Source organism: Homalodisca vitripennis, chromosome 1 (genome assembly GCF_021130785.1).
Source record: "Homalodisca vitripennis isolate AUS2020 chromosome 1, UT_GWSS_2.1, whole genome shotgun sequence".
Lineage (NCBI taxonomy): Eukaryota > Metazoa > Arthropoda > Insecta > Hemiptera > Cicadellidae > Homalodisca > Homalodisca vitripennis.
In genome coordinates, this window is record NC_060207.1 from 133,562,442 (window position 1) to 133,634,530 (window position 72,089).

General features: G+C 32.3%; 1 protein-coding gene across 1 annotated transcript; it reads right to left on the minus strand.

Moving 5' to 3' along the window:
* Nucleotides 1-5,349: 5,349 nt before the first annotated feature.
* LOC124371627 (delta-1-pyrroline-5-carboxylate synthase) lies at nt 5,350-54,870 on the minus strand. The gene is made up of 16 exons (XM_046829978.1): nt 54,761-54,870; nt 38,861-39,041; nt 32,478-32,657; nt 28,158-28,301; nt 24,395-24,502; nt 21,660-21,824; nt 20,232-20,447; nt 16,760-16,925; nt 16,006-16,215; nt 15,384-15,535; nt 15,057-15,194; nt 12,812-13,007; nt 12,475-12,596; nt 8,304-8,490; nt 6,924-7,019; nt 5,350-5,785 (listed from the first exon to the last, which is right to left on the minus strand). Exons 2-16 carry the CDS (start codon nt 39,032-39,034, stop codon nt 5,619-5,621), a joined length of 2,421 nt encoding a protein of 806 aa, XP_046685934.1. The 5' UTR covers nt 39,035-39,041; nt 54,761-54,870; the 3' UTR covers nt 5,350-5,618.
* Nucleotides 54,871-72,089: the final 17,219 nt, after the last annotated feature.

The window sequence follows — 72,089 nt, forward strand, 5'->3', positions numbered from 1 at the left end:
TTACTTGGAATATTTATTATTTCATTATATTTGAATAGTAATTATTAGTATCTGATTGGTCATTAATGCACAAACATACTGCGAGGCTGTAGTCCCTATAAAGTTAAAATTAAATTTATTCATAACTGGAGCAGGAAAATTCAATACGTCTTGAGCTTGAATTATTCAAAAGAGATTAAATAAGTTCGGAATTACAGATTGAAAGGAAACCTTTGCATTTTGTTAATTAGGTTTCACCTAGAGGTGAAATTTCAGATGACTGCATACCTTTAAATGAACTCTTTGATACGAATAATTTTTATGGTTTGTAATTTTTTAAGTTATACTTTTTAAATAATCTAAATTCACTTACAGTAATATCGTTCCCTTACATAAATAAAGTCTTTGATACGAGTAACTTTTATGGTTTGTAATTTTTAAGTTAAACTTTTTAAATGATCTAAGTTCACTTAAAGTAACATCGTTCACTTACTTAACTTTAAATAAACTCTTTGATGCGAATAATTTTTATTGTTTGTAATTTTTTAGGTTATACTTTTTAAATTACCTTGGTTCCCTAACAGTAATATCGTTAAATTTAGCAAAAGAAGATAGGGGGCATTTTATTAAAATCTACTTTAATAATAATGGAAGTAAACAAGCAAGAGTTGTAATGAAATCGTCTAAACTCTTGTTTATAGTGAAAAATCCGTTTCTTAAATTGGGAAGAGCCTGTAAATAAAGGTTTGTCCTATTTGTCACTTAAATACAATTTAAAGCTACAGCTGTGCTCATACCAATCAAGCATAATATTGATTGATACTAGTAGTTTAACTGTTGTTATGATAAACAAACACAATCCTAAGTGTGGTCATTTTGCTGCTTCTACCAAATATATCAATTGGCTTAAATCACGTCAGTTGTATTTTTGTTAAAATAGTGTAAAATACATTACATTTCCACAAGATGAAATATTTCACATAATTTTCACTCGAACTAGTAGTAGTAACGATGATGGTGATAATAATAATAATATAATAATCCAATTGTTTTACAATGCAATTCTTTATTTTAATTTATTTATTTATATGTAGTACATAGTCATAAGTTAACAGGACAGAAACCGTGGCAACCTTCTGCAATTGTATTCTTATTATATACGCATTAAATACTCATTTCCTATTTATTTACCAATACGCATTCTACATGTTGATACTATTTCTGTATTTTGATTCCCTGAACTGTACACACTTTTTGTCCTATTGTATTGTGTTATTGTGTTTCTTAGTATTGTGTTAAGTATCTTCTGTGTGTAATATAGCCTGTGTCATGTAAATGTAAAGTGTCATACAACTCGTTCTGTGTTACAAATGTTTTGAGTGTCAGTTTATAAATCTTACGTATATCAAAGTCTGGGTTTAGGCCTATTTATTGTATTTTGGCTGATTAAGATTTAAAAAGATGAAAAGGGCTTATCTTCCTTATTATATTATTAACTATATTAACTGCCTTTCCTAAGCTTTAAATTTAGTACATATTTACAATGAAAAATATCTGACAACCTATTAGTTAAACGTTACTATAAAAGATAAATTTGCTAACGTTAAACTTGAAACCACATTTTTAATTTAATGAAAACCGCTGTCAATAATATTAATAATGCGAAATAATGAAGGCTACTTAAAGAAACTATTGCTTTGCATTTTAGAAAGCCAAATTGGTCTGATACACAAATTACACCAACAACAACCACCCAAAAACCGGACAAAGATACCATTCTAAATTAGATTTAGGTATAGTGTTAATTACTAAATATTTTAGTTATGATTGTATTTGCAATGTTTAACATTTTGTTTTTTAATTTTAACTTTATCAGAGTTTTAAGCCCTTATTAAATAATATTTATCGATAAACAGTAAAATATTCAGTACACAATGATTTTTTTTTTTTTTTTTTTTTTTTTTTTTTTTTTTTTTTTAATTTCGCGAACACCAAATTTATTTTGATTAGCATAAGTCTACTGAGAAAGCATTTCGGAGTGCAATTTTAGATTTGGTTTACGATTATCAGTACTTTTATGTATAAAGGTTTAATTTTGCTTTCTTAGAAATCCTTCGTGAGATTGATCAGCTCAAGGTTAAATCCAGTTGGAGTGCGCACCTTCAATGCTAGGATTCAACAGTAATAGTGGCCGTTGATCAAGTGTTCATCCCCCGGATGTAACAATCGTAAAATGTAAGATAATCACTAACAAAAGGTCACGTAATTATCTTGCTGGTATCTGGTCGTTATCTATCAACTGGTTATATGGTAGATATCTGCAGAGTGTTATATGCCGTATCCTGCAAAGTAACATTACATGTTGGTACGCCTTTGGAAAGAGTTGGTGAAGGTAGTTGTTGTAGCATCGAGACCTCGCCATCGATCTCCATTAGATTTGAGAATTCTCTCGTTGAGGGTCACTACGTGGAGTGTACTGGTACAAAATGTCAGGTTCATCATTCTGGTACTTGGAGTGACCTGCCGTCACACCACAGCTGCTGCTGCATTCCGGATTTGTCGCGATTCGCACCTCGCCAGTCTGCCGGATATCGAACCTACCGTTTGGGACCAATCATTGACCGCTAGCGTTCAATTGTGGTGAGTGCCAAAATAACTTTATTTTGGGACTTCCTTTCTCCATCACAGTCTAACAGAAGGACGAAACTCTCTGAATGTATACTTGGGGACTTCACTATTGGAGAATATTCAGCCACTAAACAATACTGATTAGTCTATTTTAAGTAGCTTGCTAAGTTAATTTTATTATTTTTTTAGATTGAGCTTTGAGTGTTACTATGTTAGTTTCAGCAACGGTGGCCACCGGTGAAGGTAGGAAGTTTTGTTTTGGTTTTTACTAATTTATACCTCGTGTCATATTATTGCCATTTAATATAGATTTAAGAAGACCTACCTAAATAATTGGCTTAGCTACAGCCATATAATACTGTGCTTAGAGGGTACATTGGTAATTGAATATTGCCACATTAATGAACTTAAATTCTTAGTAAAATACTTGCCAGTAATAATGTGAATGGATAGTTCTTTTTGCAGTAAAGTTAGATTATATATATATATTGCAGTTTACTGAGAGTGTACATATACCGGTAATCAGATGCTGTAGTTACATATAATGTTTAAATTTAATCAATAATATCTGATTATTTTGCCAGCGGTGGATCGACCGTAATACACAGCAGGGTACTGACGTTTTTACTGTTGGATCCTTAATTAGGGAGAATTTTCCTTGTTGGAATTCTATATCAATCCCTGAAACAAGGTGGCGTCCCGGGAACATAACAAGACTGCTCCATCTTTCAGGACATCCACTACTCTCGGAGAGAACTCAGTGACTCGTTAGTAGAACCTCCCCCATCCCCTTGAGCTTAGCTTATCTGGTATGCATCCTTGGACTATCTACCAGTTCGTGTTAATATTTTAGTTTGCAACCTCATTACAACATTTTATAACGGCTATTAACTCTCTAACCGCCCACTTCTCAGTAAATATATACAGGATGTATATACAGAAAGAAAATGTCAGGCCATATGTTATCATCAAGGTGGGGTGTAAAATGACGGTTTGTCTGCGCCTATGCAGCGGGATGATTTCGTTTTTATTATAATTGTTGCTTTATTAATCCCATTTAAATTGTGAAATTTCCAAGAGACAAGATGAGAAACCGAGCTCCAATAAAAAGCTTGAAGAAAAAAAGTAATTGGATATTAAAAGAGTTAACCAAACTAATGTTCTTGGGTTTGAAAACGCTACAAAACACTCCCGAAAACTCACAAATAATGTAGAACAATTGGGCTCGTGAAAAATAAAGGTATTTCGAAGCGTGGAATGAGCTAATGTAAATGCAGCCATTGCAATTTCTCGGCAATCTCGCACATGTTACTCCAGTAAACTCATTTATTTTATCTACCTAGAGCGTTGATAGGGCTCCACTCTCTTTCATCTTCATATTTATGAGTCTCAATTGTATTCATTTTTCTATACTATCAGTTATTCCTCAATAAAAAGTAATACAATCAGAGTCTCTGTCCTGGTTAATTTAACAGTATATATGTATTACTTTTATTTTAAAAGGAATACAAATTATTTTGCTTAAATTAAAACTGACAAAAGGCAATTGCCAACTACAATATAAACTACAGTATACAATTCATCATAAAAACTCCATGGCCTCTTTTGAAATTGTATCTATTCCCCATTCGTATTAAATGCTGAAATAAAATTAGCACGTTAACCTCTGAGCCTCAGATGTGTGTACAGTTACTGCACTTTAAAAGAGGAAATTTTGTCAAATAAGCGTAAGTACAACGTTGAGTGAAACAGAAAATTAAACATTCAAACTTTATACAGTAATAAAACACTCAAGAACTTCCTTAGCGTATAGCACATATATGCATTCAAACCACCAATATGCAGGGAATAAAAAGGTTTTATTCGTTTTTATGAAATTATAATAATATGCACATTTCTTTCATGCCTTATAACAATTTAAAAATATGTATTCTCTAGCTATTGGAATATCTATGTGTCTTACATAATTGTCTTGATAATCGTAAACATAATATACTAAATAGTTTTACAAGGAAATATAGACCATATTATTTCTATCAGTAATGTGTCTTAAATGAATGTAAACATTTCTATTAAATATATTTGTAGATGTAAAAATATTTCTCTTTGCACTTATAACGAAAATTATTTGTAAATGGATAAAAATCTAATCATCACCAACGGTCATGCCTGTTCTAACAGAGAAGGAATTATTACGATTGTAAACACTTTAACTTAATATTGTATGGGTAATCTAAATATAATAAATTTGTTACTAAATTAACACAATTTGAATAATTTTGCTTAGGAAATTGAAATATGAACACAAGAATCCAATATAATTGGTTAAAGATCCAGATCGAAGAATGGAAAGTAATCTAAACTTATGACGATCCAGAAATCATCGATGTATTATTTAAAGGATATGTCACCACTCTTGATTGTGTAAATAAAAACATTTATTATAGGAAAGTTAATACCTGTGATTTGTGAATATTTCGATAGTAAATTTTATTTTGATTTCAAACCTAAAATATATGATGATTTCATAGTACAGTCAGATACGTAAAATGACAACATTTTAACTAAAACACACTTTCTCTAAATCGAGTTCTATTTATAATCGTACCATTATACGATTCAAAATGTAAACTTTCAATTACCTGAATGTTAGGTAATTTGTTGTTTTTTTTCTTTTATTCATGTAAATAAAAGTATATATATACTAAAATGGTAAGACTGGTACATAAAAGTACAAAAACAAATAGTAAAAAAATTTTATTTTTATTTGCATCAACATGCCTTAAATATAGACTGTACAAAGTAGTATGGATAAAAATATTTCTAAGATATTTTTACTCGCTTTCCTAAGTGCAAAATTGTACGGACAAGGCCCCAAAATGTCTTTACTTCCATCTAGCAGCCCACCAATTATCTCGAGTTTTGTTTGGAAATAAAATTGAGAATATTCTGTAAAAGTAGCTCATGGCAGTATCCAGGGAGCTATCGCGGACCATTGGAAGACTAGAAGTTCAGGAGACTGGGAGGTTTTCGTGTAGGTAAGTGAGGGAACCTCCGTCAGCGAAGTCGGCCGCGGTGTGTCCATTGCCCCTGAGCACCCATTTGGTGGTCAAGAGTCCTTCGACTCCCACAGGACCTCGTGCGTGGATCCTGGCAGTGCTGATCCCGACTTCGGCTCCTGAAGACACAGAACACTCAGGTCATAGTAACTCAGTGTTAAACTGGTGCTTTATTCTTTGCCACTAGCAATATCATAAACACCGTAAAAAACTAAACTTTGAATATTAGAAAAGGTATTCACGCTATCACCTTCATAAATATGTAGAATTCAAACAGCACTTTTCAAACTTATTTATAATAAGCTAAATAGAAACAAACCCGATGAAATTTCATTGAAAAGGGTTGAAAGTTCACGAAAACGCTTATAATCAAATGAAAAGTTTATCCTTAATTATCATATAAAGAAAACGAACAAAACGTGTTTATGGAACATAACAATTTGGTATTTACTACTAATTTACATTCTCAGAAAAATTTAAAATCCTTTGCCGTGATATTGAAAATTTCGGTTACATTGCCAACTGTCTGTGTAAAACAACGAAGCCCGTCAGTTATTGATGTCGACAGCTCCTTGTATTTGTGAAAGTGGCTTGTCGTGCCACTGACCAATAACTGAGGTAAACCGAATTATCTGAACAGAACTGATTAGATCAAGGTTCTGATCAATGCGGTATATTTTGGTCTTCCAATAACCTGGTTAACCCGTGACACTTTAGTAGCATGCAAGGAATGCTGGATAGGAATATACCGATAACCAACAAATTATAAGATCGTAACCACTTTATGTTACACTTGGTTAAATAAGTTCTTCTTGTTGGAATGGTCACATGAATGAAAATATACTCACTAATTAAGTTAGTCTCTCGTTGACGAGTAAGTAAAATGTTTAAACCTGACTAAAGCATTGTTTTAGCAAATAGTATTTGGTATAGTTTTTGATGAATATTTTTATTGAATAATATTCAAGGTAAAATTACTGTACAAACCCTGTTAGCCACCAAATTTTACTACTGTCGGGCTTTTACAATTCTTAAAGAAGAATTTTATTAAAAACGTACAGAAAATTAGCTTACAAGTTTATTCAATTAATAGAACATAATTATAAGAACATTAGACAAGTAAAGATTTGTTGTTGTAAACGGTTTGTATGAAAATCATGAACAATATTTGACTATCCTATCATTGTTAAGCAGGATAGAGTAGAACTTATAAGTTCTACTCTACTAGTAGAACTTATAAGTATAGAAATTACTTACCTAATCCAAATCTATAGCCGTCAGCAAATCTAGAGCTGGCATTGTGGAATACACAGGCGCTGTCCACGTCTCGCTGGAAATCGCTCGCTTTCTCAGCTGGACATTTGGACACAACTCATGATTATTATGTTGTTAATCTTAGTGAAATAATCTTATTTTTAATATATGATAACTAGAACACAATATTCATGGGTAAATGACATATTTTCCTTTATCAACTCATTATTACTTACTTAATTTTTTTATTTTCAACTCATTTAATCGTATATTATACAGCTAAAACTATTAAAGGTGCTGTCTAAACATCCAACTAGGTTTATAAAAAATATGTTGAGTCCAACTAAAATTGTAAGTCGAAAGGAAGCCATGTAACCTCCAAATCGATCTTATTGAGTTGCTTGCTTCGGCTCAGAGCACTACCCCAGCCGAATGATCTTTTAGGGTGGTATTCACAGGAAGAGTGGGAGTGGGTCTAAAACAATCGTTGCTGCCTAGTGTTGCAGCTACGGAAGTTACTAAGAAATAGATCAGTGGCTAACTCACGACATGGGGTTATCATGGGTATATGTCCAACTGAATGTTAGAAGGATTTATAATTATAACACTAAGGAGAAATAATGCAGTGATTGTACTTTACATTTGCCATTATGTAAATAAGTTTTCAAATATTAAAAATTATTTTAGTCATTAATTTTGGTAAATGATGTATTGCAAATACGTTTAATGAAAAATACGTAATGATCTTCTTCATAAAAATTTTTAATACCAGTCTAATTAGCTATATTTTCAAAGTAGTCTTTACCGAATTACACATTTATATGGTGTTATCACTCTGAAATGTGGAATTTTAAGGGTTAAGAAACTGTTATAACTTATACTCCTCTTCAAGGTTCCTAAATTATGCTGGAGTCTGTGTCACACTCAATTTTTATAATGATTACCAGAGAAAATACCAAGAGCAAGTACTCTCATAACTTAGTCATAGGTCTCTGTGCCAGATGAATACAAGAAATTTCCTAATCAAAGATTCTATGAACTAATCCAGCGAGTTTTATTTATGGTTCTAAATCCCATTTTAATTTTTAAAGGCTTCATGAAAAATCTAATAACTTATCTTTCTTCTCTTGATATAGGTCTAACAGAAAGAAAGAAGTTTTTAAACAGTGGTGCTAAAAATAAGTTCAGATACTGGTATTAAAAAAAACTCGATGATTTGGGTCTACGTTCCAGCTAAGTATTAGAGATCTCAAGTAAAGACGTTAAGAACTAGTTCAGTGACTGGTACTAATAGTTCTCGTTGATTTGGGTCTACTTGTCAGCTAAATGCTAGAGTCCTCTTAAGGAAAGACGCTAAGAACTAGTTCAGTGACCGGTACTCACGGTTCTCAGTGACGATGACATCGGTGTGGCCACTGCCGTATTTAGCGATATGTTCTACAGCCTCTTCCACGCCACTGACGATCTCCACGGCACACTCGAGGCCACTATATTCGGTCTTGAGAGACTTGGCAGGTGGCGGGCCGAATGTCAGTCGCTCAGAGAGGTTAGGTCCAGCGTACACCGTTACCTGCACATGGGGAATGTTCAGTCACTAATAGCAACACTGTTATACGTTAGTTTAATAACTTGCTATTCCAGTATGGAAGAGAGTAATTTTTAATTGTTTATTTAAATAAGTCATAATAATTAAATAGTTAGTGGATGTATTAAGTTTGAAGAGATGGTAAATTCCGAGCACTAACTGTAGTTTGATGTTGATTTCTAAAGTAGCCGTTGGTGATAGTAAACCGGTAATGTTTCTGAATATGATAAAGGGGTGATGACATCACTGTACGGTTAATGATGGTAAATTATTCACTTTGCAATATAGGATTGATCGAGCTAATTGTGTAACCATGTACATGATAAAGGTAAATTAAAGAGATGGTAAATATGCTTTGGTAATGATAGTAAACTGGGCAATCCGTTAATTATGGAAATCTTGGGTTAATGGTAAAGTCACATTGTTAGTAGTGACCGTATATTCAAACTTAGATATAACATTATTATAATATTTAATTAAACTAAATTTAATACAGATGTAATACAATTTATGTAATACAAATAAATTTAACAATTGTTTCAATTTTTAATATTTATTATTTTGAACTATTCCATGAATACAAATAAAGGAATTACCTTTTTTATTTTGGATTGCTGATATTACAGTTATACGAATAAAATTGTATAAAAGTGTAATTCACACTAACACGTGGGTATTAAAAAACACGTGTGTGGGTGGTGATTGTTAAGTATTAGCCGAGCGTTAACAAAGCCTGACAGGGGGCGGAATAATATTATTTCCGTCTGTTTGTCTGTACAGTATTTCGAGAAGATCAAAACTGTTACAATAATTGGAAAATTTGCACGAACCTTAATTTCTCAATGAGGTTTAATGGCCTTTGTCACTCCATAGGATTTAGCTAAGTTTTAAGAAATATTTTTACAATAGTAATACGGGTAACTGTGATGTTAACGAAAAATGTATAGAATGAATACAATTTCTAATTATGGAGAGATACATATAACATTTTAATATATGGTATTTAGTGGAATTGTTGATAAAACTTCCTTACATACTATCGGGTCCTTCAATACTTAATTGTATCTGTACATGTGTATATAGACAAAATAGACTGCGGTGATGTTCCATCGCTCCAGCTTTGCCCTATTATATGAATCTTATTGCTCCTATAAAGCGAACAAAATATCGCAAGACCAAATCCATTACTAAGATAGCTCTTAATAAAGATTTACTTGAGCTTCAGGAGAAGGTCCTTGCTATGTACTCCCTGACTAAACATCTTGGTTCTGAACACCCCTTGCGCAAATCTTACCGAGATCTTAAGAGACAGTTTCGGACTAGCATTCACTCTGCCAAGTCTGGATTGGTTTTCAATCACATCACAAAGGCCCAAAATAAAAACAGGGCCGTTTGGGAAATCATTAGAGACATTCAGCCTAACAAAAGATGTAAGTCTTTCACGAATTTCTCCATAAAGAATGAGTCTGGTTCCTTGATGGTTGATCCTTTGGAAATTTCATGTCAGTTTAATTCCTTTTTCTCTGGAATAGGCGACCGTCTTAGAGGTAGTTCTTTGGAGCCACGCGGCATGAGCCATGTGATGCGGACAGGTGTACCATCGTTATTTCTGAAACCAACAAGTGTCCAGGAAGTGACCTCAGTAATAAGATCCTTAAAGCCTGGTCATTCCGTAGGATCTGATGATATTTCTTCTAATCTTCTTAAAGACGTTGCTGAGCAATTGGCTTTGCCGTTGGCCCACATAGCGAACGCTACCTTCGAAAGTGTGTTTTCCCATGCATTCTAAAGCAAGCAGTAGTTAAACCATTACTAAAAAAGGGAATCCCGCATGACATGGAAAACTACAGGCCAATATCTGTCTTATCAACTTTTTCCAAAGTCTTAGAGAAGTTGTACCTCATTCGTTTACTATCTTTTTTGTCCCAAAACAATATATTTTTTGAAAAACAATTTGGCTTTAGAAAGGGTTTCTCAACACTTGATGCCGTGTTTGACTTCATTAATCGTATTTCCGTGGCTTTGGATAAGCGTCAGCATACCTTTGGCATTTTCTTGGACCTTCACAAAGCGTTCGATGTTGTTAATCATACGCTCTTATTGTATAAACTTTACAACCTTGGAATAAGGGGAAGCTCATTTGACTGGGTCTCTTCATTTTTGTTGGGCCGAAGCCAGGTGGTTGAAATTCCATTTGTTAACGATTCTGGTTGCTTGAGGTATCGATTATCCTCTGTACATGCAATAAAATCGGGCGTGCCCCAGGGCTCTGTCCTTGGCCCCATCCTATTTCTGTTATTTGTCAATGACATCTCGTCTAGTGTAGGTATAGGTAATTTGTGTCTCTTTGCGGACGATACGTCTGTCAATATGTCACATGAAGTTAGAGAAAACCTGTAGTGTGATATGTTCTGTTCGTACAGGGTAGTTGTCTGCTTCAATGGCTGGAGGATAATAATCTTACTGTGAACACTGCAAAAACAACTTTTCTCGATTTTCATATTAGAGCTCCTATGAGCTGTGATAGTGGTTCGTCCATTATTATTGGGAATTCTGTTATTGAATCGTCAGAGTACACAAATTTTCTGGGCTTGACTTTAGATTCTAGCCTGAAATTTTCTCTTCATATTGACAATGTATGTAGCAAATTGGGCAGCGGAATCTTTGTATTGCGTCGACTGTCCCATTTTGTTGATAGAGATATTCTTTTGGCTGGATATTATGGATGTATTTACCCACACGTTACCTGCGGACTGCCTATTTGGGGGTCTGAAAATACCAGGACACAATACATTTTTCGGCTTCAAAAAAAATCTCTCAGGATTGTGTTGGGGTTAGCTAGAAACCAATCATGTAGGGGGTACTTCCGAACCAACAAAGTACTTACATTCCCGTGCCTATACATCCTTGAGACCTTAACCTTCCTAAGGAAAAACATGCACATTTTTACCTCTGATCTATCTAAATATAGCAACTTAAGAAAATCTTTCCGTTTGCCAACTCCAAAGCACCGTACATCATTTTTTGAAAGACAGTTGTATTACTCTTCGGTTAAATTATTTAACCATCTCCCTGTTAGAATTGAGATCCGAAGAAGTAGTACCTAAATTCAGATCTAAACTTAAGTGTTTTTTAATTGATAGAGAGTATTACTCTGTTAGAGATTATTTTATGTCCCATTAATATTAAGTAATTAAGATACATTGTTGTTCTTTTTATTAAATGTATATTGACCTTTGTCATGCAATGTATTTTATTGTTGATTGACAAATAAACGCTTTGACTTTGACTTCCATTTCACTTCAAGGGATATCGCTGAGCGTTTGTTCAGTCTACAACTCAGGGTGGCATATAGAGAATTATTTAAGTTAAAAATCCAAACTTTACACATTTTGTTAGGATATCAATAGAGGCTCGGAAAACCAATTTACTGTATAATATCTCTATACATCTGCCTGCGTATACGTGCCTTCGTTAGGTACCAAGAACGAATTGATCTATAGCTTTTAAATATTGGATGCAATGTCATTTATACATAGGAAACGTCGTATTTGATCACGGGGATGGGATGAGCACATCCTAAATATCCGTATAATATAAATAAATAGAATAATTTAATTTCTAGGATTTAAATTTCGCATGAAGTTTAATTTATACACGAGCACTATATTTCATGGGCTTTTACTGAGCGTCATAGAAGTTTATCGTTCAGTAGGCTGACAAATGTTCTATTCTGTCGGCTTGGAAGTTGTAAGAATTACTTTTTGTCAAGATGTGTGACTGTATGCATAATATTAACCGAAGCCTCTTACACGAAATGTAATGTGGTAGTTGGTTAAAAAACTAATATTACATTATTTTCGTAAAACATTTTCTCTGCAATTCTAGTGGTGAAGAAATATAAACAATGTAAACAAAAAATAAATTTGGGCCCATGCAAATAAGAAATATCATGAAAACAAGACTCACCCCCTCCTGTTTCAGCATATTGCAAACATCGACAAAGAAGCCGTTGCTGAGGTGGTCTTCATGTAGCAAGAGAGTTTCCATGGCGTTGCAGGCAGCCGGGTAATCACACTTAGAGTCGCGCACTGGACATGAACACAAATTTTAGGTAAGTTACGTATGTATGCAGCTTATACACTACTCCAAGTCTACGTATTTAAATTTTTTTACAGTTATATGCAATTTTAAGTAAAAGAATGAGTAATATGGCATTATTTATTTTGTCAAAACTGTTTGCACTTGATATTGTGATTTCGATCATCAGACTGAAAAACCATATTCCACTGTCGTCCATACTCACCTATCTTTAGTGCCTTCTTGAGGTCCGCCTCCTTATCGACGTAGACGTGACAGATGCCCTCGGCGTGCCCCAACACGGGGATGTGTTGGCTTCGCTCCTGGATGCTACGGACAAGTTCGTTGGAGCCACGGGGGATAATCAGGTCAATGTACCCTTCCATGGCCAACAGGTCGCTGATCTCGTCTCTTGTCGACACCTGTAATTAATAAATAGTTATTCTGTTATTTAATTCGTAGCCAAGATTACATGGAAGACAAATCTTTCTACAAAACAGTATTTTAAATGTCATTAAAAAGTATAAGAAATTGAAAACTCATACATAATTATATAGAATTTATAGTTATTCATGATTATTTAATTTTATATAAGTTTTAACGTATGTGTTAAGATGACATAAAGTAAAAAGATTGTTGAAATTGAGTCTGGTATAGTGGAATTTAATAGATTCAGATGATCTGTCAGACCGTAAAATTGATACTCGTATACCAATGGAAATATGATACAACTCCTAAAAACCTAAATTCATTCAGAGGATTTTTGAATAAGTATTACGTCAAAGAACTGAAAAATTTTAAGGATTAATTTATCGGAATTGTTGTGGATAAAACAAGATTTTCAAAAGTTGATACTATCACAGTGTTAGTTCTGCGTAGTTCTTACAGTCAGCGTGTAACATGAGGTTAATTTCTTTATTTATACTGTATAAGTGAAATAAAGTCATATTTCCGACGATAGTAAATATTTTTAAACATTAAATACTATTAATTTTATTCGAGTAAATTTACTAATTTGTCATTGAAGCGTATAACATATTTGTGCGATTTGTCTGCTTCAATGCCGTGTGTAGGAGGAATGATGTAAATTATATTAATGTTCATTGGTATAAGAACTGATTACTAAAAGAATTGATTGTTATTAACACGATCAATAATTACTAACAGTTAAGAACAAAAACTCATATTATGAATCAGATTCTCAAGGTAAGTATTTGTCTAATTATTCTTTCTGTAATATTCATGAGCAATGTCAAACGAAGTTCGAGTACAGCAGAATATTGAGTTGTTCGTTTGAAGAGAAACCGCACCTTAGCAAAGCCAAGTAAAGTTATTGTTAGTTAGGGGTAAAGTTCTCTGTAGACTGAACCAAGTTATAGCTATTTGAGATCGGTTTGTCTCGGAGGTGAAACGCTTTACAAATCGAGAGCACTTGAGAGTTTCCGTTTGAAAATTGGTCTAATAAAGGAAGAAAGTGAATACAGATGTTTCTGACATTCAACTTAGGCGAAGTTCTGAAATCACTTTTGATTTTTACTCAAAACTTTTGGTTTCTGAATACCTTTCTATAAATGTGATTGGCCAATTTATATGTAACTTGAAATTATATATATATATATATATATATATATATATATATATATATATATATATATATTGCGAAGCTTTTGTGACTAAATATAAATAGTTTTAACGGGTCATGTTGCAAACAATGTTTAATATATAGTTAAAATCTTCAATGTTTTGACCTTACTGTGGAGGCAAGTTAGGCCAAAACTAACATAACTAGAACTACATTCCCGCAGCTTAAAGTTAAGTGAACAGAGTTTTATTGTCATTCGCCGAGGTTAAACAATCACCAGCCAACATCATCAATAATGATGAAGCTATGATATGATATAGCTTCTTCATATCGAGCTGCCACGTTTTCGATGCCATCAGGGCTAACTCTCCTATCTCGATTACAAATCTTCAGATGAGTTCTAATTCATATGTTAAAGGATTTATAGCACTTTTGTTATACATTTTGTAACATATAACGGTATAAAATGTCCGAAATCCTATTATACCCTCCAATCTTCAATCGTCAATCAAAAATGTACAGAAAAGGATTTCTTAGTATTTGCTTATAAATAATGTTATTATAATAACATTTTTGGAATTACTTTCGTATTGTAAAATTCATGTCTGAAAGGATAAGTCCTGTTATCCTTTCGAACTTCCATCGCCAATAACAAACTTTAAACAAAAAATTTCATGTTTAGTTAAGTAAATACAAACATAATGTGCTATAGTTGATTTTTGAAACTGATGTGAACCGGAAAACGAATGTGGTGGCTATGAATTGGCCGCGTAATCCTAAGAATTATGGTCAACAATTTTATTTAATTTATTTTATGATCTGATAATAGAACTGCCCAGGCCTTAGAAAAGCACCATATTTTAGCATTCCAGACACAATACCAACTTACCAAGGAGATAGCGTTTTGAGCTCCAACAGTAGCTAAAGCCTCTTGAACGACTGCATATAAAGCCTTGTTACTGTGAGAAGCCTCTTTTCCACCCTTGAGAAGCAGTCCATTGGCGGAACTAAGGGCCAGTGCTGCCACCTACAATGTACAATAAATAAATATATTTTGTCAACAAATGTATATTATATAAAATTAAAACATTAATCATGAGAAAATTCTGTTTTCTTTATTAACAAACGTTTATGATAAGGGTGTGCTCAAAATGTTTAAGTAAAAACGGTAATTATGAAATATAATGAACTTGATTGAATTATGAATTATGCTTACCTGAGGTAAACAGTCCGGCCTGGACTCGAAGATGACCAGAAGAACGCCTATGGGTACCGTGACTTGTGTAAGGTCCAGTCCGTCTGCAAGCCGAGTCCTACGTACAACTCGTCCTACGTTGGTCAGGCTAGTCTCAGCTATTTGTTTCAGACCTGTGGAAAAATGGAAGAATGAGTACACACTGGTTTATTTTTAAATATCTGGGATTGACCACTATTTCTGTAAGTTATAACTATTTTTAAATCGGTCTGGTAACTTATTTCCATCGATAATTATCAAAATAAAATAGGACCTGGCTGTAAGAACTTTGTACTTTACTTGGAATGGCTGCAAGTTGGGCCGAACTGCTAATTAGTTAGTTATTAACACTACTATTTTATTTTCACGTGATTTTCATCAGTATTTAGTATGCTAATGGTGATATTGAATGATGGGATGGGAAAAGTGTTCAACATTAAAGAGAATTTCAACGTAGGAAATCTTGACTGTTTTCTAATAAACCATGATTTGATACCGTATTACATACGACACTAGGCATTTTATATTATTATTGATTTAATTAACGGAGTTTGCTGCTCCAAAATGGCACTTCTGACAATTCATAGTACGATAAATATCAAACCTGCAGATAGAGACTTGAGCTTGGAGGGGGTGAGAGAGAGACGGGAGATGAGGGGCTTGGACGTGTTGTTCTTCGTAGCCTCGGCCAGATCCTTGGCGTTGGCGGCGAGGATATCCGCCTGTCGTGAGATCAGCAGGTCGGCCAGTGTGCTGATACAGCTAGCGCGGTCAGACGGACTCAGTGCTTGCAGTTTCCTGCTGCCGTGGCGCGCTGCAACAGCAAGCAAGTATATCGAAATTATTGTTTTCTTTGTCTCGTGAAATATAAAGAGAGTGAATCCATCTATATTTATTTGATATTATAAGTGTTCTGTTCTGGCGAAATTACAACAATCTTCGACATATAGATGGCACATCAAACATGCTAAGTTAAACCTTTTAAATATGTGGATGTAATAAATTTCTAAATAGACTTTACTATAGTTTATTTATAATACTGGTGGTATACCTCTGTTACACTTAATTGAAGTGGATGCTTTAATTGATAGAATAAACATTAATTAGTTTTAAGAGACTACTGATCTAGAAGGCACAGCCTGTTTGTCAATAATACAGTGGATTTCCCTCATATGCTTCAAAATACCTTACACAAACCCTATATATGGACATTCTTTATTTAGATAGACATTATGGCTTAAATTTAAAATTTTTCAACATTGCTTCTATTTGTAGTTAGATATCTTCATAAAAGTATAGTTTGTGTCAAGCTTCAACAAAAAATACTGAATAAGATTTATATGAGCAACAGAACCCACCATTCTCGGCGAGCACGTCCGTGGACGCCTGGCCAGAAGGTGGCGCGTCCGTGAAGAACGTGCCCAGCTTGCGTCCACTGATGATCGTCTTGATTGCCTTCTCTTGGTGTCCGTTACATATCACAACACTCACCCCTCTCTCAAGGGCCCATGTTGCTGCTTTCACCTGTACCAACATATGTTTCCGCTAAAAGATAGTTGTTGCAAAGTTTAACATATTTTTGTTTTAGAAGCAATAAAAGATTTATTTTAAATTTAGAGTTTAAATAGGAGTGTTTGAATATCCCATATTATATTGTCATATATTAGGTACTATTCTATCCAAAATAATACAACAGTAATTCACTTCCAATCTATGAAATTGCCAAGGCGTAGAGAATGATATTTATATTATACTGTACAAGGTACTCGTAGAATGCTATGGAGATGGCACGCAGTTTGTCAGTTTCTCGAATGACAGGCATTTTGGGACTTTATATTATTATATTTAATTATAGTATTATAGTGTTAACTAAATAACAATTGTTCCCATAAACTAGGGCAACAGCAAGTTGTGGTACAAGTACATTGATTAAAGTATCATTCTTGTCTCAACATATGAAAGAATTTGAAGATGTATAACTGGTGTTCTTAACCAGTTCCCTCAATCAGACATACGTTCCCATAAATATTCAGAGCAGCTATGAACAGGCATTAAAATGCATAGATGAGAGATAAGTAACTTAGTACAATTATGGAGTAATCCTGCATTACAAATGTGGCTCGGTAATAGGCTGATTTTTATCGCCCTCGGCGAGTAAGCTCGCTGTAATAACTCTGCAGGAAGTATCTTCTTAATGCAGCACCTCTTAATTTTATTTATTTCATTCACGAGCAACGCCTCATTAAAGACGCCACATAAAGAATATTCCTGCATCGTCCTTTACAATCATATCCACTTAACGAAGGATGAGATTTATTTTGAACGTTTTTAAAGAATTTAATGCTTTTTATAAGAAGTCCATTATTTATATAATCTAAGAGACAATAAACGTAAAAAGTGCAAAAAGTGATGATAAAAATTACATTCAAGAGTTGTTTGAAAGAATATTTGACGTTTACTTTTGTAAAGTTATGCGAGTATACTGAACATACACAGTTATATAAGTGATATAATAAAACATGAGCAATTAATTCTAAAACTATTTGTGTTCTCTGACAAATCTTATTAATTACTTGTCAAGTGTCTTTTTTATCCTAATCTTTTGACATCTCTATAAAACAAGAACAGTTGTGAACGATTAAAAGTTTTTGATAATTCGACTTTATTAGTCTCTTGAACGTTGAACTGTTCAACTTTCACTTACAGGACGTATACAAAGAAATTTCATGGAATTGTCCATAGAAATTAATTTTACTCCGTAAGTATTCCACACAAAGGTTTCGTTTAACGAAATAATGGCACTGGCACTCTGATCAATTAGATACTTATAATTCTTAAGATTGTGAGACTCATGCACCTTTCTTCATGTCATGATTGCTCTGGACACATTCTGAAATGAGTTAGTTGCCCTTGATATACTAGTGGGGTAACGTGTTACTGCACATCTTATATAAAAGTTTAGGAATTCAGCCCTCGTATACCAAATTCCTATACCAATCCAGCCCTTCAGAAATGCAAGATGCATTATTTTACAATGTACCCAATATGCCTTATATTTGATTGTTAACTTTTGATTAGGATTCTTTCAGAGAAAATTGTTTCATCCGCAAACTAGTAAATTCGATTACTAGAGATGGAAATTACCTCTTTTCAAAGTAAACTTGTTAAATAATCGTTTAAAAACTTTACTATATTAAACCCTGATTGCATTTGTAACCACAATTTAGAACTAGTAGAAAGAAAATAAAGCTAAGACTTTGAAAAACATGAAAGTTATATTAGAGCTTGTAATACGGATAATAGTTTGACAGTGTCATTAGGTTCACCTCAGAAGAACAGTTATATAAGTTCTAAAGTCATTTCCTCAATTTCACGCAGCCTTTTGTGGCGTTCACAGTAATTGACACAATATCCGTAACAACGTATGAGAACTGAATGAACTTCTCAAAGGATCTGTGAAACTTATCTTATCCCATAAATGTTCTTACACTTGAGTTCATTCTTAAGCTATCATTATGCTCCAAGTATCAATTTATATTTTGTACACCAAAACCCTCAGATAATTAACTAGGTTCCAAAAGAAATAAGAGAATTTCAAATTGATTCCATATAAAAAATTAGGCTTGTGTACATTAAGTCCCAAAAAGTTGATAACAATGTTGTATATTTGTTCATGAATTTAACAAATTTTAGCTATAACCAAATTTTAACCCGATATTGCTTAATAAGAGAAAATGGTTTTTAGCGAAATAAAATCGTTAAATTTATCTAGATCTTTAAAAATATTAATCATAAATCATCAGACTTTTAATTTAAAAACTGTAAAAAGAGTTACAATAATCGTAAAATTAAACTACTGATGATCAACTTTTTTTAAATTTTTATTAGTCTACTCGAAAAATGTATTATGCCTTGTTACCCAAGGTGTCTGCAAATGTAAACAATGGAATGTAAATCTAAGTAATAATATGTGAAGTATTTCAGATGGAGAAAATAATCTGAGAGAGTTTATTCTAGCTGTAAAAGATTCTGCTGTGAAAGGGATTCTGCAAGTTTACAACACTCGCTTAGGGCAACAATAGTGATAAGTAGCTGTATTCATAATTCTCGTAAAAGTAGAGTGTATTTGTTCTTATTATAAATAATATTTGCTATTTTTATGGGTTCATTTTCTTTAAACATTTCTACATACATTTATGTTCTTAATACAGGGTGGAGACAATGTAGGATAATTGTATTGCTTGGATATGACACTACATACAAAAGATAGATTTTAAACATCACATAAGAACATAATTTTAGGCAACATTTGGTTTGACAATTTTCGTCTGAAAATCTTTATTCAACTATACTTTTACATCTGTAGGGATAGCCTAAAAGAAGCCATTTCTCTCTTTTAGTTTCTTATTAGTACGACGGGTTTGACCAGTGTGGTAAACTAGGAATTGGCGTAGACCTCTCTAACGTACTGCCTTCAGTGTAAGGTAGTTAATACATGTTAATACAACTATTCTTCACCAAGCAATAGTATCTCAGTCTAGGAGAAACCATGACATTACCATTAGTAACTCTGACTTAAATTCTGTATAGTTATTCTGTGATGAATAGTCTTGGATCTAGGCTCTACCAAGCTATGGGCTGATAAAACTGCAATATGTGTGTATTATCGGTAACACTCTGTTCTGTTAACAAAATTCCGCCTCCTGTGCTATCATTATCAACTTTTCCAAGATAGTTTTTTGAACATTGTACCGTTATAACTTTTCAACTTAGAATATCCTACGTCATATTTGTTATCGCTACGATAAAATAGGCTCACTTATGACCTACCTTAGAGTCCATGCCTCCGGTTCCCACTTTGGACTTTTTGCCGAAACGGATGATATCGTGCATCTCGGATGTGTAAGTAGAGATGAGTCTAGAGCCCTCTTGCCATGGTGGTTTTGTGTAGATACCATCCACGTCGGACATAAGGATCAGTAGGTCGGCCTGGATCTCCGCTGCCAACATAGCTGCCAAGCTGTCGTTGTCCTTGATACTTATCACCTGGAGTATGATTGGTCGGTAAATTTTAATAATTGCACTGAATTAATTATTCACATATACGTTTATTTTATATTTTTGTTCATTATACTTTTATACCTAAATACGCAAATTGTAGGCAAATGAACAACATCAAATTGCAGTCTTCAATAAATGAACAAATGTTCCACTACGGCGGTTTTAGCGAGAAGTTCAGTTCCAGTAGTTACATCAATCAAGGACACTACGCTGGACTGATGTAATTATGAAGTTCCAAAGGGTCTCATCCCTGTATCTGATAGTTAAAACTGCGTTATTAAACTGGGATATACTATTACAAAGTTACATGAAATATGGATAATCGATATAGCCTATCTAGTAAGGGTGCTGACACTAGAGTGGTGTGAATAGATAGTTAAATTAGATTGAATCATTATTCAACTAGTATTTATTTTATCCATGTTATTTTAAATTTATATTTATTTTCAAAACCTTCTGACATTACAAGTGAAATTATTGAAAGCTTTACTGTACATTTTATTCTATATTTTCATAACTCATGGCATTTACCAGAAGTTTAAAATTCTCTTAACCTCTATTACACACCGTGGGAATTAGTAAACACAAGCACCGAGCTGGTTTGAGGGAAGATATAGTGGCTGCCATCGCCATATATAAAAAACATCATCTATATTGTGAAGAGTTTCTAAATATATCTCTTGGAAAATATTTTTATGCTTTCCCGAAAGGTAAAATGGAACCAAAAATTAAGAGTTCAGAAAATATTGCAATAGCTCAGCCAAGATATGAATTGCTGTTTTAGCACCGTAGTTGACTAAACTACATGGAAGATTTTAGCTAAGACTTTAACTAATTTATTGTATACCTTTTAAATTAAACACTGCTTAAGTAAGAAACTAATTTAATTTAAATCATTAGTGATTGTTCATATCATATAATACGTCTTATAAGCAAGTAAAACAAATCCCACTAAACAAAATAAATACAAAACTCATCAAATAATTGAAATAAATTTCGGTAAGTGAGCCATGCTTTAAAGAATTATAGTACAAACATCAACTTGATTTGGAAGGAGAAAAATGTAATGTTTTCTCTCTCCCACATTCCTGTGTCTTCATTATTTTCACGATAAATCTTGGAAGTTGTGGAGCTACAGGTATAATCAAATTTTCACACCCCTTTTTACAATAAGAATCGTAAAGCATTTTATTTCACCTTGCCATCCTTAACCTTGACATCTTCGTCAACTTGAGGTGGTGGGGACACAGCGTCATTGGTGTTGATAATAGGGACTATGTTCAGGCTGATCAGTTCAGACAAGGTACTGAACAGATGTTTCCTGGTCTCCTCGTTGTAGAAATCGGGTTTCGTTACTAGTACCTGAAACAGGAGTTAAATATTTTGTTCACATGTTTTCATGTCATCAGTTTGCTTATAATAAGTTTACTACAAGACCAAGTAGATTTCGTGGTTTGCTATTAAGAGACTACGAAGGAATTTTCAGGACTGTGGATGAAGTGTAAATTTTCAAAAAATGTATACCCCAAACTTTGTACGTTTTAAACAAAGGGAAGTAAAGAAAGCCAAGAATAACGTAGAAAATCACGAAAAAAGAAGTCACAGTTAGTAATAAAAACAACACATTTAGATTTATTCTCCTCTGTCTTGAGCTTGAACTGCCTATAAAAAAACCAAAACAAAAACTGCATTATTTAGTGAATATCTGTTGATTTTCACGTGGAAGAAAGTACTCTCTCTCTCCTTTAAAGATACTACTATCCTAGGTATATGAAAACTGGCATGAGTGTTTAGACTAAATTACACGTTACAGTACTGAGCTTTGTTTCTAATATCAAGATTCTAGGTCTTAGGTATAACATAGATTTTAAATTAACTTTGGTAACAATAAATGGTACAAATGGTTGTTGAAATAGACAGATAAGAAAGTTATTCAAAATACAGTTTTTCAAATAACAAACACACTTCGTGTGTCAAATTTGCTATCTTTACTCACGGCCAAAAGAAAACATTAAAAATCCCTTTACCAGTTAATTTAAGGTGCCAAAATTGAAAGAACACTCATTGTAGTTAGACACACAATGGAAACCAATCGCCAGATATTGATATGATAGATTAGAAAAATTAGTAATTTTCAGCCTATTCATTTTAGCTAATGCTGACATAAAAAATGTTTAGTGTTTGGTAACGAGTTTTGTGGTGTACTAATTTTATATATAAATTATAAAGCTAAAAATGATTATTTTGTATTTTAACTCTTTCGAATCTTTAAATTCGACCTCTACTAAAACGAAGCACTAACGATCAAAAGGAGTAATTCCTGTGTATGGTTTAAAACAAATACGTTGTGTTTTTGCTTATACGGTATTGACTGCCGTCTCCCAGATTATATCAGATTTAAATTATGCTCAGTTGAACCATAATAAATTATACTATACAAAGCGCAGCTTTGTATGATCAAGTCGAATATAGGATATGATCCATTAATGTGTTTTGAGGGTTATACGAGATCGGCCCGTGAATAAATGTTTAAAATATTGTAAATTATTATTGCTTAATATAAAAATAATTGTTTAGTTTTGTAAAGTATAATAGCATAAATTTTGTATATTCAATTACTCGCACCCTACATTCCATTGGCATGAATTTATACCTTGCGAAAGTTAAATTTATAAAACGTTTAATTGAGTAGCTTCATCTAGATATTATGTTTTATATTGTGAGAGATAAACCATGTGAATTAAAAAACTTTATTAAATTATAGAAAGTTCGTTAAAAGTATAGATATTTTTAACTTATTTTGCCAAATATAACAAATAGTTTTAAATGTATCCTTCTGAGAAGTGTATGCGAATATTTATTATTACGAATCAATATTTTTACGTAACAAATATTTTCGGTCATAGAGTACACAATAGTTTTATCGTGCTTATCGTGTAAGAAATTATCAAAACTCTTGATGTTATAAACACAAATAGAAAATAAACTAACTTAATGCGAAATTTATCACAAGTTGACTTATTTAATGGAATATACATATATTATAAGTTTTATATATATATATATATATATATATATATATATATATATATATATATATTGAATATACAATGAATGTACCATTCTAAGGCTATCGTAATATTTTCACACCATTGGATTAAATGTATTAGCTTACTTCAAATTTTAAACCTGAAAATGAATACTGAATACAAATATCCAACTTTAAATGAAAAGGTTCCTTGGTGTTTATATATATATATATATATATATATATATATATATATATATAAACCAATAAATAAATATATATAAATATATATATATATATATTTCTTTACAACACGTTAAATAGTTTTATCGTAACAAACAAACTTACTTTCGCATTTATAATATTATAAGGATTAGGATTAGGATGGGTCAGTTTTAGTTTAGCCTATAGACTATTTTAATATGGCAACTCTTACTCAATATTTACAAATTGTTGCCTCATTATCGTTGCCATTATCGAAGACAAACAACAGAGATTCTCTTGTTTGAAAACAACAGCCATTCTCCTCCCGATAACCGATTGGAATAGGATGAAGCAAAAGCAATTACTCCACAAGTCAAAGGTCGCCAGTTCGATCGTGTGCTTCCTTGTTAGGGTAATTAATTAAACCGATTAGACTGTTCAAACAAACTCTCGCTCATTTATCATTAGTCAGTAATTAATGAGCTCCTAGAAACAGCAACACAATTCGTTCTCTCATCCATGCAGTTGTTTTGTAATTTATTATAATTAGATTAAAAAAAGTAACACACCATAGTGCAGTGCAAAGTTTAGTCTACAGAAAAGGAGCATATACAGTTAGTAGTGGTGGTAACGACAATAACTAGATGAGTACTGCGTCAGGACATACTAAACATTACTATTTTGGATTGTCATACTATACCTGGGCAATTTTCACACCGTACTGGGCAAACATGGCGTCATACAAGGACATAAGTCCAGACTGCCCGACAGCGGCGGCTGCTCGAGGTTCCACCATTGTTCCGGCATCCTGAAAAATATAAGGTGTCTTAGAGAATTGTTGAAAATGGAAAATTCTTCACAAACAGTGATATCCAATTGATCTGATTTCAACGTAAATTGTAATTCATAGTGACAATTCTATGTTAAGTTTTGTTTTAGCAACAACTAAAGCGTGACTTTTGGGAGAAAATGAGGAAAGATAATATGATGTATTCTATGAATAATGTACTAGAAAACAATTTTAATTTTTTGGATATGTAAATTCTGGAAACAGGTAACTAGGTTGTGGCTATTTTTTAAATACTCACACTTAAAATCTATTTGACAAAATTGACATGTGGTTAACACTAAAAGTATCCGTTCCAACTCTGAATATGTTAAGTATCACATCACAGGAGTGTAAATGCTACAAACTTATCGCATCAAATGAAACTATTTTTCTCTAAATATTTATATAGGTCCTTAAAACTAAACACTGTTAAAATATTTCACATTCATATTCCTGATGTAACCTATAAATTGATATTCTAAAGCGTAAAATTATGCTTATGGTGCTTATAGTTTTTATAGTAGATTAAAGTAACTAATACTGCTATTTAATGTAATGGTTTTAGAAATTGCTATTAAAACAAAGACTTAGGTATTATATCAAAGGCACTTTATACTGCTTCAAGTGAGTTTACATACACATACAACATTACTCGTGTACATTTCGCAGTTTGATTTAGAAACGCCTGGAGAAGAAAGTAAGATTTACACTTTTAAATATAAACTGGAACAGAAACTGAAATGTAACTGTAACGATAAGAAGCAAATGATATAATTAACTGATTTTTATACGCTCATAGTATTTTACGATGCCTGTAGATGATATTGCGCAGTATTGTTACCTATAAATAATATCTTAAATTACGATATGTCTTTATAAATTCGTGGTATTATGTTGTGAAATAGTTTTAATTACAACTAATTATTTTGCTTTGCAGTAATAACTGTACGTTAAGAATTAATGATTTTTGTTATAAAGACTGATAAGTGAAATCATATAATTATTGAATTTGTATTTCATATTGCCATGTATGCAAGGCAATTGTGGTATTACCTTACTTTCTTAGGCCGAACCTACAATCGATCGAAACGTTATTTTTTCCTAGACTGATCATGATTTGCATTCCAGGATTCAAATTATAAATTCAGATATTACAAAATTTATTTTAAGGCCTGACCGGACATACAGTATTTAGATTTTTCTGGCCTAACTAAAAATAAACTGATTCGTATCCTAAGGCCGGAATCAAGTATGATATGTGTCTTTCTTAGGCCTTGAACAGACATAAAGTGATTTACCGTCCTGTACCTCTAACAAACACAATGATATGTGTTTTCAAAGGAAACTTACGTGTCCATCAACACGGAGTTGAATTTAAAATGATTTCTTATTTTAAGCATAAAGTTAATATATATAGGGTTCGGGAATATAAGCTAACAAAGGATTATTCCATCGATTGGGGAGGTTGTCCTGCATAAAATACTTATATATTGATGATACGATATGCAAGAATTGTATAGATAATTAAAATGTCCGTACGTAAACCTTCAGAAATCGTATTACTCTTAAATTAAGAAGGTAACGTTGAATTCCACGAACATTGAACTAAATTACATGTACAAGTGATACGAGATAAACGAAAAAACATTTTATCACATGAGTCAAACGCAAACTGTGATTCAAGCAAAGATTTGAATTTTATTAGCTTAGATTTGTTACTCTTAATTCTCAAAGAGAACTGTACAGTATGGAATTTTAAATACTAGTAATTCAGTTGAAGTCATCGCTTTTGTGTGGCAATCAACAACTGAAACTGTTGGTCAGTCGATAGTTGCACTCTAGTTCTGTAATCAAGGAAAACATCCAACGTCTGTTATCAGAGCTGCCTTTGTTATCCAATTACCTCTCATTAAGTCTAACAGTAACTAACTGGGGGACAGACTATACCTTCTGTTAACTTTTTATTATCTACGATAATTAAATTGATTAACTTTCCCCTGATAACAAATAGGCTTTTATTTAAATTTTTCTATAAAACAGAACAGGTTTATAATGCAAGTATATCAATATCTTACTGGAGAGGAATTATTATTGGCCTAACAGATTTTGAAAGTTCACAAGTTCAGTGATGATTTTTTATTGCAGATAATTACATACTAATTATTTATTTATTTATTTATTTCCAACGGCAGCAGCCATTAATAAAATTGATTACAATAACTACATGCATAATAGAAGTTAGCTAAACGACAATATTTATATAAATATTAATTAATAAATGATTCAAATTTGCAAGTTAGAAGAAGACATGCAGTTGGTATTAAATTACTACATTGTGCAACACAGTATATAGATAAAAAAAATTCACGATAACAAAAATGAAACCCGACTAGAACAACAAATTTTAACTAGCATATACAAATATAAGTGATTAACAAAAACAAATATCTAAAACGTAACATAGCATATAAAACATAACAGAAACATAACCGTGCATTCTAGCCCAGGAACTGACATGAAATATTTAAATTAAATACTGTGCAAATGAGGTAAGGAGTTAACATAATAGGCCTACTAGAAATTGATGCACTAAGATGAAAACACAGTCATAACATGGCGACGGATACAATGGATGCTGTCCCAGAAAATATCGCATTCACATACTGTACTATTCGATTACCCAATCGAGAAAGTCTTGCCAAAGGACTACTGTAATCGAATTTGGTGGAGTGATGCCTGCGACCAAGAAGTTCTCGAGATCTAGTGTCAGCGGAAGTGACTCTAAAGTAAATATCGGCAAGGCAATTTTGGCACTGCACCTGGCCATTAGTAGTTTTCCAAAGAAGCAGAACATCAGTCACTTCACGTCGCCGGGCGAGAGATGGTATGTGAGATCTCTGGCGATGTCATTAACGGGAACCTCCAGGTAGCCATATCCAAGTCGGACCCCAAACAGCCGAATTAATCGGCGCTTTAAAGCCTATAATCTCATCTGGGAGCCGATATTGTACGGGGACCACACTGGACTTGCGTATTCTGCGATGAGTCTTACAAGGGAGCAGTATAGAGAGCGATGGGCAGCCGGACTGTGTATGCCTCTACAAGATCTAGAGATGAATCCAAGCATTCGGTTTGCTTGATTTCAGGCGTGATATATGTGAAGATAAAACTCCAGATCCTTGTCAAATCGAACGCCCAAGTCCTTTATGATGTTAGATCTTGGAAAAAGAGTGTTATCCATGCAATATGGATGAAAAGCTGGAGATTTGATTCTATGGAAGATAACGGCAGAGCGTTTGTTTGGATTTATAGACATATTGTCTCCAGTACACCATTCTTCTTCAATAGAAGATAATCTTTCTTGAATCTTCAGAAAGTCACCAGGCGATGCTATCTCTTTAAAATCTTCAGGTCGTCAGCAAGGCATCTCTGTAAAATTGCAGGGCATTCACACTCCACAAACGTGGGCGTTGTTTACTACTCATAAACAACAGGATTACTTGTCCGTTAAAACTTCATTGCTATACATAACCAATCACAAATATTTACTGTAGTCATACAAATCCAAAACAAAATTACCACATATTTTTTTTATTTGTTACTAAATCTCATCAGATCTTTGAAATTTACTCACCTGCCGTGTGTGGTCTGAAGGTGACAAGGTCTCTCTCATGCTGAGCGACATGAGAAGTTCTTGGGTCAGCTTCTGCTTGCCGAACGCCACAGCACCGCTGGTTACCATGATGCATTCCCGCCCTTCCACATGGCACTCTGCCACCTGGACACCACAAATATTATGCGATTGTAGCATTCGCAGGCAACGTACAAATTCGTTACGTTAATGGAATACAAATGGTTTTAGAAATAATACACTCAAGTTATTAGTAAAATAATATGTTAAGTGATAGTGTCACATCGTTACAATATACAAGTATAACAGATATACCCTTATGATTTGTGATCTGACCCTTCTATGCCTTATAAAATTATCTTATTCATAAAAAGTGAAAAATAATAATTTACAACATATAACTCTATTAAGTACGAAGAATACACCTTTTAACACTTTGCAGTTTTTATTTATACGAGGTACATTTTGGATTCGAAAATTTCATTTTTAGATACTGTAGGTTAAGGTAAATAAATGAAGTAAACTTACTCCAACAGTATCAAATAATACTAATAATGGATTGAACTAATTACTAAGTACCTGAAAATGGATTTTTCGAATCCGAAATGCACATCGTAAACAAAAGTAAAAAAAAAAAAACTAGTAAATTGATAGAAGATGTATTCTACTTATTAATATTGCATTGAAAGACTTAAGGAGTTGATTATATGGAATACGGTTATCCGAAGTAGACTGCTGCTACAAGCTAGACTTGGCAATTTTGCGGTAGCGATTTTTCCGTGCACGCACCAGAATATACTTGTAACACAAATGTATTTTAGTAAAAGGTCAACAGGTCCTTCTTAAAATCATGTCACTGAAAGTCCGTTTATGTGATAAATTTTGGCAGTACAGCCCTATAGATTTTAAATTTAATAAATAAGTTCCTTTTAGTCTAAGGGAGATTTGGGGATCAAAAAGGTCAAAGGCTAACATTGTTGCAGCAAGTTTTACCAAAATTTAGGATAGTCACTACATGCATGCACCACTAACAGGCAGCATCATAACGTTTTGTGTTGCTTTCATGTCTAAAACCTATATCTTTTATAAGTAATAAAATAGAAAAGGAACATTTTGAGCTAGCGATAACTGATGTCCACTAATCCAGACAAATAATACAGTGAGTCCAATATAATTTCATTACGTTATATCTGGTCTATCGATATCACGTTGCGTCAGTTTATTTTGTAAATTCTCCCACATAACAAAGGTGAACGTGAAGCCGCTGTTCAGTTTATAGATGATAGGCGTTCATAACGTTATATCTGGTCCATTGATATACTGCTGTATCGATTTATTTGCTATATTCTTCTATATAACAAAGTGAGTCCAATATAATTTCATTACGTTATATCTGGTCTATCGATATCACGTTGCGTCAGTTTATTTTGTAAATTCTCCCACATAACAAAGGTGAACGTGAAGCCGCTGTTCAGTTTATAGATGATAGGCGTTCATAACGTTATATCTGGTCCATTGATATACTGCTGTATCGATTTATTTGCTATATTCTTCTATATAACAAAGTGAGTCCGATATACTTTCATTACTTTATATCTGGTCTATCGATACTCACGTTGTATCGGTTTGTTTTGTAAACTCTCCTGCATAACAAAGTTAAATGTGATGCCACTGTTCAATTTATAGATGATAGACATTCATTTCGTTCTATCTGTTACATCGATACTCCGTTGTATCGGTTTGTTTTATAAACTCTCCTGCATAACAAAGTTAAATGTGATGCTACTGTTCAATTTATAGATGATAGACATTCATTTCGTTCTATCTGTTACATCGATACTCCGTTGTATCGGTTTGTTTTGTAAACTCTCCTGCATAACAAAGTTAAACGTGATGCTACTGTTCAATTTATAGATGATAGACATTCATTTCGTTCTATCTGTTACATCGATACTCCGTTGTATCGGTTTGTTTTGTAAACTCTCCTGCATAACAAAGTTAAATGTGATGCTACTGTTCAATTTATAGATGATAGACATTCATTTCGTTCTATCTGTTACATCGATACTCCGTTGTATCGGTTTGTTTTGTAAACTCTCCTGCATAACAAAGTTAAATGTGATGCTACTGTTCAATTTATAGATGATAGACATTCATTTCGTTCTATCTGTTACATCGATACTCCGTTGTATCGATTTGTTTTGTAAACTCTCCTGCAACAAAGTTAAATGTGATGCTACTGTTGAATTTATAGATGATATATATTCATTTCGTTCTATCTGTTACATCGATACTCCGTTGTATCGGTTTGTTTTGTAAACTCTCCTGCATAACAAAGTTAAATGTGATGCTACTGTTCAGGTTTAAATATCAATACCAATCGGAAGTTAATTTGTAATGGTGGTTTGCCTTTTCAAAATTTGAGATTATCATAATAATTTAGCATGTCCCATCAACTTCGTAAATCATGTCCCTGGTGTACTTTGAATATTACTGAGACGGAACGTGTTAATCCTGTCGGTATCGTTGTGAGATAGTTTTACTTAATGTATAAAGATTTCTTTAAAGGCATCATTAGCAACGATCATATGCTAACAAACCGTTGCATTTTCAAACACCAAGGGATGGTTTGTGACCAAAGGTAACAACAAACAAACCGTTCCAACAAACGCATGTTTTCTTTTGCTTCGTTTAAGTTCTGGTTATCTATTTGTGTTGTATGCATAACAGTTTATAGTGTACGTTACAATACTTTGTATGAATATTCATTTTAATGGAACATAGTAGTAAACTATGGTAATGCTAAAAACACAAACATATACATAAAACCATGTTGATGAATAAAAATACTACTCAACTATATTATTTAATGTCCACCACTATTAAATTTTATATCGGAGCTATATGCAAAGTGGTTAATTCCTATCCTTCAATATAAGCACTATTTGGTATTAATAATAATTGGTATAATGGGTCACTCACTTAATAAGGGTTGATAAGAACATGTCATCAGGTTTAAAAATCCACTTATTACAAAAGAAAATTTTTTACTAACTTTTCAAAATGTTAAATGTTTGGAACACATGCATATAATTCTGCTGGGTTTATTTGGCCTTAGTCTTGTGTATAGACTTATTTCATTCAACCGAATGGGATATATATATATATATATATATATATATATATATATATATATATTTAACTTAATATATTACAAGTATAATATGATCATAGATATTTCGTGTAAGTGTTTACCACTCCCGTAACTTAAATAGAGCCAAGGCTATATTGTGGATAAGCGTTGATCGCGTTACACTTCTCAAACAATGCCTGATTTGATAACTGTTCACCAATATAGCAAGTATAATAATTTTGTTACAGCACACTACACAATTACTTTCATATCACACTAACGTGGGTCTTAAAACATTTTTTGTCACAGAATGTACTAATTATTTTATTTTCTGTTATTTATATTATGTAATCGTAGTTCTAAAAACCATACTCTGGACCCACTTAAATTTTACTTTCCGCAAAAATTTAGGTTTGTAGTCAAAGTTGCTATTAACTAATCAAATAAGATCTTTCAGCCATTTTTCACAAAATTATATTTTATAAGAAATACGTTTAAAATCCTGTATAAGGTGTATATAATCGATTATACGAAAATGAGTTGTTGCAAAACAATTAACTTAACTTAACTAGCGTTTCCCCAGAAATTTCATAAATTTAATTTTTGAATGTAAATTTAGTTTTTACTTTTGTAAAAACCATGGATATGACATAAGAATGTGGTACATAACATAACAACGCAATGTGCTATTAATTTCTTGTGCTATATATGCATGTAAAATTTCTAGGTAGATAATGTATATTTTTTTTATTAATTTTCACTTGTATTGCAAAGAAACTTCCGTGGATAAATTATGATGATGTAGCTCAAAATAGCACTGATTGGCTGAAATCTAGCAAAATCCGTCACTCAAAAGGCTTGAAAATGCCATTTCTGTCGTTATATCTGTTTATCTGTTCGTCTGCACGATGTCTTGAAATTGAAATGACATACAAACTGGAATTTTGCATTAAGTTCTTTTCTCTATGAGCAACATTAAGTACGATAACGGTGCTTGTCACTCCATGCGATTTGGCTGTGCTTCAGTGAATATTTGAGCATATATATTTCATCTTACGGGTAACCATTAAGGCAACGAAAAAATAACAGAATAAATATAATTGAGAACAAACCGCGCACAATCGTGTGTGAGTTTAGCATGTGAAATTTTTATTCATAGGGTAAAACAGAAAAGTACAGTGGAGATATACCTGCTCGACAATAGATGCGAGTCTGCCGAGAGCAAGACCGTGCTCGTCTTCTCGGGTGATGACGGCACTGCCCAGTTTCACCACCAGCCGGCGCGCGTACTTGAACTGACTTCTGTCTGTGAACGTGGCTCGGCGACCCTCCGCAGTCTGCAGGGCTCGCTTCAGATCCATCTGGCCCACCTGTAACATACTCGGGCTCAGTGTTTTGTCACATTGCTACAGGATGTTTGAGTGGCTGTAGTGAGCTAAACAGTGCTAAACTTCAAACACATTTACGTTCTTATTTTTGATCGTAAATTCATAGAATATGTCTCATTTTAGAGATTATGCAACTATATTATCTTGTAATGTATATAGTTTTTATAGTTTAAACGATGAAATACAAAAATGAAGATTTATTTGAGAAAAGAAATTTAATGTGGCAATGCTTATTAATCATATATTTAAAATGAGATGATTCTTATATTTATAGAGTTGAGAGCTATCTGTTACCTCAGCTTTGCCATTAGGAATGAATTAGGAATAAGCGGTGGACGAAAATATGCTATCTTCAAGCTACCATGAATATACAGTTAAGACAGTGTGTACAGACAATACAATGGGGATTTGGGGAATTCTCTAGGAATAATCATATTTACACTAAAAATGACGCTAGAGCATCTTTGTATCCCCATAACTCAATGTTCACATTTCTATTTGGTTTCTGTCTTATCAAATTTGACATATAAAATCTGTAGCAAAACACTAAATCTACAGTATACGTTTATACGTATGCATATTTTATTGAAATTCATAACAGTTTGTGTGTATAAAATGATTAATGATACATCTAATGGTGTATTAAGTATATAAATGTGGTATACGTGTGTTTGAACCGTGATTATATATATATATATATATATATATATATATATATATATATATATATATGAGGCATTTTCTGAGTCTTCCCCTTATGAAGTTACCATAGATCAAACTGATTATACATTACGAGTTTGGAACAGTCAACTGAAGGAATATTTCCGGGCAATTTTTAAAATTGAAAATTATTTGTTTAAATTTTACTTAAAACTATTATTTTGGAACGCATTTATTAAAATATAAGAACGTCTAAAATATAAGACGTTAAGCTTTTGAAAGATTGCGAGTTACCTTAATATGTATAATATCGTAATAAGGTGTTGCATTCGATTTTTGGCTCTTTATTATTTTTTACTTCAAACTCTTTACACGCATTTAAAGTTTGAAATTCTTAATCAATCCTAAATAAAAGACACAAAAACGTAAAATTTTTACAGGTTGCACATGAGTGAAAACTTAAGGGGAAAATTCTTTAACTTAAAGGAAATTAAAATATTTTATTAAATATAATTTAATGATTTGAGTTTTAGTACCTTTTCTTACGAAATTCAAGTTTGTTATACAACTATGTCAATCATTCCAGTTATCTTATGTGAATATACTGTAAAAGATTCATATCCTTAAATTGAAGTTTTTTATTGGGCTTGATATGATATCCTGAAACTCTGTTTAAGATTCCTACCACTGCTTGTGGTAAGACAAACTATATTTTGTAACATTTTATCTACTTATCAAAATGTGTGCTATAAACTGTAATTTACCACTTACTAGCCTGTCCTTAAAACATAGCTTCCCAAATCTATGTAATGGGTGGACTTATACAGTTAATAGCTCTTTTTGAAAATTCTCTTAAACAAAAAAAAACTCATTTTGTTAAAGCCTTAATAAGAGAAAATAGTAGTTACAAAGAGAATATACTATTTCAAATTTAGAATATAAAATAAAATATAAAGATTTTGATTTTTAAACTGTATTTAAAAAAGGTAAAGAGTTTTTTCTCATGACCTGAATGCAAATTGACACAAGTGTACGTTTACAATCAGAGTACAACAAAAGAAAATGATCAGGAAAGGACATTAAGTTACGTGTCATGGAAGCGGAAATATAACTAAAGTATGTAAACCTCGGTTAACAAAAGGATGCAATAATGCATCGCACGGCTGCTCTTGACAACAATGGCCCTCGTTACATTTTAAATTCAACAACTCGCTCATAACTAGGGACAGTGTTGGCGTTTATAACGACTGAGTGGCGTAACACGGTGCTCTTGTACGGCAACAGTGTGGTCCTGTGTGGACCATTTCTACCATGCTAATTACAAATATCATCTTACGTTACAGCGGTGAAATAATTTCAGTTATCATCGATATTCAATATCTCAGATATAATTCATTCCTCCATGAAGGTTTTTCCTATATAATCGCATCAAATTTATATAAATGTAGAATTACCCATCCCGTAGAAGTGTCAAAGTGATTGGAGCTAGTTCATAACATAGGTTACACTAACCATGACCACATTCGAAATGCAATGCAACACTGTTTCATCGTTTTTCCCCTTACAATAAGGATGCATTATGATGACATTGCTTCATAACATATGCGTGATTAAAGATACAGCTTATTTAATAATAAAAAGGAGCACATGGCAAAAAAATCATCAACTCTTTGTAAAAGCTTAAAATTTTCTAAAAACTTGATTTCCTCACTATACACAATCAGCCTTTGATGAATATTCTTTAAGTTGTATTTCTTTTGAAATAGTATTCACAAGTTTAATGCTTTATATAGAGCGTTCTATATAAGAATTTGAAAGACATATTTGAAAACATGTCTCAAATTCTATATATTTTATACATCCTATTTGCCAGTATAAAACATATAAACTGTAATAAGGAATTCATATAACACACGGTATTTAAAATACTACTAAAAAGTTACAGACCATCAACATTTTTAGATCTAATCTTTAAGATCTTAGTAAATGACTATCATAAAAACTAATACTTTTGTGCTGGTAAAATGTTCAAAACATTATTTTAAATGGTTTGAAGGTTTATAACATTTGTATTAGAGACCAGAATTAGATTAAATTTCATATTTCCAGGCTTATAATATTTCAATATAGTAGAACGAGCTTATTTTATTGAGGATTTTCTGAAATACATATTTAACGCTTTTTACAAATGTTTTAACGAGATAAATTATACGAATGTAAGTAAATAATAAAGTTATGGTGAAAATAAATAATGACATATATTCTCACCTCGTTAAATACATCATGGCAATTATTATGGTATCAAGAAAGTCCACGTGCAATAATGTTTAACAAGATTTTATGTACACAACATATAACAAATTACTCAACGTTGGAAACATCGTCATGGAACCTTCAGGCTTATAGTCAGATTTAATGAGAAACCGAAAAAAAATTTGTTACTGTTTCCAAACGATTAAATTTCTATATTGTTTTTTATATTGCAAACATTTAGTTTGATTGGTAGTTAATAATATTTGACAGATTTTCTGAGTTGTATGCCATTAAAAATAAGACGAATAATGTATTTAATTTGAGGTTTAACCGTTATTATGGTTATTATAATTTTTATAGTATGGGATAAATCTCACTTCCAAGTACAATTCAGTTAGTGAAATCGATATAAAAATATTGAGATAGTTTTATTAATTAAAAATAAATTTCTACGAACTCCCGTGTTTTTTTCATTGGCTGTAGTACGTCATTGTTAATATCAAAACTGATTGACACCGAAAATATGAGTATTTTTCTGAATAAGATTGAAGTATGGATAGCTGATTGTGATTAAATGTATATATAAAGTAGTAGTACTGAAAAGTAAGGTTAAAAACGTCAGTGAAACTTTACTACAGATCAAATAAAAGTGAGAGTTTCATCATACTGCGACTGCGAGTAGTAGAGTCAGTTTCCGCGCGATCTAGGATGTTAGACCTTTAGTCTGAGATAGAGACAGCCAGGCTCAAATCCTGTCTGTAGCCGTAGCACTATCAGTCATTTCGACCTTGGAATGTTACAAATCTCCTTCTGATTCGGCTTTATATCTAACTGTGATCCAATGAGTGGGCAAAAGATGACAGTTCTTCCTCAAATACTAATTTAAAAATAAAAATACTATAAAGAAATAAGCTTACAGCAAACTATATAATAGGCCTACGTTAATTATAAATCAATGGAGACAATTAATTGTTGGAATACCTCGTCACAAATATGTCCAGACATCTTGCGCCACGATCGTTTACGTTGACCGACCGTGAACACCATAACTGCTACCTTATCAGCTGTTTCACCTCATATATAGTGTATCAGACTTAGCAGAGAAGACCACTTTGTTTATACGATATGTATTGAATCTCGCCACTTTCGTTTCATCTTATCTTGCGTGTTATATAAATACTTCTGAATAAATATCCGGGCACGTCATAAAACATCTTCCTCGGTTACAAACGATTACGTAATTTCAGCTTCAAACATATTTTTCTTTCATAATAGCCTTATTCTATAATTTAGAATTTTTTCAGTGCAATCTTTATATATAGCCTCCGCTTACAGAACTTCGTTTTAAAATAACGTACTTAAATGTAATCAAAATTCAATTCCACACTTCTAAATCCAATAGTCTTCTTTAAAGTAAAATAAAGTAAAGATGTCTTATTTTACCAGCCGAAGTTAGGGCTAAGAATCCCTCTCTAACACTTAACCTGGGGCTTCTTTAGTTCCGCCACAAAACGTGGCATTCCATATTTGGCAAAACAGTTCTTTATTGCATACCTCAAGTTCCGATCTTGTATGTTTGTTTTTTTTCCTTAAAGAAAAGAAGCTGAAGATACATTATAAAACTCTTAGTGTGCGTTGGATACAGAATATTTATAGAGGTTGTATTGAAGCTCCTTATTCCACAATCCTAAGATACATCTATCATGAGAGGGGTTAGTAAGTACTTTTTGGGTTATCAAACCTTGGACAAAGCTAGAAAACTTCCTATATTTAAGCTTTTACCAGCCTAAGCGAGTAAGATATATTTGGCTTGCAAGAAACTTATTAAAGGAACTCCAGTCACTCCTAAAACTATCCATCAATGAACATAAACCTATAGATATACCCTTTTTTATAATTAATTAAAATTTGTGGTTAATGACGATCCATCGTGGACATATTGTAGTAACACATCGTTATTTGCTGCTCTATGTGTAGGTTTTACTGCCAAATATAACTTTGACACACTACATTCTTATAAGAAGTTAGATTTATAATAGTTACCGACGTTAAATTATAAATCAATACAAAGAAAATAAGATTAATTGACTTGTACATAAAGGTTACATAATGGCCACCTTTACAAAACGGGAGGAGAGTTTTAAGCTACACGCCACCAACACAATCGAATTATGGTTATCAATTTTAAATATCGATAATATTAAATACGACATTTGAGCTATATATATAATAAATAATCATTGCCAGATTTCTTTATTTAGACTAGTGACGTCATTTCCAGATGTTGTTATATCGTCTATGTAGGAGAAGGTTAGTGACAACGACAGGCACAATGGCGATGAATATGCAGATATTGGATCAAAATAATTTTATAAACACTGACCAATGTTTGAAATGTTTACAAGATAATGACCTAGCTCCTTTAAGTCCAAATGGTCCAGTTTGTATTGACGAGATGAAAACTAGAATTAAAAGTTGAAAGTCACAAGAAAAGTAAGAACAAACATGACGTATCTAAAACGATCTTGAGAAGACCTTTTTGAACATTGTAAATTTGGTATTATGTATATGTGTAATGAAAAATCGTGTACTATTTTAGTTGAAATAAAAAAAAAACTATGACTTTTAATTATTATTGAATGTACTTTAGACGGCATCAGTACCTTGCAAAAACGCCATTTCAGACTGCCTAAAGTAATCGTAAGTACTACATTGTTCAAACGTTGTTTGAATATAGTTTGGTTATTTTATGCAATCTGAAACAAATACATGTATTTTACATATAAAAGTATAGCTTCTCTATAATAGGCAAGAGCAGTGACGTTTATTCTTGAAAATACATAAGGTAATAAAATGTTACCGTTATTTTGTAATTATATTAAGTATATATTATATTTTAAATTATAATAATATTCATACGTTAATTTCTAAGATTGAAAACAAAATATATAGTTCTTTGGAATATCTATTCCGTTATTTGGTCCGACATTTTGTTTGTATTCTTTGAAAATTTGCTTTCAGTCGTGTGGATAGTCATGAATATCAATGATTCGAATCATTCGATAATCATAATCGGATTGTGTTGGTGGCCGCTTATTATACTACAGCCGAGTTTTATTATTCAATAAATCCATGATCAAATGACTCAAGTGCTAAGTAACCATGGCTTTATAGGCTCTGAATGGAGTAAAGCGATAGTTGGGATAATTATGTGTTCGTTGCGATATAATGATTTAACATTTTGGGTTAGGTAATAGATAACTGTCACTTACCGGTTGAGTACTTTGAGGAAACCATTTGCGGCTTGCTATACTCAGACTACGTGAGATGTTGCTTTGACTCTTAGACATGACCACGTGACTCCTGCAGGAAGATGACCCTAGAGAAATCATTCTCAAGCCACCGTGGATATTGGACATCAACATCCTGTTGCCATGGACCAACATCTCGGCTCTGTAGACAGGTAAAAAAGAGATTAAGGTATTAGAGAGTGAAAAGCAATATTAATCTGCTCATTATAGTAGGCTGAAGGCGAATACAGTCTGAAGACTCAGTTGTAAGTCGTATCAGAGGAAACTAACCTACATTTTGTTGTTGTTGATACATATTTTGGATGTATATTCAAGGTAATATTAAGTAAGGTGAGGCAAGTACAACATATTTTGTCGTGCTACCAACTATACATAAAAGTATCCCTCATGGTCTGTGTCGTCATCTTAGAACTCCCACCCAAACTCGAATGAGGTTACAGGACTCAAACTCTAGAGACTATCATTGTTATAAGTAATACCAAAACGTCTAAAAAATGCAATTTTAAGATAATTATTCTGACTTTAACAAATTAATTGATCTATAAACACTATTACTGTTTTACTTAATAAATATTTAATGACATGGTTTTACCAAATTACAGTTCTTTCTTGCTAAAACTGTTAGTAGAATCGCTACCGGTGAAATAACTGTAATGCGTATTTTCTTTTCACGAAGGTTTTCTTACTGTTATAAGCAGTTCTTATAATCTATTTTATTTAAAAATTTAGCTTGATCATATTGTTAAAAGTTTATTCCATAATAAGTCCTTAACTATCTTTCATGCGTATTAACACATTATATTGATATAAATGTTATTTGTATTTTAATGTTTATGGTACCCCTAACAATGTGCACTAGAAGCTTGAAATAGGAATGTTTTGTTGTTCGTAGTGTACGTGTTTAGTCGAGAGTAAATCGAAGTAAGTCAGAGACACTTAAAAACCTAGACCCTTTAGTACAAAATAAAGTATTATTAATTAATCACAATAATTACGGACAATGTCTTTAACTTATTCAATGGAACTGCTGTCACCTGAGAAAATCATAATACTTCAGTTGATCAATTGAACACCATAAAAGTATGAGCATAATTTATTTTTATTTTATTTTACAATTTTTACATATTGTTAATTATTTTACTTATATGGTAAATTATTTTAATGGATTGACCAAACAGGTTTAATATTGAAAAGTAAAATGTTTAACTACGTAATTTTACTTTTATATTAAAAATGGATACTCAATAAGTTCACTCATGATACTTCCAGTTTATTCAAGACAATTTTCTTAAAGGTGGTCAGTGGAATAGAACTATAAAGGAACGAAAATGTTTGCAATATTTCTTATTCCACTCACAACCATGGTTCCGTCTTCAACTTTTGGTAAAATAAATGATAAAGAGCACCAAAACTTTTCACAATATCTTTGCTACAAAGGGTAAACTAAACTTTTAAATGTCGAACTTTTACGCTCAACCAAGGAAAAAGAGGTATAAGACAAACATGTTATTGTTTTACGATACTTTTACAAAAAACTTAGCGAAGAAAAGCTTTTCAAACTGTATGAAAAATGGCAATATCTATCGTACACATAGTTTGTAATCAATGCATAAAATGTAACGTATTATTAATGATAAAAATATAGATTAAATAAATACTCTACCTCACGTTATAAAATATGTTTAATTAAATAAATATTTTAACATAACTAATACCGTGATGTACCCATCTTAAATGCAATAGTAATAGTAACAGCAAGTCTTTTGTTATATTTGACATGAATATTAAAAAAAATATATATTTTATAGATGTTTATAACTGTAGATGACTTTTACATATATCAAACACGAAATAGTAAGATTGTTGAAAATGATAGACTTGAAATATATATTTGAAAAAAAATCTTGTTATGCATTCCAAAACGCTTAATTATTTCAAATATTTAAATTGGAGGTGTGCAGGTTTTAGTTTGATTAATGCCTATTAAAATACTTTCCAAGACCTGTTATCAAGAATGGGTACTGTAACATCATTAAAACAAGTCCACAAAAGAATCTATTCTGCAAAGCCTGAATTGTTAAATCTGCGTAACTTCTTTTCCTGTTGTAGGCCACGACGACGTACTCACGATATGGTTGTATCAAGGATCGGTAAAGCATCACTGAAGATCTCCTATTGCTGCAAACATTCAGCACAAGACCTTATTTCATCCTAATTATGAAACATTCTTTACATAATCAGTGAAAAATAATTGTATTTTAAAAGCCACCAAGATCCTGCGTCATATTAATCCTACTACTACTAAAATCATGAACAAAAAAGAATTCTTTTACGATTAAAGACTATCACTCGAGGGTTTTAGCGCATCATACAGCAACGTGAATGTCTGACTCTAGAGTTCAATGGTACCTCACTCTTAACATGTATAGAGAGATATTAAGTAACATTAGAAACAAGACAGCACATGAGCAGTGAGCCTACATCGACACACTCCTCGGCTGGCCGTCAAACTTATGACTGCAACTAACTCCTGGTACACCGAAAAAATTGATAATGCCCACAAGAAATCTACTCTGTGACAACAGGCTTTAATCTAGTCACCAAAACTGACATTTTACTTTTGGTCTGCCAACCATCGATTAAGATAGGGAAGTTATTAAATTTTTTCATTTACTGTTCTCCGGGTAGGTATCCTGCATGGAATATCCGACGGCCTTTTCGGTAGATTAATTGTGGTAGTTTACATTTCGTTCATAACTTCGTTCGAGATCCAAATATTGTACTCGTTGAATCCATAAAAAGAAAATTTACATATATGGTTCAGGAACATGAAAAAAAAACACAAATTATTATAACTTTTGTTTGTGTATAATTTACTGTCATCATAACAACAAGTAACCATGCTAAACCAGTGATAGCGGAGTTTGCGGCATTGAGTGGACCAAGATTAGCCTTGGTCACGCGCCAGTTAACTTTCCTTCTTATCACATCTGTCCTTGTGCGTGCGTGTGTTTGTGAGTGTGTGTTTGTTTTACTATTCATTTCACTGGTAGCGATAACACTGCTCTAGAGACAAGTCCACCTTTTAAACTTAAAATTGAAGATCTTATAAGTATTGCTAGATTGAATAAAAGTTTAATATTTACTGTACTTTATTTTTAGTTTCCGAATATACTAATTGTTCTAATTACGAGGTGATCAAATTAAAGTTTTCTGTAAATTTACAAATATACTAATAATGCTCGTTATTTTGTATTTAAAAAGTAATATAGTTTCAAAAAGTGATCGTAACGATACCACAACCTATGACTATAGAAATGCCGTAAGGTTAATGTTAAAACCAAACTAATAAATAAAAGTAGCTATAGTGGGAAGGGTTGATTCAAGTCTGTGACAGCGTCAGAACTCAGACACCGCACTAAGAGAAAGGGGAACTGGAGCTGGACTCAACATATATATCAATATTTTTATGTATATAACATGACCTTTTCAAATATAAATAATTTTATTATCACAAATACCCCGTACTTTCAACCATAAACCCTAACCACTTTGTATTTACTACCATTGTGTACATAATGTTTCACTTACTTTAACAATATTTAGGTCGATATAAAGATTAGTTAATTAATAGCAAAATAGTCAATTGCAAGTGGTTAATATTAGGGCAAATCATTATCTTATTATTATTTTGCATACATAACGTAGCTAGTTGCATGTGTTGATTCAATATGAGTGTTGAGTTTAGCTTCAGTTCATCTTCCTCTTAGTGCAGTATCTAGAATCTGATGTCACAGACAAGACCTGGAATGTGGAGTCATGTTCGTCTGAAAAGGTTGAAACAAATCGGCAACGTAGAAGCTCAAAAACGAAATCTTTACATCAATTTTATTTCAGATACACCTAGATTACAAAACATAGAAATATATTGTAATCTAGGCGAAGGGATATCCTCGATGTTTCATCAGGAGCACAACTAGGTGCACTTTGATGTTTCTGACACAACTCCCACCAACACCCCCATTAAATCAACCCTTCTCATAATAGCTTCCTTATGTGTACTAAACTCGGTTAGTCCACCGTGCTTAGAGATAGTGTTAGAAACATCGTAGTGCACTCAATTGTGCATCTGATGAGAAAATAGGAATACCTCTTCACTTATCGTTAAATTTATTTGTATATTTTGTCTATGATGTCAAAACAATGTTAGACCTCTTCAGACAAACATGACTCAAGATCGGACAGCGTCCTATTCCAGATGCTGCGCTAAGAGGAAGGTGAACGGGAGCTAAACTCAACATTCACAATATATTGCATCCTGATAATAAACAAAGGGGATCTTTACTTTTATTTGTCAACATTAAATTTACTGACGTAGATTTTAATTTTCATTTCTACTCAGTTATAAACACAATAACAATGAAAATCCCATTTATTTTAGATACCAAACAACCGTTTACTAACTTTATCATGCAGACACATTATCTGTCCACATTATTTACAGGGGCATATATTATGCCTACAATTGAATGCCGTGCAGATCTACTGGATTATGGTCTCACCGTTCGATCCTGTCTTTACCTTATAGTAGTAGAATATTACCTGTAGTATAAATCTACAATCATCTCAGATTATCAACCCATACAATCCTTTAACATAAGTAAAAAGAAGAACATCTTAAAACTACAATAAGCCTAAACAGGAAAGTGTATCATGTTCAGTGTAAACTTAGTAACAATATAAGTTAATAGTGTAAGCTGTAGTAACAAATAACTGTTAAACATGAATGATGTTCAATTATTAATGCATGAAATGTACAGTGGGGTTGCACCATCACCATATCAGAAGGCACAAAGTTGTTCAAACAATGCATGTAGTGTTCATTATTACATTGGCAACAGCGATTACATATGTACTTGTATTCAGTTAAATCACTCAGTATTGTATTGTTGTATTAAGTTGATTGGCATAGACATTTAGTACAACGCTTAGTATGAGAAAAGATTACATTATTGCTGAAACAAAGCATAATCGAATTTAAATTAGTAACTACTTTATACATTTTGAAAATCATAAGCCAATTACATAAAAGCCCTAGCAAAAGGTTTAAGGTTTTACGATTGAAACTATTATATGTGCTTAATAACTGTCCCGAGCCTTGGATTGAAGGCGCCATCCATCACGCTGCTGTCACTTCTTTATCTAACCCCAAGATTTGGGCCATCTCAGCAATGCAAACAGCCTCGCTCTAGAGCTATAGCGACAATAGATCTCTTCTTGTTCTCTTTCATATTTACATTACATGATTGTTTGTGAAGGTTAGGTTTGAGTAGATCAGTGTGACACCAGTATATAAAGATGTGATTCACTCTTAGATTTATGCAACGTATACTATACAACTGCCAGTGTCTAGCCGAGCGGCACGTGAAATGGATTAAACGCAGGAATCGATTGCAATGTTTTCGTATTACTTCTTTTGTCCTTAGACCCCAAACCATTGATAATAATGGATTTTTGAAAAATTGTGTTGTATTAATTACATTTTAGATAACTTAATAATGATTAATAATGAGTACATCTAATATAGTTTTAACAATATATTATTAAGGTATTTGGTATAGGACAATGTTTTAAATACGTATAAGCGTTTTCAATAATTTAAATATATAGAATGGTACAAAACTTTCTATTAAATTTGGAAAAGGAAGAGTTAAATTTAATACAGTCGTTTTACTAGTGTAAATTTAATACATTTTTTTAAACCGTAGACGGTGTTTGAAATCTAAGTATGTAAAATATAGAAAATGGACATATTACATTACTACTTAATACAATTATTAGCACTTCCTGGTAATATATAATTTTTCACAATTCTTTAAATTTAAATTGCTAAATGCTTTTATATTCTTTATGAAAAGAGTTTTCTAGTTGCATCAATAAAAGTCAATCTGAAGAAAGTACTTTCGAACTGCAGTAGGCGAGACATTTTTCGAATAGGACAGCTACATAGATCCATAAACAAGGTAAATGTAAGGCCGGTAATAATACTTTAGGTAATACGTTAAGTACTGCCCATTGAATTCACGCTTTAAACATAACCATAACTCACAAAAAATTACAATGAAATAACAAAGTCATATTTCATAGTTTTAAACGGTTAATGTATCACACTGTCCACTGTAATTATAAGCCGATACTATCCGCCGTGGTGATCATTGTGCCAAATAAAAACAGAAACTATACGCCGTGGTGAACATTGTGCCAAATACAAGCAGATAGGGAACCGTAGTCGGTGATGATGGTGACCATGAAGCAAAGATAACAAGATACATATAGAAACCACAGATCATAGTGACAGGGCTAAAGGTAGTAAAAGACATAAGAAACGTATTGTAACGATGAGTACAATGACAATTTAGGGCATTTAGAGTAAAAGCGTCATATTGTGACCGTAAGGTAAATCACATCAAAAACCAAATATGGCGTCAATTAGTTCAATGGCAATTACACTGTTGAGAACGCAGGGTGAATGTGGGACTAAAGAAAACTCGATTGTTAAAGGAATCACAGTGCATGGCAACCACGGGGCCCAATACAACCATTTTCGAGGGAATCCGCAGTGCAAGGTGGACGTGCGACCAAAGAAAACCCGATTCTTTGATGAATTACAACATATGGAATTTAGTGGCCCAATGCAACCATTGCAGAAGGAATCCACAGTGCAAGGTAAACGTGTGATCAAAGACAAGTCGTTTCCAAGAGGAATCACATTGTCTGGTAGCCTCGGGAGCCAATGCAGCCGATGCCGAGGGTAGTGCAAGGTGACAGAGATAACTATAGCCCAAAGTATCATTATATACCAATGGCCAATGGCTGCAAGTATTTTTACAGTTTATCTCAATTCGACCTTAGCAGTGTCTGTGTGCTGAAGTGCAACATTTACATTTGTTTTTATAGAAGTCCATATTTTTATCTCAGAACCAATTAAGTATATTGATAAGAAGGGAGTTAGTAATCTCTAACTCTAAAATATTTCTTTCTTGTTAACTTTGTAATGCTTAAAAATATCTCAAGTATAAGTTTTGAAATGTACGATCATATTTCTGTTGATATTATGTTACTGGTCCTCATGAGTATTCAAAATGGGCAGCCATGTAAGTGTGTATCCTTGTACCACCACAATACGAGGAAACTCTCAAATAACTTATTTTGTTAAAGATAAAACAACTTTTTATGATCATTGCATGTGCATATACACTGGATTTTCTTGAAGTTAAACCAATTCTTTGAAAGTTGTGAAATGGGCGTTCAAATTTAGCCTACGCTTTTTTACCCCTGATTTGAATTGATATAAAGAAAACATGAACTGGTTTTAATAATTAAAAAAGACCTTTATTTTTTAACTTAATTTATACCTTATAGTTTTAAGATAAACATAGTCACAGTTTTGTAGACAAAACCTATTCTATAATCTGGTTCTAAGAAAATAAACAGAAAAAATTTCAAACTGATTTTCATGGTATTGATACCATTTGTATTATCCATGCTTCCACATAGGGAAATATCGATAACTTATTAGGACTTCCTGCTGGTTAATAAATACGACAAAAGTTGATTGACGTTTAATGTAACATTTTAGGACGTTCTTAATGCACTCCTAAAGTAAATAATGCTATCACAAAATGTGTCTAAACATTTACTGAAATGATTGGAACAATTTTAGAACAATATTCAAAAGATATTATAGCATCCACAATGTTTACATAAAGTTGAAGATTTTTTGACATCTTATTATAAGAACGAACGAAAAGAACTCATTCAATGTTCATAAATCAGTTGTTTATCAAACTTTAATAAAGGATGTAATTCGTTGAAGCATATGAAATTACAGAAAGCTTGAGAAGTGAATCCGCTTCAATCCACCTCTTTTAATAAATTGTGAGTAATATAAAAACCTTTTACTGTAGGCCATAATACATCACAATACATAAAGATCTAATACTTGTCAACGACAAAGTTAAAACGTATGCGTTTTGTAATATATAAGTTGTCTCTAATCTTTTGTGAGAAAACGGATTGTCGAAGTAAAAAGTGATATTTGAGGTTTCATTGCAAAGTATTTCCTGAAGAACAGTTTTAAACATATTTACATAGATTTTTAAATAAAATAATTGTACAAATTTCAAGTTCTGAGGTCCGATTTTTAGTTTTCAATTATAAACATTGTAATATTGTACATATTGTTAAAGTTTGTAAACAAAAAAACTTACGTATTTCAATTTATTTCTAGGTGTTTTGCATATCTTCTTCATTTGTAATAGTATCTCTTGAAAGAATAGTGATTATTCAAATAACATTTATCAAATATTCGCCATGAAAGTGTATTGTTGCAGTTTTATAGATAGCTAATTTTGATGAAACAGATGATTACCTTTTATACAGATGCATAAACACGAGTGAGTTTGGGATAATATGGCGGAAATAAGAAAACAAATTTAGAATTGTACTATTAAAATAAACGGCATAAAATGTATTGTTCATATTAATAACCTTTCTGCTGATTATCAACAATTTCAGATTATTAATTTTTGATTTTTGATGACATGGAAAATTATTCGAAAGAATAATTATGTGGCACATTAAATTAACCCTGAGTACATTGTAAAGGTAAATATGGAAATAACATTATATAGCCGCCGGTTTGAGATAAAATAAATTTTATTTTTACCAAAGTTTAAGACCAACAAATTCCTTTACAATTAATTGTGAGTAATATTATTGTGTTTGTATTAGAAAACCTTGAGAATGAAAAGAAAATCCTACACGAGTTTTGCTCCACTCTGTACTTAAAAATCAATTAAAATATCGCAAACATTGATATTGTAGGGAAACTCACTTCACTGTTTGATGACAGTCCGTTCATTCAAAATATACTTGAGATAGCTAAGATGAAACATACGTTCATATATAAATAATTTATATGTGATTCATGGCAGTGAAACCAGAATTGTTTGTTCCGAACGAACACACCAACTGTCAAGGTTTTAAACCTTTGGATTCAGTAAAAAATGTAAGAAACCAAATAAAGTAAAATGATTCTTACACAGCTTGATCTGTATAATGCTCCTTCAAGTACCATACCAAAAAATAATAAAGTCTGGTGTAAAACTTTCCCGAAAAGCCAACACGGAAATTTTGTTGATCTTCATTGGCAAAATCGCACCAGTTGTAGAAATAGCCGCAGTACTGCTGACAATGGCCGAGAAGTTACAGGGGTTATCTCCCACACCGAGTATATCTGCCAGTCTGTGGGTTACACAACAAGCCGGTGTCGGCCATAGTGTCAATGGACTTTGGTGATGTGATCAAGGAATAAAGTGTCTTTCACGCAGCGTACGTCATGAAGTTATTGGTACTTGGGTTAGATAAATGGTTGAAACATTGGTCACTTAATATTTGAACTGTTGTGTAAGAGGCTCTGAGTAATGTATGGATTTTGCTCTGCAAATTCTTAATCAACAGTTAAATATTCGTTAATTAGAGCTGATAAGAATGCATACAGTTTCTAATGATACGGAAATAATGTCACTGATAATATACCTCTAAAATAATACGGATCTAAAGTTGCTAGACACCAAAATGTAAAGTTACAAAACGAGTGAAAGTATTTTATTACTGAACAATATTTTATTACTTATTGCAGCACATATGTATTGCAGCGTCTTCATTTGATAATTTGTAAGCTTAACTTTCTATAGTCTTTAATTGAGGAATAGCAGCTCTCAACAGCAGTTCTCGACATTTCAATGTTGTAGTTCTCGTCTCTGAGCTGTGACCACGTAAAAATAAGGAATGTAAATTTTTCTGCCCATATATGTTTACTTTATATTTGTTTGAATGTCTCTATGTTTGCTAATGTTTAACGAACAACTTAAAAATTAAGAATGGAGCCTAAAATATAAAACTATTTTTTCTTCTAAATAATCCTGTAAGTCACGATCGTCGAAAACATTTTATGTAAAGATAGTTACAACTTTGTTCAATTAAAAAGTCTTATTTAGGTTTGAATAATAATAAAATAATGATAAATGATAGTAAATAATTCAAGTTATTTAGTACTGTAACTTACAAAATAGTTTACTTAAAATGTATATAGGATAGTGTACGCTAAGAAGTAATTAATAAAAGAGAGGATTCATAAAAATTGATTTTGCCCTTGAGATTTACCTGACAGCTAAACAGTGTTAAAAATTACGAAATAACAAAATTGTTTTCCTCATACAATCAGAAAACGTTAAAATTAAACCTCCAACTCTTCCACCCAAATGAATCTTTAAGTGTAAATGATTACTATGGCATAAAATGAATGCCACTTTCTATTAAGTTGACTACATGGTGTTAAAATATCAGGGGTAAAAGATTAAAAATGCAATTATGGATCCATTTTTAACTGAAATTGTACATATTTAGTAAGAGACAGCAATAAAATTATATTTTTCTCTGGTCAACGTGTCAAACAGAGAATATACTGATACTATTTTCGCTAGCCATTTAATAACCTCGCACAATACAATCGTGGACAGTCGTATTGTGTGGAGCTGGAATCCGAAAGAGCGGTGTATGAAATTACTGTGGTATTGAATCGCCGAAGCGGAAGTCATTTGATATCTCGATCACACCACAAATGACTGCTTCCTGTCCGGAATGGGCTGCCTATGGCACATCGATGCGGCTGCGATATATCAGGTATAATATATGACATAGAGGCATGTTACATACGGGGGAGGCAGTGCATCAAGGCTGATAAGGTATGATGACTGACACCTCGTCATACAAACAGATGATTCGTCGTTCTAAAGTCTTTTCAAACAATAACAACACCATATTTCACGTTCGAGAGGGATTTCCCGCTCCATCAATCATTGATTTACACAAAACATCAAAAATTGTCCAGTACAGTAGATCGATTCAGTTTCCACCCAAAAACGTCATAGTCCATTAGTCCATACCACTTTACCGAAGAGGTCAATTATTTCTTAAATACTTTTTTCCCACAACCTGAATTCCTAAATAAAGTGTTTAAGCAAGTTTAAGGCGTCTGACGATTCTTATTTGTATTTAGTATTTTATTGTAATAAAATAAAGACAATACATACGTCATATGTCTTAGTGAAGTTTACTCCTGTTGTTTATCGCTCTATTTTAGGAAAAATCACATTCATTCGAATCACGATGAAATAAAAGTAAAAAAGTTATTTTCGAAGAAGATATGGATTATAGCGATGCGAATTATCTCTTGATTGGCAGAAAGGAAACTTTACAAGATATTTCAACATTCGCAAGTTATTCAGATAAAGTTAACAATTTTCTGATAACTTATTACAATTTATTTTGCGGAAATTCTCAAGAGAATGTTTATAAATCAGTAGAATATCAAAATATAATTTAATTGGCTCTAGCATAGCACATTGGAGAGGGCACGAGGAGCGAATTCCGAAGTCGTATATAAGGAATCTGCTTCGATCCATCTCCATTATTATATTGCTGCGAAAGTTTTAACTCTAGCAACAAAATTTCACATTCCGCTACTGAGGTGATACAATGAGTTTTAATCACAAGTTTCATCTCGAAATTTATTACGTTGTTAGCTTGAAATCGGATTTTCTCAGCTCTAAAAGTGCGCAGACGAGATGCGGGTAACTCGATTATCACCGTTTAGCGTGAACAAGACATTAAAAGTTGGCAACACTTATTTCCCCTGGGACACAGAAAGTCTGGTGGTAATTGGGAACAGTGTAATGCGATCAACTTTACGATAACTGGCTTGGGGGATTCATTAGAGAAAAACTCTTGAGTCGACATGAAAATTAATCACTTTTTTGGTTTCATCAAAATGTTAAAGTTTTTACACTTTACGTTTAACCCAAGTAAATGACGTGAAATAGTCCAGTCTTAAATCTATACGTGGCATATTATTTTTTCATTTGTACAAATTTTGACACATCTAATTTTTTTATATTTCATTTATCACTCTAGTTGGTTGTGCAAGAGATGTTGACAGAATAAAAAAGTCAGTGATAAAATATAACTGAAACTAAGAAACATCCTGTAGTAATAAGAATGGTTCTTATTACATTTGGCACGTAAGTCCTATTATGTAAATATAAACTAAATAATGTTTTTTGTTAATAATTCATTTGTAATGTTTGGACCTTCATTTGTAATTGAGTTTCACCAACTGTATATTACTTTTACATTAATTTTCTCTTTCAAATAAAAAACAAACTCCACATCTTGAGACAACGTATCCTCACTTGATCGTTTATGAGAAGCTCAGAACTGTTTTAGTATAATATCGTTTTTGAGACAGAGGATACAAAATTACTAATTGTCACGTTAGTGAGTCTATTTAAAATTCTGTGCACTGATATTAAAATTACTCGTAAAAATGTGAGGTAGGATGAGAAGATCTCATTGCCACTAACACTTGTTATTTACAGAATAGGATAAGTGAGAATATAAAGAAATAATTTAAAAGAAAAGAGGTTATAGAATGTCCTCACACCATCGACCTTGATCAGTTTACCCGATCTCCATACGTGAAACAAGTGGAAGTATTACTTACACCGTACAGTCCCTGCAGTTCTGGCGGTGGTATTATTCTATCATTTAGCTACTTAAAACTTGTCATGATTTTCTAAGCAGTTGAGATATTAAGCCAAAACTTACAGAGAGCTCAGAACCCGTGGTCGATAGATTCGTGCGCAAGCGATAATTAACGACGAAAGATAACACAGGCCTCGGCATTGTCTAGTGTTAATGATTTGTTATCTTGATACATGGCCATATCACTCAACGTGAGATCTCCACTTACAACCTGAGTATCAATGACGCACAGATTTTTGTATCTTCTACAGATCAAATCGGGCTTATAATATATTTCAACAACTGCTCCTGTGACACACTCCAAACACTATCAGATAAAGCCTCAGCCACACAGCATCACGAGGTTTGACGCAAACAAATTGTGTCCAGTGGCAACTCTGTATCATGTAAGCGGAAATTTATGACGCAGGCAAATTGCTATAAACTGAACATACATCACATCTTTAATGTCGTGCACGTTGTTATTGACAGTTGGTTTATCTGAAATTTATAATACTGAGCTTAATTTCCAGACCGTGATTTCAAAGAAAGCACAGTTCTTCCCTGCAGGTGAGGAGGATGACCTAAGTTCAAACTGTCTCATGAACTGTGATCTAATTTAGTCTACCACTAGCAGTGAAGGTCACCCAGATTCACGATAAATTCTCCACCATGACGTGTAAGAGTTTTTTTTGAGATGCCTCCCGCTTAATAGAGTGTGAGAATAACAACTTAGGGTAGACCTTAAAAATCCTTGATATGACTTATGGGAAATTTTATTGAATTCAGTCCATATGAATATTTATATCTGCATTCAAGTTCATACACATTATATACGAGTAATTCCATGAAAGACTGAAAAGTTACTTATTAAAAAATGTATGGTTTGTTAGCATTTAAGAGAAAACATTACTCTAAAAAAATATTTAAAGAAAGATAATGTCTGTATGTATAAGCATTACTTTCGGAATCATATCTTTAATTTATGGTCATATCATAGTCCTTTATGAAAATTTTAGATTATTTATAAGGTTAATTAATTTTATAAAATTATATTAAAAGTTCTATTAATATTTTTATTATTATTATACTATTATTATTTTAGGATAATATAATATGACGTTATATAAAATACTTTTAATATCATATTAAAATTATATTATAGATAAAAAGTAGAACTAAGACAACAGATATTAATATAATACAAGGTGGGAGTGACCTACGCCACACCAAGTGTCCCGTAACAGTGTTCGCTGAGGTGACATGTAAAATTTTAAGTCTACTTGTAATCATACGTCTCACTCATACATTTACAACTTCATTTATTCTACGATTTTCTCGCTCCGATAATGGTTACCAATAATTCCATTGTAAAGGGTTTACTAACGCTCAGCCAAATCCTATGGAGTGACGTGCTCTATTATCGAACTCATTACAAGGGTCACTGAGAAAGGGAATGATGAAATTTGAAATTATAATAATAGAATTGTTCTTTTATTTTATATTAATCAACTAATGCTGCTAAAATAAGCTATATTAATTTAATTCCATGTAAAAACCTCATTGTCTAGTGATCGTCAACGTCAGTAAGATGGTAATGAAATACAAATGTATAATAAACTATGATTTAAGGAATGTATAGGAGATAATATATTAAAGATTGACATCTTCATAAATAATATTACTGGTGAGGAAGTGGTACGTTATTCCCTTGTTATTCGCTTAGGAACATATCGACGTAATAGACCTAATCAATGTCAATCGAATTTATAAAGACGAAGTTGCATAATTAACTTCTGAAAGCTTGAAACCTTCAGGGAGCCTGTCGACTGAACTGACAACAAGCTATCAGAACAAGTTGCCTAAAGCCTTCATCCCCTCAGAGTTTAACACTGCGCGGTAGCTGATTCTGCATTCAGGAGCTTATCGATACGTATTTTCGTCCCCATGGTAAAGTGGACTTTGATGTCAAATAGCGTTCCCTATATAAATCCAGAGCAAATCCAATAGCTTGATCTTTCTCCACGCGTCCTTACATAAATATATATTATAATTACATAAATATTATTTATATGGAAATTATTCCGGAAGTTGGCGATTGTTCCAGAAACACCAATTCACGAGTAAATTTAACGTTTTTCCCACATGATGGTGCGTGATTCACTCAAGTTCTCAATAACACAAATAGACTTTTGGAAATAGAACGATGTAACTCAGAAATATTTCAAGTAGCCTGAATTCAGTTGCTGAATTCAAAGTGCAACTAATTTATTCCTGACAAAAATTGTTTGAAAACACACAATCTCATATACTTTATCACACACAGAAAACTATATTAATCATAAATACGATTACTTTATTCAAAATATAAACATCTGGGGTCATAAAAGTATATACTTTGATAAAAAGTCTTAGAATCTAAATGAAACAATTGTACTTGAAAATTAGCATTTGTTCAACTTAATATTAACAATTGTCTGGTGCAGCAGGAACATTTTTTAACTCTTTCTTTATTATAAATCTGACTATTGGAGCAAGATATATCGTTGTAGCTGTGTCTCTATCCCAGATACATTCAACTAAAACAAGATGTTTTGATGAGTATGGATATTTCATATTTTATAGAGATTTAGTAAACAGTAGCGATAAAGAATGCTTAAATAAAACTAATGAAGTCCTCTTGAGATCACTTGCCAACACAACCTCTCTCAACTGCTACAGTTGATAATCCACTTGTAGATTATACTTGTTTACAACCACACTGTATAACATGGTATACAGTTATAATACACTAAGTATGTCGAATAATCATTATTTAACTCCAGTTATAAAATTGTCAGGTGACTTCTACCATGGTTTCAGGCACTAGCAAAGACGAGTGAGAACATTATGAATGATGTGCGAGACTACTTATTTAGCGTTCTGTTCTAATATAAAAATACTATCATTCTTTGGATTACGCTTGCAAATCAAAATAAATGAAATTAGCCAACATTATTGGTGTTAAACTGGACTTAGGTGTCAAAAATCCCAAACGTTTAAGTTATGGTCCCTTACTTTTAGATTATAATTTATTTGGTAAAATGATGTACTGAGAAATTGTAGTATTGTTGTTCAAATAAGGAGAGTAATCTAGACTTTTTTTACAATTTTCCTGTCTTGTATATTAAAAAAGTAATTTAATCTAAAGAAACTCAAGCGTTGGACTGATCTTACCTTATAGATATAGCTGTACAACACCACGAGCCCGAACAAGCACTGACTGACTGCAGTACGGTTTTATCTTACATTTCATCTTGAGGATGGACTTTGTGCTGAACGTCATCACTCGAGTACTCTGAACATTCAACTTGAATAAAGCTTGTAAAATTCACACGACAGATTGTAAACATCTGACAAATACAGAAATAAAAGCCTTATTTAACTCATTCAAAGAGCAAACGATACATCTTACCTTGGTAACTGTGATTGTTCCCTTCGATTGAAGCAAACTTCAAAGATGAAATATACTCAGTAAAACGTTTGTATACGTTTCTTTCCCATCTTTCTGTCAAGTCTGAAATTATTTAAACCGTCAATTAGACACCTTTAGAAAGCTAATTTGCACGAATAGATGTAAATATAGATGAAGAATCTTGTACTGATAATCGGTTTCATTGCACTAATGTTGTACATTACTTAAAAGTTTGTGCAATCACTATCTAGAAATATTAAGAAAAAATAAAATAGCACGTGAAAACAAACATTATTGTAAATGACTTATTAGTTCCAAAATATTTTGTTTTTCGCTCTATGATGCATAATAACTGATAGAAGATTACTTTTCCAAACTTTAAATGACTGCCATCTTGAAACCTTATCTCTGAAAGAGATATCGAACAAATTGTAAGAATAAAAGTTACCAAATATATCAAAACGTTATAGTTTTGGGTCTATGTAAGGAATTAACTGAGTTAAAACTTTAGCTCGAATGCGAATGGCCGCTACCTTGAATAATTTACGGGTTAAGAGTGGATAAGAAATTTATCCAAGCTATATAAAAATATTGTCTTTGTAGCGAGTTTACTCTTGGATGTTTTAAAAATTAGGGGAGTTATCGTAATATTTATACTATTATATAAAAATCTAATGGCATCTGTGTATGTGTGTGTGTTACACACGTAACAACTACAGGACCAATTGTACTGAAATCTTCGATGCATATTATCAGGGACTTAGGTGAACATACCTGTACAGTTTTATTCTTATTTTGATACCTCTCTGGGGTACGTTGCACTGTACTCTCAAAGTTTAGAGAAATCCCATCTTAATATCTAAAGCTGCATTATAAAAAAGAATAAATGTTATTCATCTAATTAAAAGAAACAATGTTTAATGTATTTTTACATTGCGTTGAAAGCATAAAGAATCGCTGATGAGCACAGAGTAAGAATATTAAAAATTTTAGTAAAATAAACCACAACACACAACTAAATGTAAAGTTTTGCGAATATTGAGTATCCAGTACTTGGAAGTTTCTGTAATGTAAATAACAAAGATAATTTTAGTGTCTAACTTTTACTATGAAATTAAAGTTATCTTCTCAGACCTGTGTAAGTATTATAATGGTATTTTATTGATCGAGGATACAAGGCAAAATCAACTATGACACAATAGGTTTAAATTACAATGGCCACAAATATGCATTTTGACATACTGTCTTTATCGTGGCATGAAGGTAAACACAACATTGGTGTCGTAAATATAATTCACTCGAACCACAATTTCCAACATACGTGCAAAGCCTACGAAATTGCGTACGAAGCTACTAGTAACTGCTAAAATTGCATAATCCCATACATGGACACGACCACGCACACAAACACACACAATTGTATATATATATATATATATATATATATATATATATACACCTATATACATTTTCGGGTAACAGTAGTTTTAGATTCTAGAGCTCATGATCGGACAAAATGTAAAAAGTGCTCACAGATATTCCGTCATTGGGGCAATTGCAATAGGCAGATCTCTATTAAATCTACTAAAAAATCGTACCAATACTCTTAAAAAATAAAGCCGAATTCTATGTAAATTAACGATCTAATATAAAAGTCAATACTGTTCTAATAGAAGATTCCTTGATTTTGCTTGGTGACTATTACATGTTAGAAAGGACTTTTCAGTTAGAATTACTGGCTTATACTGTTGCATGGAAGTAAGCCAGTTGGAATGGGAAAGTTTCTCGCATTAAATGACTGTTTCTGTATTAGCCAAAGGTCGTTTGTGCACGCTAACTCGGCAGAGGGCGGTTTTAACACGGATCAGGCCGAGTTATGGCGCATTACCCGAGGTTTAGCTTGAAACGTGCCATTACAGGCGTGCGACTCGCCTGGACACGCGATCTCTCTCCCGCACATCTGACATTTCGGGAGAACTTTGATAAGCTGCAGATTATGAAACATATGTAAAAGCTTTATAAGGTTATAAAGCTAAGTTTTGTAATAAATTAATCTGTCTTATCCTCATTAATATCATGTCCCGTTCCATCCCTCTTTTCACCCCTCTCTAACATCCACCACCCTTCCCCTTTGACTGTAGCTTCCTTTGTCATTTATAATACTCAAGATTCGATTATTAAAATTATTATTTGATTTACAGTAGATACATAAAATATTATATAGTCTTAATCATTAAATGTGTAATTTAGTGATTAAATTGAAACCGTTATAAAATAAAAATGTATTTTATTTCAAACAAAAATGTAAATTATAGTTATAAAAGAAAAATTTTAAATTTTAAAAACAAAACAAATTGAAAAAAGACTCATTAGGATACCTAGGGTTCTGAAAGGTTGATTAGTAAAACGTTGTTTAATTATTTATTGTAATCCCTTTTGACGTAAACACGGAATAAATTACATATTAATCTCAAACGCTAATGAGTGTTTACCTTATGATAAATAATTTATGGCACATTTTAGTATTCGGTATTTACTGATTCTGGAAGAAATATTCTAACCACAGTCCCATTCGTTATTACGAAATACAATAGTACATGGCACGTTATACTTTGGTACGTATTTATGTTTGTAGCTTATAATATAAAACATTTGGAGTAGTATAACCTGTAGTTAATGTAACCCAGGTTACATGTAAGTAAGGCATAACCCCACCTTCGCCGGGTAAAATAACGAGTTCATTCATTCATTCATTTATCGGTCTGTCACTATATTTATTCATGCTCTTACATCTACAGTCTCTATTATACAACATGAAGTTTTAATTTTAGTGAAGATAGTGCACAGTTAGTATGATCTTGCGTTGATACTAGCAAAGCACAAGTGAGTAATTTGTCGTACTGTGTACGCGAGGGTTGTTGTGTGCTATTTGTGTGGTGAGAGCGTACACAGAACCAAATCCAAATACACTGTCCGAATTAGTAACTGTTTGTCTTTTCTCGATATCTTTTCTCCTTGGAATTTTCCCCACAAATGACTCCTCCTTTGTTGAAAGCTTTGTACCCAAGATACAAAAATATCTATACATTTATAAAATTTTATTAAATGTAAATCTTTTCAGTTTGAAGGCATCGTTACTTCTACTATCATCTTGTATTTGTAGATTTAATACTATAAAATGTACTAAACGCGAATAATTAACATACGTATAGTAAAGTTCTTAACTTATATTTAGTTATATATATATATATATATATATATATATATATATATTTATATTTATATTTAGGTTGCAGGATAGTTATATGTTATGTTATGTTCTTATAATATGTTATAAGAAGTATAGTCAACAAAGATTAACGTCCATAAAAATATAAAAAAGCAGATAAAATAAACAAAATTTCTGAACAGATTTAGAGTATTTTATTAATTTAGACATAACAATCGGTTGAACATGATCAATAAATGTGTAATGATGTACACCATATTTTGTACAATTCCAAAAATTTTGGATTTTACAGATTTCATTCAACTTTTCATCCGATGCAGCTACATGATTTTTTATGGTGAAAATCCTTATCATAATTAATTTCCTTGCTTATACAAATAATTAACTATTAAATTATCAGCCTTCACCTTGTTTTTAATTTTTCTAAGGTATATTACAATTTGTATAATAAAAACATTTTATGAGTGACTAAGGAAATAATATAACTAAACATTTTCGGAATAACACTTGATCTCCAGACGTAAATTTCAATTGTTGAAGAAAACACGGGCCACTGAGTGGGCGATGGAAACACTTGTAAGTTGTGTTGACTCTGCGGCCTACGTCACCGATAAGCGGTCCCGTGGCGACGGTCGAGAGTCGGTAAACATCTTATCAGATACTTCTCTCCCCCCTCCACCAGCACTAGCTCTGAGTGGCAATTGTCAATGTCGAGCTTGGACCCTACCATACACATACACTAGAAGCGTGTACCTGGACTGTTAACGGAAGCAGGCTGCGTGTTATTTACGTTTAAGTCTGAAAACATCTTTATAAACCATTTTTATTTTATTTCCATTTATACCTGATTTACAACCTAAGTGGAGAATACCTTTAAAAACAATTACAGTATTTTAAATATGTGATTCTGTTTTATTTGTGATCTAAAAAGTTTATTTCTGTCTTAATCGAATCAGTTTGTTCAGTTATTTTTTGTAAATAACCATAAGTAATAGGGACAGAAAATTGAATTAACTCCTAGATAACTTATGTTTGCAGAACTATCTCTATTATTCGGGATCATTTAAAGATTAAGTAATATATTTACAATAGTAGTAATATATATATATATATATATATATATATATTATTATTATATATATATATATATATGTGTGTGATGTGTGTGTGTGTGTGTGTGTGTGTGTGTGTGTGTGTGTGTGTGTGTGTGTGTGTGTGTGTGTGTGTGTGTGTGTATGCCTATATTGAAAACTATAATTTTAGAAAAAAATTATGTTTTAAAATTCTAAATGACTGTTATAAAGTAAAAGACTACATAAATAACGTATATAGTATACAAAAATGAATCGCTAAATGTGTTGCTAGGCGCTAATTTCAATACCGCCTGGAAATATTATGCTAATTCTTTTTTCAAATACTCTTTGACGTCCTTGGAAGGTTTTTAAGGAGAGAAACGTTAAAAAAGTTTCCCAAAATATTTCAGAAATCAGGCCAATAATTAAAATATATACGACTCGTAATAAAAGGTCAACTGATACTTAACAGCTGTTGATACTGGCAGCTTAAGTTCATCACAGACAGAAAAATGTGTTGAAATTTATATTTTAGAAAATATTAGAACATCAGTGCTTAATCAGTAGTGTAATGCAAATTGCCCAGATGGAGTTACTATCTAATTTCTACTTTAAATTGTATCAAAGTTTATCTAACCATCTATTGCATTGAAAATACTATTTAAATACTAATAACAAAAACCATCTTAATGATGGAAGATGTGAATGTTTGCACGTAAGGTTCTCGAAACTGGTTGTTCCCTTGAAATTGTGTATGGGATGTTTACTGTGGCTTAAGGAGTATCAAAGGAATGACAACATTTCATCTTAAACCAGAAGCACAGCACAACAGAAATGATGATCTTTTATTAAAGATACTTTTTATTTTAAGGTGGAACCCAAACATTGAATAAAACTGTTTATTTCCTTGTTCAGTGCAACAAGACAAACTCAACTGTGGATCCGTAAATAAATTAGACCGGAAGTGAATTTCAACGGCTAGAACTAACACTTTTGATTGCGTAACTGTTTAGTCGTAGGATATATTTTATTAATTGGGAAAACACACAAACTCTAAGCATGGCACTTGAAATATTCAGCATTCACATTCAGAACATATAGTATCATACAGAACCGATTTCGTAAGGGTTTACAACACAATGAATTACGACTTTAATTATAGACTTAGAATTCTCAATATTTGGTATGTCGTTCTTTAAGAGTCATAAAACAAATTCAGTATAATAATATTTTTACTATAATTACTTTTGGAATAATGATGAGTTAAAGTGGAGAAATATTAAGTTTTAAATAGAAAACAGTGTTTATTTTCCATAATTTTGGTTATCATAATTCACAATAACACACAACATATTTTTCTTTTACTCGAATGCCAGAAAGAGTACCTTAATCAATACAAAATTATTTCCGAGGTAATATTGGTGTTTATTTTAATGTAGTAGACGTTTGAAATGATATGTTTTGCGTGTGATAGAGTTCGCCTGGACCCGGCTCCACCATTGATCTTCTTTAAAAAAAAAAAAAAAAAAAAAACTATAGTGAGCATTTCTTCTTCGGGAACAGAGTTTTTTAGGGTTCGCAGTCCTGTGTATGCATGTATAATTGTCATTCCTAGGTCTGTAGTTCCTCAAGGCAGTTGCCTGGGATCCATTCTCTTCCTCATATAAACCGCAGATCTGAAGGATCAGTTGATTTTCTGCTCGCTAAGTTCTTATGCTGATGATTCATAGCTGTTGTTGTCTTATCGAACCGGTGAGTTGGCTGAAGCTGCACGTAAAGTCAGCAATGACTTGGAGAGAGTAAAGAGGTGGTCAGATGATCATGGTCTACGGCTAAACTCCGATCAATGTTCTGTTTTGTTAGTAAATGGCTCATCTTTGAATGGCCAATCGGTAAAGTGAATGTCTGAAAGTTGTATTGTATCCATGAGGACGGTAAGCTTTTGACTTCATGCAATACTTTGAAGGTTCTTGCCGTCACTCTTGATTGCCAACTCGATTTTTCATACCACGTGAAATGCATATGTAAAAATATTACAACCAAGTTGAAATTTATATCTAAGCTAAGCACAATACTCCCAGTCTCTTCTAAATTAGAAATTATAAGATCAACAACTTTCCCATTAATAACATATGCCCTTCCAACCTTTGTTTTTGTTTAACAAGGGAAACCGTGATGGTTCCCACCCGCTTATAGAATAGGGCATTGAGATTTGTTTACGGTTTGAGGAAGTTTGATCACATATGCGAGTACCGATTAAGTGCTGGGGTGATGTCGGTGGAGGGTTGCTCCCATCTTCAAACCGTTAAGCTGATTCATAAGGTTCTTCAGACGGGAAAACCAGAATATCTTAGGAGAAAGCTGGTTTTTAGGCACGAGGTGAGTTAGCGCTGTACTCGTCAGGATGGTCTATTAAACCTACCAAGGACAAGTTTAGAGATGTACCAACTCAACTTATAGCTTAATGAACATATATTAGACCGAAAGTACATTAATCGAAGGCCACAATTGACATTGAAGTTAGTTTCTAGTGTTACATATTTACTTGACTGGGGCAACAAGGCTAACTCAACTTATGGCATGAACATATATTAGACCGAAAGTACATTAATCGAAGGCCACAATTGACATTGAAGTTAGTTTCTAGTGTTACATATTTACTTGACTGGGCAACAAGGCTAACTCAACTATGACAGTAAAAATGATACACCAGAAGTAGATTACAAGGTCTGGAAGATTTTTTACTGAAGTATGTTTCCAAAAAATTGTATTTAATTTTTTGATCGGGACAACAAGGCACACTCAGCTGTTCTGATGTATATATATATATATATATATATATATATATATATATATATATGTAATGTATGTATGCATGTAACTAGAAACGTTATACCGAGCATAAAACCTGATACAATAGCCGTTATTTCCTTAAACCTCTGATGCTCTTAATCATGAACACTGAAAAATAATACATACCTGGTGTACATTACAATATCATACGGTATACATTACATAATACATGCTTTTTACCAAGAAGGCTGCCCTTATATTTTGAAAGTTATTAATAAATCCATGAGTATCTGATACTATTTTATATAAAATTCATCAAATGTAATGATAAACGTTATTGAAATTTAAATTTAAAAAAATATTGCCAATATTTCATAATTTTTTCACCTCTTTATAGTCGAAATAAAATAGAGAAAATTCATTGGAAAATAATTGATTAATACAAGAGAGCTGTGGAGCGAACAGTTTGGTTATTGAATGGCAATTATTCCCCATTGGCTCGAGCGGCCAAGCTCGGCTCGTGATTGGTGGATTAGCCCGTGATGGATGGGTTGTTGTGGGCGCAGCGTTGGAGCTGGGGGCTCTATTAACAATATTACAACTTTTCTTCAGAGCTGTACTCTTTACTCTTGAGATTACAGTACGTTAAAAAACAACAACAGGTTATATTCTAAATCTAACTTTATAATCTTACTAAATATTTTGTTCTTTTCTTCTCAACAACATAATTTTTATGTATTTAATCTCAGTACAAACTGATGCAATATCCTCCAAGTAAGACAATAGTTTAATAGGTGTAGATATATCTGATTATCACCAAAATCTTACTATTATATCTCTTGTCTCAATCAAAAACATTAATAAAGGACATGTTATTACGGATCACAAATGAGGTTTAGGTGAAAAAGATTTGTAAAGTAAGAATAAGATCATTTTCGGTTCACCAAGCCAGAAATAATGTAATTTTAAATGTAAAAAGTACTTATTGGCTCTACCAAATCTTAGCGTACACGAATTATGAAGATGTGTACTTTATTACGAAGAGGAAGAGGAGGAAAAGCATTTAATAGGGCATACTGCTCGTAGTTACATGCCGGCCACGCATTTAAGGCTCCGCTTTCAAGGTGGCGTGCACTGTTTAAAACTGCGTTATGGATATGGACTCGTCTCAAATCAACAAAATTTTCACCTTAGAAACTGAGATTTTTAATGTCTCAATGTTAACAGTTGTAAAAAAATACGTTTAACTGTTATTATTAGTAATTTATACATATGCATACGTACGTTCAAAATACAGGTTATACTTGTGAAATGTATACTGAATACAAATTACAAAGGTATAATCAAATAATCGTATTTTCTGAAATGACATACGAATATTTAGGGACTTTACGCATTTTTAAACTTTCCCGCCATGTTAAAAGCGGATCCTCAGATGCGTGGCTGGCAGCTAATTAGCGTTTTCTCTTACCGTAATTATCCATGTCAACTGACTACCATCTTTAGGTTGAATTATTATAGGAATAACCTTAGGAAAGCAGTGTAAGACTTTATAGTAACATTTCAAAGGCAATAAAGAGACAAAAACTTTATTTTTATATTGTAATGTATTTATGGGATAGATACATACTTAATGTACGCATAAATGTTTAAGGTGATGGTAGATGTGGATATTACATATTAGAGAAAAACGCTGTTAAAAGGCTAGTACTGTGATTTGTTAGTATTTGTCTGGATAACAGTACTATGAGATCGGATTGGGTATTTTGCAGCAAGTTTTTTTTTTGGAAACCCAATTAATACTTAAATCCCTTAATTTTGACTTTAAATCTTAAATTTAATATTATTGCGGAATTTTATGTGGGAATACGAAACTTCCTTAACGTAAAGGGTTACTTCAAAAATCACAAAAAAATTGTTTACAGTTTATAATGTAAATTCAGTTTTTATGGTAAGAATTTAAAATTAAATCGAACCTAGCGGCCGTAGAGCTCTAGGGTAGATTTGTTCGACATTCTCCCAAAATCAATTTAAAGCTGACCATTTCCCTCCTTTACTCTTTTTAATCCTGCACAGCGAACGAAAGTATGTTTCAAGAATGTTTCTAAAGGATAAAAGAGTTTTTGACATTTACACCGTTGGATGTTTTCAAAAAGAACTCCACGTTAAGGTTTATAGTATAAAATTAATCCCCTTCTTCAAGTTTCAAAGAAACCATAAGACATTATGTTAAGCTATTCTAAAAAAACCAATTAATGTATGTCGATGACGTTAAATTTGAAAACAGAACCACTTGTAAGTCAAAACTACTCATGTATATTTCTACCTGAGAGTCTAGAGTGGTTTTTAGTAGCATATAACAATAAAAACATTCCGAAACTATATAATTTTCTTAATCATCTATCGGCAATAATACACTTTTAATCACAGTTTTCAAGATGCTAATTCAATTTAAAATAAAAACAAGTACAGGTAGAAATCAAGTTAATACTTAGATTTCGGTATTTCATAAATCAATTAATTTAATATAATGTTTTTGTTAAATATGTATACTACTTTAAATAAAAAGTCATATATTTGGCATAGAAACTATTATTTTGTAACATTTTTCAATTAAATCAAACAGGTTACTTGATTCACAGACATGGTAATTTTTTCTGAGAGCAATGACATATTATACGTAAGTGAGAGATTGATATCCAGTTAGATGGTCAGTTGTTGGTTTAAAGTTTAAACGTGTATGTGCTACAAATTAAAAAGATGCGACACAAAGTAAAAAATATATGAGTAATACAAATGTAATGGAAAAATTATAGTACATGAATACAAGATAAACATCGTATATTTGAATATTCTAGAATAAAAAGGAAACAGTATATTAAAAAACTAAATGTGTCAGTCAGTACTACTACAGTGTCAACCGATGTACAGTAATGTTTGGTACGGTAAAAAGCAATAGGTATTGCACCTAGTTAGCGTTAGTTCAGTTCAGAGTTAATTAAGACACGAGGCCAACACTGAGAACAGACGCTGAATCCGTTCCTTGATTATAGAACTAGTGAGCCACTACTAACTAACCTACGTGTGAAGTTACGAGAATGCTACACAAACATTCATACTAGCTACTAGTTGTGGGACACTCCATTTCAGTATCGGTCATATGTCGTTGTTACTTTACTAACTAACCTACGTGTGAAGTTACGAGAATGCTACACAAACATTCATACTAGCTACTAGTTGTGGGACACTCCATTTCAGTATCGGTCATATGTCGTTGTTACTTTACTAACTAACCTACGTGTGAAGTTACGAGAATGCTACACAAACATTCATACTAGCTACTAGTTGTGGGACACTCCATTTCAGTATCGGTCATATGTCGTTGTTACTTTACTAACTAACCTACGTGTGAAGTTACGAGAATGCTACACAAACATTCATACTAGCTACTAGTTGTGGGACACTCCATTTCAGTATCGGTCATATGTCGTTGTTACTTTACTAACCTAACCTACGTGTGAAGTTACGAGAATGCTACACAAACATTCATACCTAGCTACTAGTTGTGGGACACTCCATTTCAGTATCGGTCATATGTCGTTGTTACTTTTGTTACTAACACACAAACATTCGTTGTTACTTTATAACCTACGTGTGAAGTTACGAGAATGCTACACAAACATTCATACTAGCTACTAGTTGTGGGACACTCCATTTCAGTATCGGTCATATGTCGTTGTTACTTTACTAACCAAACTATGTGTCAATCATAGATAATTAGATTACAGACTTAACCATGTTAACAAATCCTTAATGTTTTACTTCACTGTATAGTTTGTCATTTTTGTAACTCCTCTACTCATAGTAATATGACGATATTAAACGATCGCACAAATTTTAACCTAAAATACATAAATTATCTTACAGTACAAAATAGAGACTGTACCGTCTTCCTGTGCAGGTCTTGTTACACATAGTTTTGTGCGGATAAAACCATTCGTAGCATTTTTATCGACGCCTAGTACTCTTTAATGAAACAGAAAGTGTGTAGAAGCCATACTTCATGCCTCCGACGACCTCAAAATTCTTGAGGTCTTGACAAGGTTTTGAGTTGGGGTTTCCAATAACAAATGTTCAAAAGGTAGTTCAAAAATGATTCGTTAACCAGATTAAAAGTTAAAAGTTGTAAACAAAGTTAAACTAGTTGAACGTTACTCTGATTCACTGAATTTGGGAAATTGACGATTTAAAGATATGTCAATTTAACCAATGGGTAACATTTTATGAGGCTGAAGGAACTGTGAACAGAACCTAAAAAAATGAAACACCTAAAACTTGAAATCAATTGCTTTAGTTGTATTATTTTATATAACAACCTTAAAATTGTTACGTATTATTATTTAATTCAACAAATGACGAGTATTCAGGAAAAGAGGCACGTAATTGTTTTTACGAAGAAGCTTACTAGATATAAACAGAGATGTAGCTAGGGGTTTATATTACACATTGGAATTGATGAGTTAATCAAACTTGCTACTTACGAACTCGGCAACAGAAAGGAGGATCAGAGACCGAAGAGGCTATTGTATCGAAAATTAAAATCGTTGAGAAACATGATTTCTATCTGTCACAAAGTGAATCTTGTTAGATTGGACTTATAAGTAACTATGATAGCATGTAGAAAATTATAATACACAAATTTGAAAACAGAATATATTTTGAGGGTTAATGAAATGATATTTCTGTATAATTCATCAACGCGTGAGATGAGGTTACTTTGTTAGTTTGGTTTTTTAATAAATATCACTAAGTACAATTGGAAACCAAAATCGTTTCTGGTCACATTATTTGCTGAAACAAAAGTACTTCAAATTATTTTATTCTGTGTTTTCTAAATACATTATAACATGGAACTGTATACTGAACATCCTGAAAGTAAACTGAAAATTAATTTCGGATAGTAATTAACTTTGGAATTTTTTAATTACGAGTACTTATTGTAGCGTGAAAACGTTGAAGATGCACAAAGTGCACAAGTAAGCGGCAGACACCGGGGCGGACGCGGATGTTAATATTCTCGCTGGAGGGGATGCTGGTGAATTTACATTCCTAACACGGGTTTTTTACTCCTTGGTTTTCAATATTATTATTGCTTCTAGGTCTCGCTAAATTATAAATTTTTTTGTCAAACTGGTAATGCACACAGTAACACAGATACTAATATATACTGTAAATGATCGAAACTTGTTTGGTTCAACCGTTGTTTGGGCTATAAAAATGTTGAATATGTGTACTTTAAGCACCAAATTTGCAAAAACCTTAGTGACGATAACTGGGTTTAATATTAACTGAAGGAAACTGGGGAGTCGCCTCTTCAACGAACGATTAAATTCAAAGAGATTCAAAATATAAACTGCTTCCATTTTTGGATGAGAATTTATCGTAAATCCATTTTCCTCATTCAATAACACTAAAAGTTGAAAATTTCATTTAGATGTCAAGTTATGTACCAGTTTATTATGAATAAAATTATTTTACAATATTATCTACATCAATATTATAGGCTGATACACATGTTATGGTTCTATCATACAAAGCAGTATGATCACAATAGGCAAATGCATTTGGATGACCAAACTATAAGGTTAACGCTATCTCGGAAATACACTATTCAATCAAAAATATTACTTTACATCGAATTTTTATTCTCAATCTCGTTTATGCATGGGAATCACCACCAACTGATCGTTACTGCTCCTTGTATAGCTTATACATGAAATGGATGGCCCCTAAACGTGAAGGAGCTATTCGACTTGGAATATTTCTTCAAACTATTCCAAGTGTGGAGATTGCGTGAGCATTGTGGATACCAGTGCACAACCTAGCGTTTCTTTCTTCTTATAATTATTACTTCTCCCCTTTTCCGTTTATGTTGCTGGCAAAGTTACATGTAAATTATAGATCTTCAACTTGTCGCAAGTGTGAGGTTGTGTAAGCTTCGTGATACCAGTGCACTAACTATGTTTTCTATAGCTATAGTTACAACTTGTAATTTGTAGTTTTTCTAAAAAAATATTTTAAAGCAACAAGCAAATGTTGAGCCCCTTTGTATGCTCTCAATATATCAAATATATAAAATACGAAGATTAAGAAAAAAACATGTACTATGAAGAAATGGTTATATTAGTTGCATCGTGGATACAAACAATTTATGTCACACACGTCTTTCTACTAAAACGTCTGTGATTCTTAATTCGTTTTCATAAGAGGCAAAAAGGGACATAGTAAATAAGGAGTAGGGCTAAGGAAATATCATAAAGACAAATTGCTTACCAAGAACAGTAAATTAACTCATTCCATAGAGAACTTAACCGGCAACTGTAAATCTGAAACTTCAGACTTTGATATGGTGCTATAATTCTCCAGGCACTAATTCTGTTTCTTGTAAACTGATTCTCTTTCTAAAGGTTCCAATTTGAAATTCATAAGGAGCGATTGATGTAATAACTGCTATAACGAAGAATACATGCATTACATCCAGGCTCATTTTCTATATAATTTAAAGAAATACAGCAAAGTATTTGAAAAAAAAAAGAATTATTGTTCTCGACTGATTATTTTATTATACATGAGGCATTGTGCCCAAAAGGTTAAATACTTTTTTATAATTTATGCAGAAAAAAGTTAATTAAAAAAAGGTATATAAGTTTTCACAACAACACGTTTCCAAAAACATAAAATGGCACAGGTTGAAATATAATTTTGCTTTAGGCTGAAAATTACATTGATTGTACATCTAGTTTCCTTTTTTATGAATGTTTTATTCAGTACAGAGAGCAGTATGGCTACTGCATGATTTAACAGAAATCAATAACTTGGGTTTGACATTTAGCAGCTCGTTTGTAGTTCACTTGTTTTCGTACATTTTCATATAAATCACTCATTTTTAACACTGGTAACTTACTAATACATTGTAATTTTAACAACTTTCCAGAAAAATATAAATTCTAAATTAGGTGCCTCTAAAAATCAATAATGCAGTTAACAAACTATCCAATTTTACTCATTGGACACTTTTGGGGCTAAATATTTCTTATGCATACCCTATAGAAATCATATCAAAAGTGGTTTAGCCCATCTTGGATTTAACAACTTAAAAGTACGAAAGTAAAGTGTACTAAACTCGATATAATTGTTACAGTCACAAACTAGATTTATTTGTTTTGCTTACTAGTGAAAATTTGGTGCGTTGGTGAAAACTTTAATAAATCGGTAACTCTAGATCTATGTTGAAGTCTACCAATAATGACAAAATATAATAAAAAAATAAAAGAAATAACTAGATTTATGACATTTATTTGTGCAGTAGGCCTCTAAAAGCAGAAATAAAAATAAGAAAAAATATATGCATTAAGCAGGAAGAATGTGTAATAAGTAGTTTTATTCGAGTCTGAAATGTTGGTAAGGTATCAGTTACCTTACAGTTGACACACTGCACAAAACTGCATCAGAAATTGGTATTGTAAATCATCCTACAAATTCTTTACCAATAAGAAGAGTTATGACTGCAACAGATAAATAACTTACTGATACACTAACAATTTTATCTTGAGTTCAATAATGGCCACAGAATATCTCCTTATATAACATAAGGACTAGAAACTGAAAATCTACCAGAAGCAAATTAGGATATCCGTACTTGTATGGGGACAGAGGCGATGCACGAAAGCACTCCTTATGGAATGATTATGGCATGTTTAAGAAGATTAAGAGGAATTCATGTTTCTTACATCTTCTCCATAATATCCCGATTTAGCCCCATACGTGTGGAATGGAATGAACGTGTAAACAAGCATCTTGATCCAGGTAGCATTTCCAGAAATATCCTGAGTAAACAAATTTTCAGGCTTTACGCAGTGAGAAAGGATAAAGATCAGAATTTAATATTTTCTACAATGATCTACATTAGTTTCAGGGATGTTTGAATATCTATATCATTGGATAAAAATCATGTTCTCTCTCTCTCTCTCTGTCTCTCTCTCTATCGCGCGCGCGCGCGCGCGCGTGTGTGTGTGGTGTGTTATTCAATAACGTAAAACATACTGGACCATTTTGAACTTAAATCGAGTTCCTAGTTAACTTATAGGTATATTAATATTTCAAAAATACCTGCGATATACTCCCTATGGTCTCTATTGTTAGGAGAAATCCAATCTCAGACTCTAAAGTTGCATTATAGCAAAAACACATTATTAATAGAAAGAGCGTGTTAACTTTTTTCTGGTCTGTGTTAATATTGTTTTATGATAGTAAACACATTGTTTAATAAATTTGATTACAATACAAAATATTTTAAATTTACAATCTTGCAATCTTACAATTTTACAATCTTCTTATCACTATTGAGCTCAGACTCTATCTAGATAACAAAATAAAAAGTTTTAGTAGGGGTATAAATTTTACTGCAGGTTTTATCAAATACTAAGTATGCAGTGATTTGTAAGTACTGTCATGCAGCCAGCAAATACAAAGTTGTTATGGATTTAGAAACTTTTATAACATTTATCTTTGTTGTCTTTTGGCTGAGGTAGGCTTTTCGGGTCTGTATATGTATATATATATATATATATATTTATTTATACATTTTCTGTATTGAGGGTACTAAGAAGTGGAAGTTAACATTGTCTTTTTAGAAGTGTTAGCCAATTTCTATTCACTACGTTAGTAAATATTACTTCAACCATGGGAAACATTGAGATTTTAAAGACTTGAAATTATTTCAAACAAATAAGGTCAATTTAGAGGGGTGTCCGTTTAAACAAAATCTCCACAGTTATTTGTTTGTCGGTAAGACATTTGAGACAGGTGATCTAAAACACCCTGCATAAATCATATCCTGCACATCTATTATCTGTGAAGTGTACAAGATAGACAAAAGTACATTGAAAATATACAGAATATAACGATACTAACATTTTTGTTCAATTTACCAAATAACTCATTGCTGAAAAATGCTTTTGCCATAAAATGAAACATTTAAAAAAATCGGCTTAAAAAATGTAGCTAAAACTTATTGACTGAAAAAAGTGTTACAAAAACGTTAAAAAGTAGATTAACATAGGTATACAAAATATACAATTATACTATTTATTGACACTTATAGACGCTCATAATCTCAAAACACATTGTTTTTTTAAAGGGGGGTGTTTAGTTTGTGTAAATGTTTAGTTTGTATTACCCCAACACACACACACACACACACACACACACACACACACACACACACACACACACACACACACACACACACACACGCATATATCCTTTACCTTAATATCATAACTACTACGGAATATATTATCTAATTGAAATCACTTTATAACAATCATTTTTACGATTATCTTCATGGTCACTGTGTGAATACAAGAAGTTTTAACGTGTTTTACGATAGATTTTATTTATTAATTCAGTATTCTTTATAGATGTAGCCTGATACTGCTTTCATTCAGAAACTTCATGTTCTTCAGTATATATTTTCAAATGTACGGAAGCAATGCATACGTTTAATAATATCTTTATTTTAAGGCAATTGAAATGCAGGATAACAACGTAAGCCGTAGTGTTCCGTGGAATGGAAACGGTTATTCAATGCAGTAGTAATTACTTTCGAATTATTTAGTTAAATTTCATGTTATAAAAATAAAGCTGGCTTCAGGAGTTTGCCATCTTTATATAATATGTACATGGATCACTTTTACAGGACTGGAATATATGGGTATCATCTTTCAGGTAAAAAAAAAACCTGAGAAGTAAGATTAAACATCCGGATGAGTGTTTTGGAAGACGACTCTCCATCAGACCTATCTCATCGATACAATATAAGTTGCCGATATTATTAACGCCTTCCTAAACTCTCATTACAGTCCATATTCATATAAAGAAGAATACATACATAAATAAAAAATGTAGCGTATATTGTTTAACTCACATAATAAA

Excerpts from the sequence above, each read along its gene's own strand:
- LOC124371627 (XM_046829978.1), bottom strand. The coding sequence starts at position 39,034 with ATGTTGGTCCATGGCAACAGGATGTTGATGTCCAATATCCACGGTGGC. Across the intron at positions 32,658-38,860 it reads TTCCTCAAAGTACTCAACCG|GTGGGCCAGATGGATCTGAA; the intron begins GTAAGTGACAGT and ends AGTATGTTACAG. Across the intron at positions 20,448-21,659 it reads TCAAGGTTAAGGATGGCAAG|GTGATAAGTATCAAGGACAA; the intron begins GTGAAATAAAAT and ends ATCATACTCCAG.